The 72,089-nt window shown below is 37.9% G+C and overlaps 1 long non-coding RNA gene and 1 pseudogene across 1 annotated transcript; both read right to left on the bottom strand.

The window, feature by feature from the left end:
* Positions 1 to 24,863: 24,863 nt before the first annotated feature.
* Positions 24,864 to 24,979, bottom strand: LOC140639268 (U4 spliceosomal RNA; annotated as a pseudogene).
* Positions 24,980 to 60,881: 35,902 nt separating this feature from the next.
* LOC140638059 (uncharacterized) lies at positions 60,882 to 67,463 on the bottom strand. Its single transcript, XR_012035186.1, has 3 exons — positions 67,301 to 67,463; positions 66,187 to 66,257; positions 60,882 to 62,708 (listed from the first exon to the last, which is right to left on the bottom strand). It is a non-coding gene; the product is annotated as an uncharacterized lncRNA (long non-coding RNA).
* Between the last annotated feature and the right edge of the window lie 4,626 nt (positions 67,464 to 72,089).

Genomic DNA, 72,089 nt, shown 5'->3' with positions numbered 1-72,089 from the left:
CTGAGGCTCAGAGAGGGTGTATAGAAATTCCAACAATGCATAATTAGTAAGAAATAGCCAGATATGAAACCAAAGTCTAATGTCAATTCACTTTCTCCCACCTAGAAAGGTTTGTTCTTTTCTTTCTTTTCTTTTCTTTTTTCTTTTCTTTTTTCTTTTCTTTTTTCTTTTCTTTTTTTCTTTTCTTTTCTTTCTTTCTTTCTTTCTTTCTTTCTTTCTTTCTTTCTTTCTCCTTCCTTCCTTCCTTCCTTCCTTCCTTCCTTCCTTCCTTCCTTCCTTTCTTCCTTCCTTCCTTCCTTCTAGAGAGAGAGAGAGCATGCTTGCAAGTAGGGTATGGAGAAGCAGAGAGAGAGAATCCCAAGCAGACTCCATGCACAGCACAGAGCCCAATGTGGGGCTCAATCTCACGACCTTGAGATCACGACCTGAGCCCAAAATCAAGAGTCAGATGCTAAAACAACCGAGCCACCTAGGCACCCCAGGTTATTCCTTTAAGAATTATCTCCTGCTATCAGATACCTGATAAAAGGTTTTGCCCCTTCACACCATTGGTCTAAGAGTATCTCCAGGACTCACTTCTGGAGCTGCGTTATTTTCTGTTTGCTGCAAATCTTTTGATTTAGAATGAATTCTTGCTTTTTAGACTTGATATCTTGTCGTAGATAGCATCTTAAGCCAGTCTCTTCCCAGAATGAAGACTAATTTCCCATGGTTTCATGCCTCCAAGCAGAAGAAACCACTTCTCCCAATTCTGCAGCCAACTCAGAGTCCTTGGCTCCCTGTTTGCCTGGCAAGAAAATTTAGGTCTATATGAAAGTAGTAGACTTACTCCAAAAGTTACAGGGAATCAGGGTATAAATAGTCAGGAACAGACTACTTTAAACATTCAAAGCTAGCCACTTAGTGATTTCATCTATAGCCACAGGAAAGTATATCAGATCCACCAAGTTTCCTAAATTCTGAAGTTAATCGAACTTGATTTGTCATATTATTTTTATGCTGTTACCAATGATTTCACATTACAATGGTTTAAAATGGAGAGAATAGGCAAATATCTATAAGAAAAGTTTATGTATTAAGCTAAATCATTTAGCTGGGTGTGAAATTGAGCATTTCTGAATTCTCTCATTTAGTATCTCTTTCAAGCATTTTTTTTTTATTAAAAAGAATACAGGGAGTATACAAGACAAGCCTGGAGTATTTTGTAGTTTTTAGTGCCAGAAAATAAGGTAGTGCTTTAAAAAGATAATGGGGTATGTCAAAGGGACATAAAAGCCAACTGAAAAATTCCCAATGGCCAAAGTTGAAGCAATTTGAGCAAAAAGATAAATTAAGTAGTAATGGATGATAATCCAAAGTATAAAATAAATATCCATGAGTCACACTGACATAAATAAATGATTAATTCAAAAAAATAAATAAATGAGAGAGAACAGAATTCCAAATAATTTATGCAGAAATTCCTTAAGGAGATGGAACATAAATCCTTATTCTTTTGGAATGAACTAAGTATACTGACTTCCTTCCAAAAAGTACAGTATAGGACGATGAGGGAGAGTTATTTTTTAACAGAGAAACCTGACAAACATAGGAATCTCAGTTAGTGATAAAACGGTGCTTTACTTTTATGATCTTCATCCAAAACATTCAAAAGTCCAATCTAATCATGAGAAAAACACCAGACAGATCTGGGACATTCCAGAAGATACCTGACAAGGTATTGAGGGACATTCCAGAAAATACCTGGCAAGTATTCCTCAAAACTTGTCAAGATCATTAAAACAAGAAAAGTCTAAGAAACTGTCACAGTCAAGAGGAGATTCTGGGGGCATGATGACAAAGTGCAATGTGGTACCCTGGATAGAGTGCTGAAACAGAAAAGGTACAATAGGTTAAAAACTGAGGAAATCTGAATAAAGCATGGACTTCAGTTAATAATAATGTATAATATGGGAAACTGGGTGTGGAGAAAATGGAACTATCTGTACTAGTGTTACCCTTTCTCTATAAACATAAAACTGTTCTAAAATAAGAAGTTTATCTAAAATAGGGGCGCCTGGGTAGCTTAGGTGGTTAAGTGTCTGACTCTTGGTTTCAGTTCAGGTCATGATCTCAGGGTTGTGAAATGGAGCTCTGTGTCATCAGGTTTTGTGCTGGGTGTGGAGCCTGCTTGGGATTCTTTCTCTCTCATTTTCCCCTGCCACCTCCCTCATCTCTCTCTCTCTTAAAGACTAAAATAATAATAATAATAACAATAATAATTAATATTATTATTATAATATAATAATATAATATAATAATATAATTATTAAATATTATAATAATATTTAATAAATTAAATAAATTTTAAAAAGAAAACACACAAATGGAACATTTATTTAACTTACATGACTTCAAATGTACATGTTCAGCAAAGATAAAGAGAGAAGAGTGCGGTAAAAAAAGGAAATATAGTAGTTCAGTATTTTGAAGTGTTAACTTGCACATTCCTCCTGGAGCCTCTTCCCTTCTCCCCCATTCTGCTTCCCAGCTTGGACAGCTAGTCTTGAGTGACTCACAGCATAATCAGAAACATCCAACTATTAAACACCATTGCTACTCTGAGACAAAAAGATTCAGATGCCCCCTTCCAGATTAAATCTTTCCTTGTGTGAGGAAAGAAAGATAGTTGGCCGCAGGAGGGAAACACCAGTTACTCTAAGAAAAGGAAAGTGAAAAATCAAGCAATTGCTGGAGCAAGGACCTCTGTTCACACTTAGCAATGGTGGCTGTGTGGAAGCTGAGTCAGTTCTCCTCATTGCCACCACAAAGGACTTCAATCACAAGGAGATCTTTCTTCTATCAGACAACCAATGTGGAAGAATGCCAATTTTCCAATTGGCATACTAGCCAATTCCTCTCCCATGAGGGCAATGCCTCACCTCATAATATTCATAATTTTCTTCTCAAAACAGAAAATAGGGGACTTAGTCACCTTGAAGGCCTAAGATAACATGAAGAGAAGGCCTTAACTTTGATTGAGGTATGACTAAACAAAAACGGTTTGCTACTAGCCTCTGTTTTAGAACAGGAAGGATACATACTATATCTGACACCAAAACAATCATAGTTATAATGTTGATTATTAACCCCTCAAAAAGACTACCAGAAAACAAAGATGATCAAAGCTAAGTTTATTAGGCTTTCTTCTGTAAGGCAAATCATACCTTTATAGACTCTTAGCAATGTATTGTAAAGGGGAAGTCACAGGAAGATATTTATAGGGATTTAGAGCCTGAACTGGTGATTTTAAGGTAAGGGAAGAAACTTGTTGGTAGTAGAGAGACATAATGACATTTATTACATAACAGTTTCAGATGGATGGACACACAGAGGTGCAGGTCTTAACAAAAGTCATGATAAACTGGCAGGGTTTGTTTGTTTGTTTGTTTGTTTGTTTGTTTTTTAAGATTTTATTTATTTGAGAGCAAGAGAGAAATGAGTGAGCACAAGCAGAGAGAGAGAGAGAGAGAGAGAGAGAGAGAGAGAGAAGCAGGCTCCCCACTGAGCAGGGAGCCTGACACGGGGCTCCATCCCAGGTCCCCAGGATCATGACCTGAACCAAAGGCAGACGCTTAACTAACTGAACCACCCAGGCACCCTAAACTGCTAGTTTTAATAAGTAAGCTATTGCAGTTGACTCAGTGTTAATTTTCAGAAGCAAGTATTTCCTGAATCAAATAGTTAAATTACTTTTACTTGTTCTCAGTTTTATGTATGATAGGAACAGAAAAATATTCCCAGTCCTATTATGGTTTAGTCAGGAAGTATCCTCAGTCATAGTCTGAGTTAACACAGAAACAGGACATTAATTGGTTTCAATTCTCATGCCCCAGATCTTATGAAGTGATCTCAATGATCCCTAACTCCTGACATTCGTGCCTTTACGATCCCTTCTCCCTGAGTGTGGGTATGATCTATGCCTTTCCGCTAATCAAATGAATATGCAAAGGCAATGGGACATATGTGATTATGTTACATAAGATTATAACATCCCTATTACTAGATTTTCTTCCTTACTGGCTTTTTAGGAAGCAGGCCACCATGTTAAGAAGCCCACCTGGCAAGAACCTGATACAATGGCCTCCAGATGACAGGCAGCAAAAATTGAGAATCTCAGTCCCACCAGGAATTGAATTCTGTCAACAACCATGTGTGCTTAGATATGGATCCTTCTACAGTCAAGTCTCAAATGAGACTGCAGCCTTGGCCGAAACGTTAAAATGTTGTGAGATCCTGAAGTACTAAGGGCCCAACTAAGGCATTCCTACATTCCTTACCCACAGAAATTGAGGTAATAAATGTGTTGGTTTAAGCCTCTAAGGTAATAATGTTGGTGATAATATTGTCACACAGCAATAGAGAACTTTAGATCATTCTTCCTCCTAAAGTGAAGGGTAGACCATTATCATCTAAACACAGGATTAGTCTAGCTCTGCACTGTTGGATGATGTGTTTGGGTTGTGTAGAACTTCCAATGGTAGTCATTCCAACACTAATAAGTGTCAGATTTTCTTATTACTTTCCTGGAAAATTTATTACTTAGGTCATTTGCTGGGATGTCGACTTCTCCACAGAATTCAAGGCTCTGAAAACCATACATTCATGTATTGAAAACAGACAAATATTAGCTGAAGGACAATAATCAAAAGTTGTAGTTCATTCATAATACAAGAGTCAAGATTGCCCCAAAAACCAAGAGAAAGATCCTATCCCCAAACCAAAGAGTCTGCAAAACTAGGTATGGGGGTAAAAGCCAAATTACTGAATTTCATCATTTCCTTGTTTCCTGGATATTTTCAGTAATATAAAAGATCCTGGAGAGGTCTGTAGAGATGTAAGTACAACATTTTTCTCCTAAGACAGCACACATTCTACCTCCAGAGGCCAGTATCCTAAACATTTTGTACCATCACCTGTCTAATTGGACAGGTTCCATAGACTCAGTAACATTGTCTAGGTCTCCTGCTACACTTTGAGCCATTGCATGTAGAATTATGTACATCTTTGGGGGCTTTGGTAAAATATAAATTGAAGAAGCTTGGAGACAGAAGAAAACCGTCCAAAATTCTCTTTCAATGATTAACAGTTTGAATACAAATTAGGATCCTGTTTTTCTTATCCTTAAGTTTAACTATCTAAATAACTCTCATTTTTCTAGGAAGAGAGACTGATGGACCAGAATAATGGATCCTGGGTAATGTCAGGAAATATTCCAAAGGTTGTCATCAAATGCCCAAGATGAGAGATTTGTACAAAATTTGTAGTTATAATCAATAAACTTTTATAATACAAGTCCAATCCCAGTCATTAGGAATCAACCACTAGTCTATTTTTTTGCTACAATGCCTTCTGATGTTGTCATATAGTATGGCAATGTTTTAGTATCATTCACTCATCAAGAATGATCCTGTGCCAGGTGATGAAACCTGTTGTACAGAGATCATCAGGTAACTCTAAAACAAAAAGGCGTAGAGTTGTCCTAAGTGGCACACCTTTCTTATAAAGTCTGAAAAGGTGAAACAGCCTCTGGAATTATATACCATCTGTTCTCTAGCTCTTTCCAAGCTCTAATTCTATGAAAAGTCTACAGCAAAGTCTGGCTTCTATGAAAGGTACCCAAGTGTAGTTTCTCTGGAGAAAGGAACCTGCCTTTTTAGATATAATGGGATGTAGGGTTTTCGATTTCTTGTTGTCTGGATTGTTGTAAATATTTTTGCCAAATAAAAAGTTGCTTAGTGCATTGACTTCCCTTAACTCAGGAAACTAACTGGAACTGCTATCTAAGGAAGATGGGTAGAATGCAAAGGAAAATGAATACAAATAAAGGCTCCGGGGATTATGTACTCTGGGCATCAGTTTCAAAGTCTGGGGTGAAATCTTGGGGTTTCCATGGTTATTTTCTATCACAGGCTTTTTGTAGGCCAAGATCATAGTTTCTTAAGTTATATAAGTCTCCAAAAATCTTAGGCTGATGATCTATTTGTTTCTGATCAATTCCTAGTGCCCATAACCACCCCCAAAGTCATAAATCCAAGCCTCCTATAATTTGTTGCTTCTCAGGGCTATTTCTCTTACTCTAGCAATTTAATGGACTCTACCTTGAGGCCATCTGAAACAATACCTTTAAAGGGAAGGTAATATACTTAATGTGATCTTTGCTGCCGGGATGAATCATTTGTTTAACTGGGAACTCTTAATGGGTTTTTGCCATTCAGAGCCTTTTTGTAGTCTTCATTTCCTAAAGTTTAGTATCTAGAAACAGTTGATTCTTCTGAGAGGCTGCAAGTTTCTGAACCTTGTCCAATGTCTTTAATTCTGCACACAACTCATTTCTTTCTTTCAAATATCTTGCTAAATGCAAGATAACAATCAACAATTAACAATCAACACACACTCTCAGCTCTTCCCAGCTATTTCCACTAGAGTTATGGACTCAGTAGGAACCAGGTCTGTCTGCCTTCCATTTAACCATGAACGAGAGTTTTACAAAATCTATTTCCTTACCATTCACTATCTAACCCCCAATTCAATATTGCTTATTTTAAGCTTTTGATTAGGGATCCCTGGGTGGCGCAGCAGTTTGGCACCTGCCTTTGGCCCAGGGCACAATCCTGCAGACCCGGGATCGAATCCCACATTGGGTTCCCGGTGCATGGAGCCTGATTCTCCCTCTGCCTGTGTCTCTGCCTCTCTCTCTCTCTGTGACTATCATAAATAAATAAAAAATTTTAAAAAAAATTTAAGCTTTTGATTATGGTGTAGCCCCATTTCAATTCTATATTCATTAACATATTGGTAAAAGCTATAGCAAATAATTACCCCAGTTTTGTTACTCGTACATGATAGATATTTGGGGCTTTTTGTTTTTGTGTGTGTGAGGGGGTGGTTTTGGGGGAGGATGTTGGAGTTTTTTTTGTGTTTTTTGTGGGGTTTTTTTGTACTCATGTAATGGCAGTTGGCGCATAAACAGGTGAAGAGGACATTCCTATACTATGGGAGGCAGAATGATGGCCTCCCAAACATGTCCACATTCTAATCCCCAAAAATCTACGAATATGTTACCCTACATGGCAAAAGAGACTTTGGTAGATAAAGCCAATTTAAAAATCTTGAAATAGAGAGGGTATCCTGGACATCCAGGCAGGCCCAGCATTATCACAAGGATCTTTATAAGAAGGATGCAGGAAGGTCAGATTAAGAAAAAGAGATGTGACAGAGGTCAGAAAGATGCAAGCGAAGGGATCTGAGCCAAGGAATTCAAGTCATCTCTAGAAGCTGAAAAAGCAAAGAAACATTGTCCCCTAGAACCTATTTTAAAAAGATGTATTTATTTTTTTTATTTCAGAGAAAGAAAGAGAGAGTGCATGAGCTCAAGCAGAGGAGGGGGGTTAGGAAGGGGCAGAAGAGAGGGAAAGAGAGAGAACCTCAAGCAGACTCCCCACTGAGTGTGGAGCCTAATGCAGGGGGCTTGATCTCTTGACCCTGAGATCATGACATGAGCCAAATCAAGAGTCAGATGCTCAACCAACTGAGCCACTCAGGTGTCCCTCTCCTAGAGCTTTTAAAAGGAGCTGACCTCTGCTGACTCATTTTAGACTTCAGACCTTTAGAATTATAATAAATCTGTAATGATTGAAGCCACTAAGTTAGAAGTAATTTGTTAAAGCAGCAATGTGAAGCTAATAAATACATCTGCAGAATCAACTAGGCATCCAAATGGAAACACTGCCATCTTCAAAATGTAAATTCGAAAGTTTGCCTGAAGTTTATCTCCATTGTATGCAGCTGAAAAAAAAATGAAGTAAAAAGCATCTCCCATGCAGAGATGTATGGACTGGGTCCCTAGATATACCTAGATATAACAGGTGCTAGAAAACATAGGTCTGACTGGAAGCTGCTTCCAATAATAACTTCACATACCATGAATGCAAAAGCATGAATGTTGGTGGCAAGAAAGTCATTCTGCCATAAACAAAACAGCGCATAAACCATAAAACAGAAACATAAACATAAACCAAAAACAGGGCAGTCAAGTGAAACTGTTTGTACTAGTTGGTGAGTTTGCATACTCTTTTCTCAATTAACTACCAGAACACTGGCAGCAGGCTTATTCATCTCAAATATTCAGGGATTAGAAGAGACTCTAGTAGTATTGTAAATAAAAAAAGAGAGTCAAAGGTGGGCAGGGGTGGGGGTAACTGGGTGATGGGCACTGAGGGGGGCACTTGATGGGATGAGCACTGGGAGTTATTCTATAAGTTGGCAAATTGAATACCAATAAAAAATAAATTTTTAAAAAAAGAGAGAGAGAGTCAAAAATTACCAGATAGTTTAGGAAAGCATCCAATAGGAAAGAAAAGGAAAAAAAAAAAAAAAAACCACCACTTCCCCCTGGAAAAAAAAAAAAAAAGAAAGGGGGAATTTAAAGAAACAATGGCAATGCTTTAAAAAAAATGGGAATGCTTTAGTAGGTGGCAAAAAGAAAAGAAGTTAAAACTAAAATTAGTATCTTCTGAAAAAATAAGAAAATATACTGAATTCACAAGCTCAGAAGGAAAATATGTCTTAAAAAATAAAGACCATGAAAAGAAAGACCTCTTAGGAATTCAAAATGTGACCAAAAATTTTGAAAGAATTAATTTTTAAGACTAAAAGTTTAAATTATGGCTATATCATAAGAAACAAACACCAGAGTGGACATATTAGAGAGAAAAGATGAGAGCCTTATAAGTTTGTGGCAAAGATAGTTACACTCATTAAATATTCCACTACATTTCCCAGAATCCTTGGGACTAGGCAGGGTCTTGCAACTAGTTAAGGTCAATGAAATATGAGCAGAAGTGATTTGTGTTACTTCTAGGCTGAGAGAAAGTTCTCTACCCTCTTTCCTGTCATAATAACCAGCTCTGCAGCAAATGGTGGCACTTCCATCAGCTGAGTACCTATGTGACCATATGGAACAGATGTAATCTCACTCAACTCATTTTGAACATGAATATGAAACAGCAGTTGTTGGGTTAAGCACTGAGACTTCACAACTGAAACTTATCACAGCAAAAATCTGGCCTATACCAAAAAGAGCCAATCTAGGAGATTTAACATTTGACTAAATAGGAATTTCAGAGCAAGAACACACACACACACACACACACACACACACACACAAAATGCTGGTTTTTTTTAAATATAAATTTATGGTTCTATTTTACTTTATAAACAATAAACATTCATTAATTTGATTAAAAGATAGAAAATATTTAATAAGATAACTTTAATTTTAGATTGGAAAAGGTTAAGAATTGATATCAAGCAGTATTTGCAAGACAAAAGAAAATGAACATGCTCATCCAAAAAAAAAAAAAAGAACATGCTCATGCATTACTGATAGGAACATAAATCAGTAGGACCTTTTAGGAAAGGAATATGGCATTGTCAATTAAATTTTAAATTTATACACTAGTTATTCCAATTCTAAGTGTCTTTGGAAATACACAAATGTATCTATCAGAATATTCTTAGAATATTGCCATAAAATTAGAAATTGCTCAAATGTAAGGAAACAGTTATATAAAGTACATCCATACCTACCAATGCATGGAATACTATGGATTTGTTTTTTAAGAAGTGATTTGTTTTTAAGTAGATGTATGTATATGGATATGAAAAATGTCCATCATAAATTGTTGAGCAGAGACACCTGGTGGCTCAGCAGTTGAGCGTCTGCCTTAGGCTCAGGGCATGATCCCGGGTCCAGGGATCGAGTCCCACATCGGGTTCCTGCAGGGAGCCTGCTACTCCCTCTGCCTATGTCTCTGCCCCTCTCTCTCCCTCTCTTATGAATAAATAAATAAAATAAATAAATTGTTGAGCAGAAAAAGCAAGATATAAAACAACATAAATGGTATGACTTTTCCATTTATGTAACTAAAGAAGAGAAAGCAATCTGGATGTGCGAGTATGCACATGCATAAGCACCTTTGTGTGCATGTTGAGTGGGATAAAAAGAAAAGATGCTATAATGTTAACCATCTTCTATCCTCTCCATCTCCAACACAAGGGAGATGAAGATGACTGACTTGTTTCCTCAGTCAGCTTGACCACTCTAATTTGTTTTGTAAAATCTAGATGTTAAAGAAAGGAAAAAATTGACATAATACAGAACTACACCAGAGAGAGGAGAAAAGACAAGAGGGTTGGTCTGGACTGAACTGGGTGAAAAACTTAGAAAGCTTGGAGTAAGAAAGGAGTGAGACTTAAAGCACTGCTGTGGGTGAGAAAAATATTGACAATGAGGACTTAGAGAAAAAAGTTTTCTTTTTTAAAAATGATTTATTTATTTGTTCATGATAAACACAGAAAGAGAGACAAAGACATAGGCAGAAGGAGAAGCAGGCTGCCTGGAGGGAGCCCAATGTGAGACTCGATCCCAGATCCCAAGATCACAGCCTGAGCTGAAGGTAGACACTCAACCACTGAGCCACCCAGGCGTCCCGGGAAAAAAGTTTTTGGTTGTGATGTGTTGGGAATGTTCTCTCCTTTGACTATTTCTGTGCAAGACTACAGTAAGAGTCACATTACTTACTTTTTTTTATTTTCTTGGACTCTGGGCTGTTTTTTTCCCATGTAATTAGATCAGAGGACAGCTGGGTATATGAAGGTTAAAAATGTCTTCTAGAAAGATCAGAAGATAACATACAGGGATATAGAGAGGTAATCCACAAATACGGAAAATGTCTATTTATGTTGTATGTTTTGAAAAATGTATTAAAGAGCAGACATCAAACTGTTAACAGCAGTCACCTCTATAAAGTCAGACTAGATGAGAGAAAGTAAAAGATACCGGCAGCGGACTTGTTTTATATACACATTTATGCATCTTTGTAATATAAATTTTAGTTGAAACTGAAGAAAATAATGAACGTAAGACATTTCCTCTTCAAAAATGTGGCATTTCTTTATAACTAAGTAAAAACAACATCTTAGAATTGATGTTTTTTCTTCATTTCAAATCCCCCTCCTGGTCAAGAGAGACTGTGTTTATATGTGTATATGGGTCACAGGGGCCTTTCAACTAAAACATTGAAATAATTGAGGCAAAGATGTTTTTTAAACTTAAAATAAGCATGAAACTATTTAATTTCCCTATTCAATTTTCAAGTATAAACACATATCGAAAGTTCAATTTTCGCTGAGAATTTCTTTTCTGAAAAAGATCCTTCTGGACATGTTTAGTCTTCTACTCCCTTCCCATGAATATTCAAAGGAAGCATTTTTATATTGTATTGTCAGACCTTCTCAAGTAAAGGCTAGAGGAGAATGATATGTGAAATGATGTTAGACAAAGTAACACTCGGTGGATAATAAATAAGAATTTTAAGGTAGTAAGTTTTTGAATCCTACAATAAAGACTAAAAATAAAGGACTGCTCCACTCTTAGCCAGAGGACACGTGAAGCTGGCTAAGAGGTGTGAACTCTAGCGCCATCTAGCAAACATGCTGAGTAACACCGCTCAGGTCCTAACCTCTAACAAAGCGAGGTTAAGTGTCCTTGAATTCTGTATTGATTGTTAACCTTGAAAATCTCCCTTAAGAATTTCTTTTTTTTTTTTTTATTTATGATAGTCACACAGAGAGAGAGAGAGAGGCAGAGACACAGGCAGAGAGAGAAGCAGGCTCCATGCACTGGGAGCCCGACGTGGGATTCGATCCCGGGTCTCCAGGATCGCGCCCTGAGCCAAAGGCAGGCGCCAAACCGCTGCGCCACCCAGGGATCCCTCCCTTAAGAATTTCTTTAGGCTTTCTAGATTTCTGAGCTTGGTATATAGCCCTTTCAAAGACAGGGGCAAAAAACACGTTTCAATTTTATCAGGCCTAGTAGAGGAAGGTGTCTTGGAAAAGAATCAACACCAGTTAACCACAGGTGCTCCTCCCCACCTCAGGTGAAGCCACTTTCCCTTTATGAGAGATCTACATGAGTACCTGTTTTTTCTAACAGAAAGAAATCTGAGGAGGATTTTTGCTTCTATGAAAAAAGCCGTTGCCATACTAAAGAAGGTCTTTCACAAAAGTAAAGTGGTACAAATGAACTTTCAGAAAGCAGGAGATAATCTGTATAAATTTGATAATATACAGATGCCTTCATCATCATAAGAGAATTGATATCACTTTGTTTCATAATAAAAGCATGATGTTCCTAATTCTGCTCATTTGTGTTCTGGGCTATTTCTAGCCATTAAAGTAGCAAGAAAAGGACACACATTTTCCTTTGTCAACTGCCACCCAACACACTCACACACATACACACACACACACACACACACACACACACTTTAACTTAATGGTATTTTCAATATATATTCATAAGTAGTTTTTGTAAATCTATCCAAACCTCAGCGACACGGTGATTTTCAAGCAGAAGTATGCATTTAAGTATGTATGTATGTATGCTTAAATGCATACTTCTGTGAACAAACGAGTTAAACTCAAAAGTCTCTTGGCCTTCTGAGACCATAAGGTCTAAATAAATGCCATCAAACATATGAAAGTACAATACCTGTTAGGTCGCTGCTAAAATTCCCAAAGTAGGAGGGTATAAACATATGTTTTTTTTTTAAACATATGTTTTAATGATGAAATCCTGAGCATCATAATCCCAGATGGATTTCAGCAATAACAATAAAAAGTGTCACTATATAACTGAGAATACATGAATGAACGACTAGAAGAATTAATAAATAAAATTTCTATCACCCTGCTATCAACCATAGAAAAAATTTCAAAAACAATGTTAATTTGTTACTTTATATTTATAAGGAACTTCTTCAAGAAACTCATTATGTTTGCAGCCTTCAAAAAGCTCATATGATGCTGCTTTTACGGCTCCTATCAGCAAGAACGATATGCGTAATAACATGACCTTATTGGACTACAACCCATAGCTTTTTATATTTTCAACTAAAGAGAGGTGTGAAAGATGTTGCTTAAGTATGGATGTCCAGCAAAATTAGATACTATTTACATCAGTCAGGGGCGGATCAGGAGACAGAAATACAGGAATTTGAATGGGGATGCTTAATATAAATGTTTATTAAATCCAAAAGGACATTGGCTAGTAAGGAGCAAAAAACAGACAAACAAACAAAACAACAACCCACTAAGGAACACAGAAAGAGCAGATAAATGAGCAGTCACTGGGGCACCTGGGTGGCTCAGTCGATTAAGCATCTGCCTTCAGCCCAAGTCATGATCCTAGGGTCCTGGGATCAAGCCCCACTTTGGGTTCCCTGCCTGGTGTGGAGTCTGCTTCTCCCTTTCTCTCTCCTTCTGCTTCTCCCTCTGCTCATGCTTACTTTCATCTCAAATAAATAAATGAAATCTTAAAAAAAAAAAAAAAAAGGAGTAGTCACTACCCTTAGGATCCAGACCTCACTGGAGAGGGTACAGTCATGGCTTATGGGATGGTAGAGAAGTTGCTGAGGTGCTGCATCAATAGAATTTGCTGGAAAGTTGCCCTCTAAGGTTTTGGGAGAAGCCATCCACAGTGCTTCTTCACTGGTGGCTCTGTTGCAAAGCCACCTGAAAGGATGCTTAAAGAACCGTACTATAGGGACTCATGCTACAGAAACCAGGTGCTAGAGAAGTTGTACATTTGACAAAAGCCAGATCTTGGAGACGCCATGTGTGCTGCAGGAGTGCAGACAGAGGCACACCCTGGGGCCAGTAAACGATAGTCCTGCCTCCAGTGTCCCTACAGCACCCTTGACTGACAAATCTTAACAACGTGTCAGCTGACAAGCAGAGCCCAGCCCCACTCTCACAGAGCAGACACTGCAGTGTGGATTTGCAGCTGAGAGGCAATAAATTCATGGTAGGTGCACCAAACTCATTTGTAACCCACTGTCACACATCAAATCATGCTTTAGGAATTGCTTATTCTCAACTCACTGGTTTTCCCAAACTTGACGTCCACAATAGGTTTCTCATTGGCTTAGTTGCCTTTAGTCTCCACTTTTAAATCTATGGTGCGCGATCAGACTGATTTCCCTAGGCCATCATTTCACTTCGTCTTTATGCTGCTCAAAAGCTTTCAGTGGACTTGAATTGCCTACAGTAGTGATCCTAAACTTGTTAAGTATGAGAACCCCTTGACAATATCAACAATTATGTACAGATTACCACGTGATGGTACTTTTATTATTAGACCACTTTAAGTGAAAATACAGATGATAAAATGCTACCAGTTAGATTTATACAGGTAATTTGTATTTTACTAAGTCCTATCCTGCAGTCTGGTAAGGCACTTGCTTAGATACGTGTGACAAACACATCTACCCAGTGTCTGGGATATGCCTACTGTGGATGTGGATCAGAGAGCCTTTTACAGTAATAACCCAGGAGTCCCCAGATATCTCAGGCCCACGAACTGGGTTCCACCTACTTGAAATCAATCCAATACCTCAAAGTCAGCATTGAGTTTTCCCTAATCCGATCCAACCTATCTTTACAACATTGTCCTTCGCTGACACTTCCCATCTCCTTCCAGTCAATTCCCCACAATCACTGTACCCCTGAACACATTCTGGGATACCTATAGCCCTAGTTCCACTTGGAATATATACGTTTGTTCTTCCTTTTCGATCCAAGTACTACCTTTCCTCAAGGCTCACATTATATCCTTCTTTCAGGTTGCTTTTCTTGGCCACTGTAGCAGATGTTTCTGTGGCATCCAGAAGCATCACTACCCTTGTAAGCCCTCTCCTGTACAGAAAAAGATGAAATCCTTTTACATGTCCAGGCTCCTTTCAACAGGGCCTGTTGGATTCTACCTATAAGGGGCAGACTGGAACGCAGAATTGAACAAGTCATCATTCCCTCGAAGCATCTGCAGCTAGATGAGTGGGTACTCTCAGTTAGCAAATGTGGGGCTTGGCCAGCAGCATTCCCAGTTCCCTACCCCTTTTTACACTCTGTACATACTCTATCATTTCACTTACCACATTGCATTCCAATTATTAGTTCACCTGATTACTTCCCCCAGCAGAGACCTCCACAAGAATCAGCCACTACAAGGTTGCAGACAGCAGAGCTCCTCAGTGGCAGCTTCCCTGCAGCCCCTGCAATTCCCAGGTTGCCTACAAGCCCACACTCTACAGCCCTTCCACTGTTAATACGAGTCTCCAACTCCCTGCATTAAACTCCTTTCTTCTCAAAACCTACAGTAGCTTTCACTCCTTCAAATTGTGATAAGGCCTTAACATACATTTACTATTTATACTGTCAGTTACCTTTCCATTTCCATTTAGATTATTTCCACAACCAAGCTTCTTAAAGAAAGGACTGTGTTTTATATTTCTTTATATACAATATAGTATCTTTATTTGCAAGCAATTATTCAATAAATAATTATTGACTTGATTTGATTAAATATAGGCATAAATTACGACTGTGCAGATGGCATAGTAGACTGACATGTTGGAAAAAAATTGAACAGACATGCAAACCGCCAAATCCTTACTGAGAGTTTCAATGGTTTAGAACTTTTCAGTGGCCCTCTTCCTTTCATCTCTCAGTAAACTAACTTACCTGGTTTTTATTAATTTGGGTTTGTTGGGGTTTTTTTGTTTTGTTTTTTGTTTTGTTTTTTGTTTTGTTTTGTTTTGTTTTTTTAGGGAGAGAAGGGGGAGAAGGCAGAGGGAGAGAGAATTTTAAGCAGATTCCATACCCAGGATGAAGCCTGATGCAGGGCTTGGCCTCACTATCCTGAGATTATGACCTGAGCTGAAATCAAGAGTTGGGTGCTCAACCTACGGAGCCATCCAGGCACCTCCTGTGTTGAATCAAGTTGCTGACTTCCATTCTAAATATCTGTAGACATTTTTTGTTGCACAACTTTGGGTAGGTCAGTTAGGCCATCACAACACTCCCTATTTTACATTTCGGTCCTACGCATGGTAATCTCTTCCACATGATAAATTTCTATCCAATCTTGCCTAACTATCCTTAAAATCTGCCCTTTCCCTACTCTTTTCTTTCCATCGCCAAGTATAAAGCAATATGAAGAAATACACATATTCTTTAAATGTGAAGAAGGATAAAGTGTTTATCCTTGAGCTACAAACATATCTTTTACTTTTCTATACATCTAGCTATAGTGAGTTAAATAGTATTCCGCAAAATTCATATCTACTCAGAACCTAAAATGTGACTTTATTTCAAAGTAGAGTCTTCACAGATGTAAAACTAATTAATACCTCAAGACAAAATCATTCTGGACTTAGAGTGGGCCCTATATCCAATGACTGGTGTGTTTATAACAAGAGGAGAAAATACAGAGACACAGGATAGAGAGAAGGCCATGGAAATCTGGAGGCGAAGATCAGAGTGATTCTCTGCAAATCAGGAAACACTGGGGGCCAGCAGAAGCTGGAAGAGGCAAAGAAAGATTCTCCCCTAGAAACTTCAGAAGAAAAAAAATAAATAAATAAATAAATAAATAAAAAAAAAAAAGAAACTTCAGAAGAAGCATGGCTCTGCTAACACCTTGTTCTAAGTCACTCAGTTTATGGTACTTTGTACAGTAGCCCTAGGGAACTAACACCAGTACCATACTGATAGTAATAGTACTATACTAATCTTAGGATAACACATTTTTCATGAAAGCCAATACAAAATTTATAGGCATAGTGAATGAATTAAATTGCGAGGAAGTGGGCATCGCTGTACATGCTGCTAAACACAAGGTATTCCTAATACATACCCTCTACTCTCTTTTAGGACGACTTTCAGAGATGTAAATAAAGTATCTCCTGGTAAAAGGTCTTCTTGGCTAAAGTTTATTGGAAAAGTTCAAATTGACATTTGGCATTTAGAAGTTGGTTTCAAAGACAGAATTACCATGGTAAAATTAAACTATTTTCCACCTTCTAGAGATAATACTTGAGTGGTTACAAAAAACTTGAACATCCAGTGAAGATATAGTTCTTCTTTCCCACTGGAGATAGGGGGCCTGAAAAAACACATTGTACAGCCTACAAGCATACCTGCTTCTCCTCCTGAACATGTCATACATTCTGAGGTTCATAGTCTAAGGGATGCTGTAGAACACGAATCCCCCAGCAGAATGAGACACACCCTCTCAATGCCCTCTTTGCCCTCCATATGCAGCTCTATTTTATCACATTATGTTGTTATTATTGGTTTACCTGACTGTTCCTCCCAACAGACTGAGAACTCTACAAGGGCAGGACTGTATATAACTCATCCTCATACTCCCCGGCCCCGGCATCATGCTTGGCAGCGCTGGTGCTTGATAAATGCTGAACTAATTAAACCACTGACCTTGCTCTATTCATAATAGAATAGACAAATTTAGAACACATTGCCAAATTGCAGTCCTGAAATTGAGCATTTATTCTCAAAGCAGATGCAGCAGACATATTTTTATTTACAAAATGTGTTTTATATACTGCCCCTTTCTCAAAAGAAGGCAGCAAGACTCAGCAATTAATTACCCAAGCCTAATGAGAGAAATGTTCACAAGTTACTGCAGCCTAGTATTTATCAGAAAGATGTAATAGCCTGGGTGGTAGCAGGTTCAAGACATTTTTCCTTTTCATGTGAACTGCTGCCATAAAGAAAGTTCCAAGAACAACAGTAATGTGTGGCTGAAGGACAATGAGTTTTGCCTAGAAGTCAAAGAGAGCCAGGCTTAAATCTTCTGAACCCTCTGTCCTGGAGTCTTAACCACATTCCATATCCCCAGAATTTAAAATTGATAAAGAATGTGTAAACATTCTAAGGTGGTTTTAAAGTTTTTCTAAATCCTCAAAATTGCTAGGTCAATCGAATGTAGGTCATAGCTAGTATACTCATCTCTGAGATTATAACTCCAGTCTAATTTTAGGCACTGCCAATGGTTTTAAGGAGCGGATACTCAAAAACAGTTCTAAGAAAAACATCTCTGATGAAAAGTGAAGAAATTTGGAGATTCAGGATAGGGATCCCAATGAAGAAAGACTATTGAGAATCTTGTTTTCAGGCATTTGAGTAAGAGAGGGGGCTTGCAGAAGAATTCACACTTGCCAGGTTTCCAGTTTGTAGAAGATAGGCTCTAAGATGGCCCCAATGATCCCTGCCTCCTAGTATTCATGTTCTTGTGTGTCTCTCCTCTTGAGTGTGGGCCGAACCTAGTGACTGGTTTCTAACAGCTAGGATATAGCACAAGTAATGGGATGTCACTTCTGGAATTAGGTTACAAAGAGATCGTGCCTTCCATCTTCGGTGGCCCTCCCTCACTTTTTTCCTCACTCTGAAGAAAGCCATGTTGTGAGTTGCCCTGTGGAGAATCTCATATACCCAGGAACTTAAGCCTGCTGTCCAACAACCTAGTAGGAACTGAGCTTGGCCAAAGCCACTTGCATGAGCTTGGAAGGCCCACCCCTGATGGAGCCTTGAGATAACTGCAACCCTGGCCACCTTCCCTTCAGCCTTGTCACAGACCTTGAGCCAGAGACATTTTAGCCAGGCCACATCCATATTCATGACTCACAGAAGCTTTAAGGGAATAAATGTTTGTTGTGAGCCACAAAGTTTGGGGGTAATTTGTTACACAGCAATAGGTAATTATTATATGCAACTTCTATTTATAGTATTAAATGTAGGGATGCCTGAGTGGCTCAGCAGTTGGGCGTCTGCCTTCGGCTCAGGATGTGATCCTGGGGTCCTGGGATCGAGTCCCACATCGGGCTCCCTGCATGGAGCCTGCTTCTCCCTCTGCCTGTATCTCTGCCTCTCCCTCTCTCTCTCTCTGTGTCTCTCATGAATAAATAAAATATTTTTTTAAATATATAGTATTAAATGTATCCTTACTTTTCAAAACACACATTCCGATTTTTGTTTGTGTGAGAAGGTCACCTGATCCCTGAGATGGAAATAGAGACCATTCTCTTAGAAGCTTGGACTTGTATATACAAGAAAGTCCAACTGAGCAGAATGTGGCAAAGCTGACCTTAAGGTAGTCTTCCTAAGGCCAGAAACCATAAAGCCAAAGGACAACACATTCATTCACTCATCACCTTATGACCAGTAGTGGAAATAAAATCATTTTATTCTTTAAATGCCTATCTATATGTTTATTCATCTTTTCAATGCAGTGTTTTATAGGAAACTGGAGAGCCACAAAAACTGCTTCTCTGTCTCCTCTGAATCACTAGAGATGCCTTCTACATGAACAAAATGGATACTAAGCACTTATGCTGTGAAGGAACATAATTGCCTGGCTGCCACAAGACAACATTTCATTTCAAATTCTATTCATTGCTTACTCATTTCCCCAAACAATTTCCCTTTTGCTCAAACTTTCCTATATAATAGAGTACTTTATTAGATAATGTTTACTAATAAACTGAAGGCAAGGGTAACTATTAAAAAAGATAAAGTATTCAATTAGAACAGCTTAATTACAATGTGACTTTGTATAGAATTCTAGCTTGTAATTTTATCTGATAGCAATGTCAAGTGTTCGTTCAAAATAAGACATCTCACATTCAGTTCTTTCCAGATTTGACTAGATGAGCTGGACAATACAGAGCTTAAACTTAGATTCGTGGTATCTAGGACTTCACAAACAATGCCGGTATTTCCTAGTGGGAAATACCATATTAAGACATTCCTTTAAAACATACTTGCTCTTAGGTACCTCAACCTAAGCTACCACCATGAAATTTTGTTCAGTTAACAGTTCTCAAGTAGGAGGAAAGATCAGCACTTATCCTTACAGGTCTGTTTCATATTCTCTTTTTTTGCTTTTCCTCTTTCAATATACAATTTATCTAAAGCTGAAAATACACATAAATTCTTCTCCTTGAATCTTTAAGTCCTCTCTTTTAATGGATAGAATGTTCTGAAAACTCACTTAACTTCTCACTCTTCTTTGTTAATCCTAACTGACCCAGTGACATTATCAAATGATGGTATTGTTCTGCTGGAAAACTGAATTGGATGCCTGCCATAATCTACAAAATCACCATTGACACATCTCTTGGACAAACTGAACAAATCACTAACTATCAAATATTAGCAACTTTTGAAACAATGTTCAGGCTGCCATTAACACCTCAACTTGCTTATTAATAATAATGTAAGTCGGGGCTTTCTTGACATTGTACTTTTCTTATTATATCTCACACCATTGGTAAAGTATTATAGATTTTTTTCCTTGAAATTTTGTACCCTATTCAGAGAAGGAATAAATCTTGCCTCATTTACATAAATTCTGAAAGATCTTTTATAGGTCTATGAAACTAGGCCAATTGAGCTGGCAGTAATCTGGAAATTTTTTGAAGAAAAATCTGAATTACATAGTTATTTGGGATAAAATTAACTCTTTGTTTATAAGTTATTTAACTTCTTCAGCTTAGTGCTTTAACTTTGCCTCTGGGCAGACGGCCTTATCCTCAAACACCAGGTTTTCATTCTATTAGATGTTTTCCAAATTTCCAAATTCTAAAACACAAGCATTTTCTCACTTCTCTACTTAAAAGTTCAATTTTTATTGCATTGTCCAATATATTTGGGATGAGGTTAATATATTCATTAAAATAATACATAAGGCCCTTAATTACCTGGATTTCCTGGACTCCACCAGCCCTTCTAGTTTCACTGTTCACTTTGTCCTTCATACCATGTCAGCCACACTAAACCACCTGCAGTCCCGACTTCACTGCATTCTCCACACACTGGGTCTTCCAACCTCTGTTCCTTCCATCTACATCACTAACCATTCTATCAACTTTTCTTTAGTGACTCAGACCTAAACCATCTTCAGTTCTCATCTCAGATCACATCCACGTAGAAACTCCTTCATTTTTGCTTCCTAACTAAGGTACATGTTTTTCTTATTTCCGTACCTAGCGTTCTATTCTAACCATCACATTTACTGCACTGTCTCACTGTTGACAATTTATACCTGTCAATCTCCAACTAATTGTGAAGTCCTGGAGTCAATGTTGCCTCTTACTTTGCTGTTTATCTTTTTTTTGCAAAACTAGCATAGTGTCTGGAAGAGAATAGGCAATCAGTAAATACCTGTTGAATTAGCTAGAATGTTTATAATCTTTTAGAAGGAGTTATTGAAAAAAAGATCTTTCTTTTAAGAGAATGCTGAGAAAAATAACTATAGCAGGACAAATAATTCTGAAATTGCCATTTAGAGTTCATTTATATAGTTCAATAAGATATGAATATTTGTAAACTGTGAGAAATAAATATCCCATGATACCTGAAGGAATCCGTTGTTTTGTCAATCAAATGCTGGGAAGGTCAGCAGGATAAGAAGTTCAGAGGCCATGCTTTTGTTCAGATAAAAGCCAAAGTTATCAAAACTAAAAACAAAGAATTAGTACACATCATTGAACTATGAGGTAAAGAAACATGCATTATATACATATGCAGATCTTCCTCAACTTATGATGGAATTATGTCTTGATAAACCCATCATAAGCTGAAAATATTGAAAGTTGAAAATTATATACCTAACCTACTGAACATCACAGCTTAGCCCAGTCTACCTTAAATGTGCTCAGAACACTTACATTAGCTTACAGTTGGGCAAAATCATCTGACACTAACTCTATTTTAAATTTAAGTGTTGAAGCTTTCATGTAACTTATTGAACACTGGACTGAAAGTGAGAAATGGAATGGCTGCATACGTACAGAATGATTCTAAGTGTATTGGTTGTTTACCCTTGTGATTGCATGGCTGACTCGGAGCTATGGCTCACTGTTGCTGCCAAGCATCACAAGAGAGTATCGTACCACATATCACTGGCCTGGAAAAACATCAAAATTCAAAGTATGGCTTCTACCGAATGCATATTGCCTTCATACCATCATAAAGTCAAAAAATCGTAAGTCAAACCATCACAAGTTAGGGACTGTCTGTATTTTAACCTAAGCATGCAAAAATAATTTCTGTTTAAGAATACTATCTCAGGGGACGCCTGGGTGGCTCAGCAGTTGAGCGTCTGCCTTTGGCTCAGGGTATGATCCCAGTCCTGAGATCGAGTCCCACATCAGGATTCCTACAAAGAGCCTTCTTCTCCCTCTGTCTGTCCCTGCCTCTGTGTCTCTCATGAATAAATAAATAAATAATCTTTAAAATAGAGAGAGAAAAAAATAGAGAGAGAGAGAGAGAGAGAATAGTATCTCAGGATCTTGCTCAGGTCTATCCAGTAAAATCCAACATATAACAAATTTTACACTATTGGAGGGTAAAACATTCCAAAAATTCAAACACTTTCTAACTTCTAGAATAACTTCTAACACTTTCAGGCCAATAGTTAAAAGCAGTAATTTCAGAATTAGCCTCAGGATTAGTTTCATTCTACTTTTCATTATTTTTTGAAACTGTTCTCTATAAAGAAAGCCATTACAAACAACAACAACAACAACAACAACAAAAAATATCCCTCTACTATCCCAGTGACCTCTGCTGAAGGTAAAGTTAAAATCCAAAGGAATCTGAGGTGGTGGAGACATTTAGGTACTTACATAGGTGAATACTATCTTATTTTCCCAAACTCCCAAACTAAAAGAATTGGCCAATCTCAGCTGAGCTCTGTGGGTGCAAATCTCAGGCAAGGTAAAGCCTCAGATAGCATGTGCTGGGCCAAGGAGAACCTATCTGATCTAATAGACCTTACATCAAAGAACTCATTTGATTTGAGTAATTTTGGAGGAGATCAAGAAGCATATATATAGCTACAGTGACTCTAGGATCACAAATCACTCAATCTACTATGGAAAATAGGCAGAGGCCTACAATAACCCCATGCTAATCATGGTCAGTGAAACCACGTCAGTCTCATACATTTTTATGTCCCCAGAACCTTGACGAGTGCATACACAAGGTGGATGCTCAGAAGATACTTGTTGAATAAATGCATTAATAATTAAACGAATGGGGGCTCCCGGGTGGCTCAGTCAGTTAAGCATCCAGCTCTCAATCTCAGCTCAGGTCTTGATTTCAGGGTCAGCCCCCTGTACTGGGCTCCATGCTTGGGCATGGTGCCTACTTAAAAATAATAATAATAATTCATTTAATTAATGAATCAGGGATGTCATACAACTAAAACACATTGCCCAGGAAGACAGCGCTTAACTGTATCTATTGCCTATTGACCTTAAATAGGTTGAATTTTTTAATCAGTGTATTCATCATCAGCATCTTACCACCCCAACCTCCACTCCAAATACAGCCAAGTTGAACCAGTCCTTCCAATCTGGACATTTTCACAAACAAGTAACCGTTTATGACTGGGACTAAACATTGAGGTAACTCTCTTTTTTCTAAAGTCACTTCCAAATCTCAACTCAGGGGTAACCTCCTAAGAAAACTTTCCTACTCCCTTCCTCCCATAGAATTGATCCGTCCCTTCTTTGGATTCCCTCTATACCCTGTATATGCTTAAACATCTTTTAATTGTGATATACGACATGCATAAAAATGTATAAAATATTGTTATGCAGTTTAACTGTAATAATAAATACTATATAATAATAAAGTTATAAACTGCACACTTGAACAAATTTTAACTGTGCCATTTAACAATTATAACAAAATAAATCCTTGCGGGGGCATGTGGGTGGCTTAGTCAGTTAAGTGTCTGCCTTCAGCTCGGGCTGTGATCCCAGGGTCCTGGGATCAAGCCCTGTGTGGGGCTCCCTCTCAGCTGAGTCTGCTTCTCCCTCTCCCTCTGCCCACCATCCCCTGCTTGTGCTCTCTCTCGCTCGCTCACTCGCTCTCAAATAAATAAATAAATAAAATCTTTTTTAAAAAAATAAAAGATTCTTGTGTAACATCCACCAAAGTCAAAATACTGAATAACATCAGTGTTAGAGAATGCTTCCACCATCTCCTTTCCTGATCTCAAGCTCTTTCCTCTCCTTGGGTAACCACTATCCTGACTATTATGACCATTTGTCCTCACTTTGCTCTGTAGTTATGCCACAAAGCAGAAATCTTTAACAATTTGGTTTACAAAAAAAAATGTTTTTTAGTTCACTTTTGTCTGTTTTTGTCTGGTTCCTTTTGTTGACATTATATTATCAGAATTTATATATGTTGCATGTAGCTGTAGTTTTTAAATTTTCAGGGCTAGGGGCAGCCCTGGGGGCTCAGCAGTTTAGCCCCGCCTTCAGCCCAGGGCCTGATCCTGGAGACCCCAGATCGAGTCCCACGTAGGGCTCCCTGCATGGAAGCAGGGAAACTTCTCTCATGAAGTTTCATAGTTCTATCTGTATAAATAGAATAATTAATTAATTAATTAATTAATTAATTAATTTTCAAGGCTAAATGTCACTCTATTACATGGATAAACAATTTGTTCATTTTACTGTCCATTAGGACACTAGGACATTAGGACATTGAGACAGGATCCTATTTGGGGCTATTTTAAGCAGCATTGCACATTCTTGTCAAGTGTACCACAGTGCACATAAGTATGCATTCCAACTGATAGCAAATATCTCTCTAAGAAATGATTTTCTGGGAACGTCTGGGCGGCTCAGTCGGTTAAGTGTCTGCCTTTGGCTGGATCATGATCTCAGAGTCCTGGGAGGGAGCCCTAAGTCAGGCTCCTTGCTCAGGGGGGAGTCTGCTTCTCCCTCCCCCTCTGCCCCTCCACCTGCTCCGGCTCCTGCTCTCCCTCTCTCCCTCTCTCTCAAATGAATGAATGAATGAATGAATGAATGAATGAATGCTTTTTTTGAAAAGAGAAAGAGAGAATTTTCTGGTCATGCGTGTCTGCACATTACTACATCATGCCAAAGCATTTTCCAAAGCGTGCGGGCCAATGTTCACCGCCACCGGTGTTTGATTAGCAATAATCACACCTCGGATAAACCTCATTAGTACGATACTGCCACTGCGCAAAGCTTGCCACCAGTTTTTGAAAGCCTTTATTTTTCCACGTTCTTGCCTTGGAATTGTCCCACTTTTAAATTTTCTCCGACCTAGTGGATTTACAATTGTTTATCATTGAAGTTTTGATAGGCTTTATTTGATTCCCAGTGGAGTTGAATACCATTCTAAATGTTCATTGGTTATTTAGATTTCCTCATCTTCGAAGTCTCTTGCCCATTTTTCTGTTTTTCTCTTTAGTCTTTTCTTTTAAAACTGATTTATAATAATTCTCTACGTATTATGAATATTTTGGTTAAAATTGTTGCAAATGTGTTCTCCCTTTCTGTGGTTGCCTTTGCATTAGCTTAGTGGTGTATGTCAATGAACAGAACTTCTTAATTTTAATGGAAATTGATCGATCTTCTTTTAGTTAATGCCCTTTGTGTCATGCTTAAGAAATAATTTCCTATGTAAGGTCATGAAGATATTCCCTTTATTATCTAGTACAAGCTTCATTGTTTTGTTTTTTTTTATATGTAAGTCTATAATCCACCTGGAATTGATTTTTGTGTTAGGTATGACAGGAAGTCCAATTTCATTTTCTATAAGAAAGATGTCCAACTGTCCCAGCACCATTTATTAAGAATACCAGACTTTCCCCCACTGCTCTGCAGTGTCACTTTGTCATAAATCAACTGTCTATATATGCCTGGTCTTTGTTTTTCTGGATACTCTATTCTGTTCATTCCCCTGTCTATTCTTGTGCTAACACTACATGGTATAACTTAATGTAGATTTATATTAACTTGGCTCTTCTTTAATCTTTGTAGTTTCATATAAACTTTAGAAGTAACTTTTTACATTCCACAAGAACGAAAACAAAACTAGTGAAATTTGTATTGGATTTGATTAAATCCATAGATTGATTTAGAGAAGAGAGACATTTTGGCAAATTTGAATTTTCTAATCCATGATCAATGTCTATTTCTCCATTTATTTCAGCATTTTTAGTTTATCTTAATAAAGTTTCATAGTTCTATCTGTATATTTACTTCTAGGTACTTTGATACTTTAATTAAGCACCTTATTTAAACTTCAGTTTCTACTTGCTGCTAGTATATATAATTACTTTTGCATATTGGTCTTTTAGAGTTACTCTGCTAAATGATCATTAGTTCTAATCACTTACCTGATTAGAGTTAAATTTTCTGCATATAATGTTACTATTTCATCCAAGAATAATACAAATTTTGTTTTTTCTTTCAAATGAATAAAAGTTTTATTCAGTTTTGCTATTGTTTTGGTGATTTAGTGTTTTTGTTTTTGATGTATCACACCAGATAATACCTCCAGGATAAAAAAAAAAATCATATACAGCTAGTGATAGTGAGCAACCTTGTCTTGCTTTTAAACTAACAGGAAAATTCTATGAAGCTTTAGTATCAAACCATTAAACATTAAACGTGATATTGTTGTAGGTGTTTATTAAATACTTTTTATCAAATAAAAGAAGTTCCGTTCCATTCCTACTTTGCTACTTTTTCTGAACTTGATGAAAATATTGAATTTTGACAAGTATCTCTGTTCATTTATTAAAATTACCATATTTTCCAACTTTTACTCTGCAAATGTAATAAATTTCATTCATTTTGTATATCAACCACATACTCCTGAAATAAACTCAACTTGGTCACAATACACCATCCCTTTTATTTATCACAGTATTAGATTTACTAATATTTTGTTTAGAATATTTTCATCTGGGATGCTTGGGTGGCTCAGTGGTTGAGCGTCTGCCTTCAGCACAGGGTGTGATCCTGGAGTCCTGGGATCGAGTCCAATGTTGGGCTCCCTGCATGGAACCTGCTTCTCCCTCTACCTGTGTCTCTGCCTCTCTCTCTCTCTCTCTGTCTCTCATGAATAAATAAATAAAATTTTTTTAAAAAGACTTAGAATATTTTCATCTATGTTTATAGGTGATTTTTGCCTATTTATTTTCTTGTCAAGTTCTTCAGATTCATTATTAAAGTCATGATAACTTCATGATACTATGAATTGTAAGACAAGTCTTTAATCTCTGGGAAGTTTGTAAAAGATAGCAGTTACTTGTGTCAAAGCTTGACAGAAGTCAATAATTAAGTCACCTAGGCATGATATTTTCTCTATGGAAAGTTTTTAAATTATCTTTTCAATGTTTTATACAGTTATGCAATCATTCATATTTTCTATTTCTTTTTATGTCCATTTTGGTAAATGGTAATTTTCTAAGACTGTCTCTATTCTATTTGAATTTTCAGTGTTTTGTCATAAAATTGCTCATAATATCCTATCATCATTTTTTCTGATACTGCAGGATATGCAATAATATCCCATTTTTGATTCTTGGTCATTATTTTTCATGCTTTCATTGTTTTCCCTAACCAGTCTTGGAGGAGAAAAGAAAGCTGCACAAAGAATAGAATGGAGTTCCCTTGATATAATAAAAAGTATCTAATAAACAAACCCCTATACCACATGTTTTTTAATGGGTTTGGTTGATCCCCATTGTGTACTCCCTGATGCTGCCATAGTTTCATCTTGGGTATGTGAGGCATGTGCCAGAAGCTTCTACAAATGGTTACAACTGAGAGGTTGCCAGTTACCTTTCTCTTATTTTCAATTCTTCCTCATACACAACAGAACAAACTTTTCCTTTCAAGGAAAGCCAGGGACTTACTGATAAGGTAATTGCATTCACTCAACAAGAAGGCCACTGCCCTTGACAACTCTCTGGTCCCCCAGCTCACTGGGCCATGTCCTGGGCCTGTGAGATGCGTGAAGCCACAGGTTGCCAACCAGCAGAGTCAGCAGAAGATGGGAAATGACATGTGAGATCTCCATGAAGTACGTGTGGAAGATGGATGATCAGCTAATCTGCTGCAGAGCAAGAGTAGTGTGAACACTCTTGCAAAAAGTGGTTTTGTCATTATTTTTCAGTGCACATCTTAAATACATAACTATTTTATTGTTTTTCATTATTTTCCAATTTATAGCAAACCCTGTCGGCAATGAGTTCAGAAGAATGGAACTGTATGTTTAGTGAAAAAGTAAGTACTACGTAACTATCCCTGAGAAAGTGAATGAAAAATTGCCAAGATTTACCATCCTCTATGAAGGTAGTAGTGACATCACTGAACACGTAGACATAGATCTCCTGAAGAACGCTCAGAATCTATTTCAAAAGTGGGTAAGAAGACTGAGTTATGAAATAATAATCCAATACGTGAAGCTGCAGAAAGTGCATTTAAACAAGACTGTGAAGCTTATCTTTTCATTTAGAGCAAAGGCCTGTTCTTCTAAATTAATTTCAACTCATTTTGATTTCAGGCTTTTCTTGGGTATCTTCAAAATGCAGGGCAATATCTGTAAATGTGTGAGCTCCATTAGCAACAACAGACCCTTCCAATCCATCAAGTGATGCCAGTTTCATGGTATTTTACAGTATTTTCAGTTACTTTAAAGAGAAATAAGTTAGCGGTACCTGGGTGGTTCAGTGGTTGAGCATTGGTCTTTGGCTCAGGTTGTGATCCCAGGGTCCTGGGATTGAGTTCCGTAGCAGGCTCCCTGTAAGAGCCTCTGCTTATGTTTCTGCCTCTTTCTCTCTGTCTCTCATAAATAAATAAATAAAATCTTTTAGAAAGAGAGAGAGAAAAAATAAGTTAATTCCACTAATGTTTTTATTTTCTCATCCAGTTCAAGAAATTAAGAGTAAAGCTTTTGGAAGATCATTATGTCACTGGAGAATGACCTGGCATTGTTGAGCCTGGTATTGAAAATTGTTTAAAATTAATGATCATTAAAATATTAGTTTTATGGTGGTAATACACAAAATTTGGTGTTGTAAGGCATCATGGTAAAAAATGGTCTTACAAATATAATAAACACACTGAGATTTTAGTATGTGTGTACCTATATTAGTAAACTTCACCTATTTTGTGTGTGTATATATATGTATATATATATTTACAAACTTATTAAATAAAATTAGCAAACTTGACTATATATTTGAGTCAAAATTTAAATAAATTTAGGAAATTTGAACTGTTACCTATAATAAATATTACATATCATGTGTTATATAATATAAGGCATATTATGTGTAATTTTATAGTATATAATAATATATAATAAATATGATATATGTAATAATATAGTTATATAATATATTATGTATTATGTTATACATTCTATTATATTCATTGTTATATTATGCATTATGTATTGTATTATTTCTTATATATATAAAATAGGTCAAGTTTGCTAAATTGTTATTCATATCTTATATAATCTTGCAAGATGTTTTCAAGAGTCTTCATGTTCTATCAATTACTGAGAAAGACATATTAAAATGTCTTGTTATGACTGTAAATTTGTCCATTTCTCCTTACAGTTATGTTAGTTTTTATTTTGCAAGTTTCAGTACTGTTACTATGTGAATAAATGTAGATTTGTTTATCTTCAAGAAAAAAAAGAACTGTTTACCTTCTTACAAAATTATCTTCTTACAAAAATTGAACATTTATCAGAATGAACATTTATCAGAAGCAGATTCTCCACTTCTAGTAATGGTTTTCAACATTTCTGTAGTTTTGATGTTTAGGTATGTTTTAAATGACATTATGTTATTTTATTTTTTATCCAGTGTGTCAAACTTCAATTTTTAAACTAAAGGACTCGGCTCATTTAGGTTAGATTAAATTTAACACATATTTGAATGTAAATGACCATCTTATTATGTACTATTTGTCCTATCTATTTAATGTTCCTGTTTAACTCCTCTCCTACTTTCCTTCGGATTGAGAATTTTTTTATTATTCTATTTTCTCCTCTACTGCTTTGGAGATTTTATGCCCTTTTTCTATTATTTTTGGGAAATTACATCATACATTGTTGACTCCCCAATATAAGGAATACTAAGAAATATCTTAGTACATTTATCCCTCCCCCATTCATATTATATTATCATTGTATACTTTAATTACATAGATAATTATAGCTAAATACAATATGTTAATAGACATATATATCAATTATATTTACATATATTATGTGGCTATATTATATGTTATATGCACATTATATGTATGTTATATATTATTATACTCCATGTATGTCATTTTAAACCTCACAAGATATTTTATTATCATTTTATTTGGCCGATATTCATTCAGACTTACTAAATGTTTGCCCTTTTGTTGTTTTTATTCTTCCCTTCAGCTCTAGCTTTCTGTTTCTTTTCTTCTGCCTAATTAACACTCTTTAGTATTTCCTTTACTGTAGGTATGCTTGTAGCAAACCACCTCAGTTTTTATCAGCTGTTAATATCTGCATTTCAAATCATTATTAAATGATATTTTTAGTGGATACAAAAGTGGTTAGTAGTTTAAGTTGGCTGGCATTTCAGCACATTAAATTTATCATTTTATAGTCTTCCATTTTCCATTAATTCTGGTCAGAAGTCAGCTCGAAGTCTTACTTGTGTACCTATTTTAAAGGTAATTTGTCTTTTTTTGTTCTCTGACTATTTTTAGGATTTAAAAATATTTTTTTCTTTGTCTTCAATTTTCTGAAGTTCCACTCTAATGTATCTAATTGTGAATTTATTTTTATTTATCATCCTTAAGATTTGTTAGGGTTTCTGAACCTGTGTATTTCATCAGTTGGAGAAAAATAGAATGGCACAAGATAAAGATAAAAAAAATCAACAAGTATCAAGTGTGAAAAAGCTACGAAGTTATGATAAATCACAACTTCATGACTTTTATTTGAAATGCAATGAGATGCCTTCAAAATATCTTAAGCAAAGATGTCATACGGCAAATTGCATTTTAAAAGCTATTCTGGGGGCACCTGGGTGGCTCAGTTGGTTAAGCATCTGTCTTAAGCTCAGGTCATGATCCAGGGTCCTGAGATTGAGCCCCACGTGGAGTTCTCTGCTCAGAAGGAAAATCTCCTACTCCCTCTCTCTGCCCCTCTCCCCTGCTTGTGCTTTTTGTCTCTCTTTCTCTTTCTCAAATAAATAGTTCCTCTCTTTTAGGTAAGAAATATTAGAGAAACAAAGAATAGAAACAAGGAGACCCAGTGGAAGTTATTGCAGTTGTCCAGACAAGCTATAAAGTGGCCTGTTCTAGGGCATTGTCAATGAAGATGAAGAATAGTGGACATACTCAAAATATATTTTACAAGTTAAAAAAAAGAAGCTGATAGGCTGCTTACAAGATTTAGGGAAAGAGAATATCATGAATGACTATTGTTACTCTGACTTGAGTGATTTGATGGAGCCAGTTACTAAGATGGGAAGGAACAGAAGTAGAACAGATGACGAATATAAACAATTCAAACTTTTGATTTGGAAGTATCGTTGAGACATCCAAGTGAGATGTCAGGTTGATATAATAGATAGATGAACTAGAGATAGATATAGACAAATGGGTGAATAGATAGATAAATAGATATTGACTGAAATTCAAAGAATAGTTGAGTTTGAGATAGAAATGTAGCATTCCGCAGTATAATAGATGGAATTTAAAGTCATGGATATATATTATAATACCTAGAAGAAAATATAACTAGAGGAGAAAAGAAGTTCCAAGACTGAGTCCTGAAAAGCTTTAAGATTTAGATGTCAGGTATAGGAGAAGTACACTAAGAAGTAGACAAGGAGGAAAATCATGAGATTGTGATGTCTTAGCCACCAAGAGAGGAGAATTTCCACATAAAGAAAATGTCCACTGTGTGGAAGGATTCTAGAGATCAAGTAAGTTGAAGGCAGATAAACAACCTTTTAAGTGAGTCACATAAAGGCCCTTGGTGTCCCATACAAGAATATTTTCAATGCAATCAAGGTGCAGAAGTTAAGCTAAAGTTTTTAGTTTAAAAAATAATTGAAAACTGAATTAATTATACTTTTCTATAATGTCACTATTATTTTGAGATTATTTCTATCATAACACTTCTTATTTTATAATACAGATAACCATTCTCCTTTCAGAATCTAAAGTCAGGGGCAGCCTAGTGGCTCAACGGTTTAGTGCCACCTTCAGCCCAGGGTGTGATCCTGGAGACCTGGGATCAAGTCCCACATCAGGCTCCCTGCGTGGAGCCTGCTTCTCCCTCTGCCTGTGTCTCTGCCTCTCTTTTTCTCTGTGTCTCTCATGAATAAATAAATAAAATCTTAAAAAAAAAAAAAAAAAAAAAGACGGATGCCTGTGTGGCTCAGTGGTTGAGCGTCTGCCTTTGGCTCAGGGTGTGATCCCAGATCCTGGGATCGAGTCCCACATCAGGCTCCCTGCATGGAGCCTGCTTCTCTCTCTGCCTGTGTCTCTGTCTCTCTCTCTGTGTCTCTCATGAATAAATAAATAAAATCTTTAAAAAAAAAAAAAGAATCTAATGTCATATGAGCTAGATCTATATCTCACAGATCCCTATGTCCTATAAAGCTGACACATGATAGGTTTTCAATTTAAGTTTGTTGAATAAACAAATTGGGGAGTGAATTAGTCTAATTAATTAATTAGTTAATGAATTAGTTCCCTAAAGCAAGCTACCTAGGGAAAAATGGGAATCAAAGGGGCAATTAAAGGAGCTGGCCTATGTCATGTTACAATTTTGCTTCTTTAGGCCAATATATTAGTTAATCTAAAAGAAATGGATAAATTTCTAGAAACATATAACCTATCAAGACTGACTGATGGGGCAGCCCGGGTGGCTCAGCGGTTTAGCGCCGCCTTCAGCCCAGGGCCTGATCCTGGAGACCCGGGATCGAGTCCCACATCGGGCTTCCTGCGAGGAGCCTGCTTCTCCCTCTGCCTGTGTCTCTCTGCCTCTCCTTCTCTCTGTGTCTCTCATGAATAAATAAATAAATAAAATAAAATAAAATAAAATAAAAATCTATTTAAAAAAAAAAAAAAGACTGACTGATGAAGAAATAGAAAATCTGAACAGAACACTTATGAATAAAGATTGAATCAGTAATCAAAACCTCCCACCAATAGAAGCCCAGGACCTGATGATTTCATTGGTGAATTCCACCAAACATTTAAGAAGAACTAAAGCCAATTCTTTTCAAACCCTCCCAAAAAATTGAAGAGGAGAAATGACTTTCAAACTCATTTTACAATTCCCACATCCCCCTAATACAAAAGCCAGATGAAAATACTACAAGAGTCAATATTCACGATTAACCTAGATGCAAAAATCCTCAACAAAATATCAGCAAACCAAATTCAACAACACATTAAAAAGATCATACCTAGATCAAGAGGTACTTATCCCTAGGATGTAAGGATAGTTTTAAAATGTGATATACTACATAAACAGAATAAAGAATAAAAATCATATGATAATCTGAATAGATACAGAAAAAGCACTTGACAAAATTCTACAGCAGCATTACCTGATTTCAAAATAAACTATAAAACTATAGTAATCCAAACAGCATGACACTGGCATAAAAACAGACATCTAAACCCATAAAGCCAAATAGAGAGTTCAGAAATAGATCCATGTATTTATGGTCAATAGATCTTCAAAAAAGATGCCAAGGACACACAATGAGGAAGGGACAATGTCTTCATTGAGCATGGAGCTCATGACCCTGAGATCACGACTTGAGAGGAAACTAAGAGTCAGATGCTCAACTGACTGTGACACCCAGATGCCCCTATTTTAGAATGTATTTTTAAAAATATTCAGCCCCCAAAGTCTGGAGGGAATGTTGGACTCTTCCCAGGGGAACCATCGGCAATGCCCTGTGCTTCTCTGATGATTTGTCTCCTCTCCCTCATACCACAGAATTTTTATCTACCTGGATATCAGAAAAGCTCACTCTGACCCACAATATATTCCTCCAAATCTGCACTTTGGGCATAAATTCTGCCTACTGATCTCAGGGCTAAGGCCTCTGATGCTCAAATTCCAGATTCTTGCAACTCATGAACCAGAAGCTTCTCTCTTACTTTAGAAATAGGCTCTAAAACCCTTCCCAAGAGGCACCTGGGTGGCTCAGTCAATTAAGCATCTGCCTTTGGCTCCGGTCCTGATCCCAGAGTCCTGGGATTGCGCGTCACAGCAGTCTCCTTGCTTAGCTGGGAGCCTGCTTCTCCTTCTTCCTCTGACCCTCCCCCTGCTTGTGCTCTCTCGTTCTCTCTCTCTCTCTCTCTTTCAAAAAAAAATAAAATAAAATATTTAAAAAATAATAATAAATAGATAAAAATCAAAACCCACCCTGAGCTAATTAATGACCTTGACTACATGGAAGAAGGTCAAGAGTTCAAGATACAAAGAGGTAGGGAGACGCACATGTCAAAACAGCTAAAATATTCATTGGAATATGATAATCTTATAGCTATCAGACTGTGTTCTACTAGAACCTTAAGACATAATTACATTTTCTAAACATGATTCTTAAATTGCCACATTATTTGCTAATATAAATGTAACACACATAATTTATTAATAGAAACAAACTACACTGAAGTCTGCCTTTATGCTTGTTGGGATGAACAATCTCTAGCCAGTAAATCACTGAAACCTCCAGAAGCAAATTGTTGGAGACCTGTCAAGTCCTCTGAGACTCTCCAGAGTTTCCTTAAGAAAGAGTTTTCTCCCTGGGGCTCCATTCAGCTGGGAGCATGGAGAGGGTCACAGAAAGGGCACAAGAATTGCCACCAGACATACTTGGTTTTCAATCCTAACCCTACCATGTTCTTGTTGTGAGAAACTAAGAAAGTTACACAGTTTCTCAGAACTTACTTCTCATATGTTAAAAATAAATAAATAAATAAATAAGAAGAAGAAGAAGAAGAAAAGGGAATAACACCCCCTGCCTCTCATGGTTATTTGAGAATCAATGACATACTGTCTCAGTAGAACACAACAGAGGGCCAGACATGGGCTAAGTACTAAGTGAACGACAGTCACCCTTCCTTGTCTTTCTTTCAACCAGTCTCCAAACCTCATAGAAAGGACTGTTCCAGGGGCACCAGGGTGGCTCAGTGGTTGAGCGTCTACCTTTAGCTCAAGTGGTGATCCCAGGGTCCTGGGATGGAGATTCACATTGGGTTCCCTGCAGGGAGCCTGCTTCTCCCTCTGCCTATGTCTCTGCCTCTCTCTGTGTGTCTTTCATGAATAAATAAGTGAAATATTTAAAAGAAGAAAAAAAGAAAGAGAAGAAAGAAAGGAAAGAAAGAAAGAAAGAAAAAAGAAAGAAAGAAAGAAAGAAAGAAAGAAAGAAAGAAAGAAAGAAAGAAAGAAACTGTTCCAGCTCATAGTGAATCCCAGCTTCCACAGAAGGTACCCTATCTACAACCACATATGCTCAAATATAGAAAAGGCATGTTTTGTGCATATGTTTGGTGCCCTTAATTGTATCTTCTTCTAAATAGCTTCTCCACCTCTACCCTGCCCTCTCATTTGGAAGTCCTTCACAGGGTTCCGATTGGCTCTGACCCTAAAACAACTTACTTTTGCTTCTGATAGTCCATTACAAAAAAATAAATAAATAAATACACATTTTTATAGAATATAATAGAGAGGCTGCCAGCAAAAGGGAGAATCTGACATAAGACTCAGCCTGCCGCAGTTCCCCGTCAGCCACACTACAGAGCACGTCATGCATAATAAACAGCTGCTTTTTAGCCTGATGGAGCATGCAGAAAATATGAAATGATGGGATGCGGCTACAGACCAGTCGCAGGGGAATGTGCCGGGGTGGGGGGGACCGAAACGTGGGTGCCACTGACGGAAATGCCAGAAATCAATTCTGACCAGCACACATTTCTTTATCAGGCAACCTGTGGGAGATGACAAAGCACAGGTCCACTCGGCCCTTCAGGGAAGAGGACCACTGTCCAGAGCGTGCTCCTCCATCAATTGGTAACAAATCTACTTTCCTCCACCTGGGGATGCTACTAAATACACATATAACATGGATAAAAGTAAATTATCTGGAAAGCTTATTTTTCATGTTAAATTAACAAGGATATATGAGGATTCATTTCATGGCTTTAATCCATGCATCCCCCTCCCTTCTCTTTTTCTGAAACAGACCAAATTTCTCTTTGTGACATTATCTGTCTTGGGAGCATTTGTTACAGCACGAAAACGGGAACTGGTCGGCCAGCAAGCCAGAAGGGGCAGATGATGTAAACCCCATAAGGCAAAAGTGAGTGTGGGAGAGAATCCGAGTTCACACTCCTCTCCTCTGACCGCTACTGCATTTCCTGAAAGACCATCAAAATTGCCTCATCTATGGCAGTTCGAGGGTAGTGATCCCCACATTCCAGCAGAGAGAACAGAAGTTGCCAAGTACATGTCAATTGCTAATGCCTTTCCTAATAGTATTTTAACCCTTTCTTTTCAGAATACAATACTTCTGTGATTTCATTTTGTCCTGTTCCATGATGACTTTCTGATCCAACTGTGACAGAATGTCACGGAATAACATCCTGCTGGAATCGTCAAATTACAGAGTATGTGCCTCAGATTATGTCTAGCCAAATTAAAGTTGAGCATTTCATAGGAATAAAACCCTCTCCGATGACCTAGGTATTTCCCATCTTCCAATTCTTTATGTTTGGTATTTCAGGTCAATTCTTATTTCCTCGCACAATCCAAGTAATTGCCACAATTCCCGGTTTTACTTTGCTGGTATTCACACAAAGTAAGCAGACAATTTACAATAACCCACCACAACCAGTTAAAGCTGGTTCTACATCCAGTGACCTTACTGTCCGAACCAAAACTGGGACACATGGGATGCCAGTGAAATAGATTGCTTTCCATCCAGTCTATACCCCTGAATCAGGCTCAGCTTCCATCAAATGAGTCCTCAAAACTGCCACTGGGATTATCTTCCTAAAATTGAAATCTTATCAAGTCACAGCCCTGCTTTAAACCTTTTGACATCTTCCTCTTTCTCTGTAGGATGAAATCTAAACTTGTTGGTCGAGCAAGCAAAGCTCCAAATAGCCTGGGGCAAGCCATCTCTTTCATCGTTCCATCTCATAAACCCTCCCAACCAGCCATTCTGCACTTCTCAGCAGGTCTTTCTTTTCTTTTTTTATTTTTAAAGATCTATTTATTTATTCATGAAAGACACAGAAAGAGAGAGACAGAGGCAGAGACATAGGCAGAGGGAGAAGCAGGCTCCTCGCAGGAGCCCGATGTGGGACTCGATCCTGTACCCCAGGATCACGACCTGAGCTGAAGGCAGCCACCCACTGGCTGAGCCACCCAGGTGTCCCTCTCAGCAGGTCTTAGCATGGCCCTTCCTAGATTGCATATTTTTGCACCTGTTATCCTGTCTGTGGAAATACTGTTCCCCGTACCCCCACCCATACCCCTACTTATCCTTTAAGACAAACTCAAGTGTCCCCTCTGAATATCTTTCCTAGACCCTCCCATGCAATCAGGTGTTTCTGAACAACTTATTTGTCTCTCTATCAAAACATGTACACATTTTATCTATTTATGTGTTTAGGTGTCTCCTCAGCTGAAACTTACCATAATTTTAAATAAAGTGCACCAAGAGATAACTCCAAGTTATAACTGTCTGCTGTTTGCTGGAGTCTCTGTTTTGATCTAGCACTAGCTGTGTTCTATTGTGGTTAAGACTACCACTTGGGGGAGATGTTGTAAAGATGGTACCAGCACTGAATGGGCAAGGGAACAGTAACCTTTAATAACTCTATTTTAATAATCTTCCAAGCCTAAGATGATAAGTGTACAGGAATAGAAATAATCAGTGTGGAGACAGTTCAGTCGTTTCATCAATAACCAGCACCTGCAAAACCAGGGTTTCCATCGAGTCTCACTGTGTAGAAAGGCAGTGTATATATGGCTCATTCATTAGGTTGAAACTCCACACTCAACATAGCTTGGTAAGGTTTAATAGGTATGACTGATTTATCTCTTGAAATATAATTACAAAGACTATCATTCCCTTTTTCGTTGGTAATTTAAACAGTTTAAGGAGGTGAATGTATTGGGGAAGTGTGAGAAGTTAGGGTTCATTTGGATAGTGCTAATTCCAAAGAGAGCACAATAATAACAAAAAGGCTTTCTTTTCCTTCCACAAAAGTTCTCTTTGAACACAAATATTAACTCTAGGCGAAATGCTTTGGCTCAAACATTTAAACTCCTGCTGACAACCGGAGTCAATGGCGGACTGATGTCATGCCAAAGGACATGCAGTGTAAGCCCTTAACTCAGAGCTTCTAAGGCTAATTAGACAGAACAATTATACCAAGCCACATCCAGTTCTGGGATCTGTACGCCAACTCCAGAATCTGATAACAACTATGTACGGTGTCACATCTTCGGACCTGACCTGAGACAAAGAATAAAATACTTTGAAAAGAATTCCTAAAGAACAGAAGAGGATTCAGCTGACTTGACTCTTCACAGACATCTAAAACAAAGAGAGAAAGAGAGAGATAAAAGGGTTACTGTGCCTTCAACAAGCAAATCTTTCTCATTTCTCAATTTTTATCCACTTGATTTGCAAGTTATTTTTTCCCCTCTCCTCCTGGCAGTAGAACAATAAAAACATAAGCCTCTTGTATTCAGTTTCTAGTATAATGCAATACAGTGCCAACATTTGTTCCCAGAGCCCAAGACCCCATACCAGCCCTGGGATCCCCACATGTGCTCTCTCCAATAACCATGGGCCCTGGAATTTAGGAAAGGTGCTGTCAGCTGACCTAGGCTGTTCTCAGCCTTGCCCAGGGTCTGAGGCCAGTCCTGTCCTCAGTGCCCTCCTCACACATGGGGGATACTGATCTATTTGATTCTAAATCCCAGTTTCCCATAAGCTTTGGTGACTTGGACTAGAATCCTGCTCCACCTCTTCCTCCTGGGGAGCCTGCATACCACCAGTTTGTCCTGCAGGGAGGTTAACAGAGTTTTTCCAGAAGCAATCATCTAAACCAAACCTCCATCATCCAAAAAAGCATAGCCAAGAGGTAATCAGAAAATAAGTTTCTAGGAGAAGAGAGGTATCGGAGATCACTGATCACAGCATCTGCTGAAAATTTCTTATCATCTCCAGACAGCCAAAATTATCAAAATAATGGGCCCATTATAAAGTTGCTCTTTTTCTTATCAGTACATTTGAAGAAAACGACAGGCCTTGGTCCTACGGTGCTCATTCAGCTATGGAATTCAGTTCACCAGAAGCTCTACAATTTGAGTGTTCTAACTGCCTCTTTCCAGAATCATTGAAAAGTCATTTATTTAGTGCTGATATGGGAACCAGATAGAAGTGGTTCTGAGATAAATATTACTGGGGCCAATTTATTTTAATGTGAAGTATGTTAATACTAATAGCTTTTCAAAAGTATAAACACGGAGAGCTTAGGGAGCAAGCTGAAGCAATCTTGTATCAAATAAATAACCATGTCTTTTGACCTACTTTTCCATAGAAACAGTAGGAACTCAAGTCGCGCATCCCGAGGAAGCAGCAGAGGCCACAGTGGCATCTGGTATCCCAAACCTAGCCTGTTTCACTCCCTTCTTACAATTACGGTTCTGTTTGCCCTTATCCTAGTGATAAGAGCCAGAATAAAATCTCAAAATCAAATGTTAAAACCCGACATTATTTATAGCTGCCCAATTTCTTAATACGGCTCCATTAGATTTCATTCAATTGTATGTGACTGGGAAAATTAAGCACAAAGCATGATTTTCAATCTACTCCTCTAGTATCTGGGGTGCTTTCCTGCAATTCAACATGTGTGCACTTTCTTTTTGGTGGAAAAAAAAAAATACAAAGATGGATGGCATCACCTGAAAAGTAAAAGAAGTGAGGGCCTCTACGCCCGTGGAGGCAGTTTAATCACCTGCAAGCAGTTTATCATTCAACATAATAACACAGGGCCTTAAAAAGCCTGCTCTGACACTCTCATTTGTCCTGTGATAGAGTGCTCACTGCATGGGAATTTAATATCCCCAATGCAATCAAACTTTGCAAGGCACAAAATGTGCCCATCATCCGTAAGCTGGAAGTCACAGTACAACCCACTTCAGCGACCAGGGGAAGGCCAGCGTCGGTTTCCCACAGGGAGGTCTTAACCCCACTTTACACATAAGACTCATTTCTGGATGCCAAGGCCCCACCTCAAAGTGCATGATGCCAGGACTTGGACATTTTTTTCCAGAGCTAAGGCAGATGGTTCTGACATAGAGCTGCATCGAGAATCACAGGGATGCGGTGCTGACCTTTTAGCACCACTGCTGGTGCATTGTTTTGAAATTCTGTCCAAGGGTTGGTGAACCCTGCCTTCAAGAAAACGAAGCTGGCCCCATTTGAGGAGGTGTGCGATGCAGGTGGGCAGCACCCCCTCCCCGGAAGTTCTCTGATGGGGTATAAATCTGCCTTTCAAAGAAACAAGCAAATCTGCTGCCTGTTCCTGATTCGCCTGGGACAAAATATCTTGTTCCAGGGAAAGTAGGTGCTATTATCCTCATTTTATAAATAAAGAAATGGAAAATCTAAGTTCCATACTACTGGCTTAAAAAGTAGCTGGCTCAAGGCAAGATTAGGATGTCCTATTTCTAAGCATATTTTTTTTTAATTTTAATGCATTTCCTATTGTGTTATCTTCACATATGAATAAAATTTCAGGGTTAGGAAAACAGGATGTCCTCTTTAAAAAAAATAAAAAGTAGTTTATTTTAGAGCAGTGGTTCTCAAAGTGTAGTCCCTGAATGAGCAGCGTGAGAGAATCACTTGGGAATTTGTTAGAAATGCAAATTCTCAGTCCTCGCCCTGATCTTGAGAATCAGAACCTCTGGGAGTAGGGTCAGCCCTTCAGGCAATTCTGAAAGTTTAAGAACCACTCTTTTAGACAAAAGCCAAACCATAAATCCCTTCCCCAAATTCTTGTTGAAATAGGACCCCATACAAATATAAAAAAAAAAAAAAAAAAAAAAAAAACAGAGGTAAAACTAGAGAGATGAAGTCGTTTTCACAGAAAACTAGCAGAGGTGGGGTCTTTTTGGCTAGAAAATAATCATTGGACACTTATGGGAAATCACCCCCAAATCACATTTCTTTTTTCTCTTGAAGAGAGAAAGTATTTAAGTAAAAGAGCAAGCAAGCAGAAACAGTTTTTAAAAAAATATGTTGGATTTATGGGACACCTGGGTGGCTCAGTGGTTGAGCATCTGCCTTCTGCTCAGGGTGTGATCCCTGGGTTGGAGATGGAGTCCACATGAGGCTCCCCATAGGGAGCCTGCTTCTCCCTCTGCCTATATCTCTGCTTCTCTCTGTGTCTCTCATGAATGAATGAATGAATGAATAAATAAATAAATCTTTAAAAAAAAAAGAAAATATATTGAATTTAAAAATATATATATAATTCTCTGGCAAGGAAGATACTAGGGCTTCATTAGGTCCTCAAAGTAGCAGAAGATATGGAAAAAGACCCCAGGGAGAGCGATGGGCAAGTTTACCAAACTTATTTCCCTTTCTACTTGGGTACACAGTCAGCCTACATTCCCAAGCCTCCCTGCAATGGCCCTAGGACTGAGCTCTGACCACAGAATGTGAGTGGAAAGGGTGGGCACTACTTCTACAGTGCGTGTAGTCCAATCAATGCAAAAAGCCTCCTTCATAAGGCCTTCTTTTCTCTCATCTCCCACTGACTGGCTGCAAGAAAAAGATTAGCATAGGCCCCACAGCTCTAGCTGGAGACTACTAGATAGAGGGGTTCTGAGCTCATGGATCACATTCGAGAAAGCTGCTGGCCACCCACTTGCACAGAAATACTATGTGAATGAGACTTCAATTCCATTGGGCTAAGCCAGTAAAGTTTGGGGATCATTATAGGCAGCACCTACCATGTGCCATTTAAGGCTTTACCACAGTAATTAAAACAAACAAATATTTAGCCAAAGCAGCAACTTTCATTCCCTGTTCTGAAGCCTACGCATCACAGTGGTTATAGAGCAAAAGCTGTGAATTCCTAAAGATCAAAGTCCAACGGGCTCCACAAGTATCAGCCACACACATCTGCAACTGGTTTCCTCTGTGAGGCCTCCCCAGTAACACAAGTTCCCACTGTTCCTGTTTCCCAGATTGTCCCTTCTGGAATTTGCCATCATATCCACACGATGCTTAGAAGACAGAACGGTGACCCACGTAGGGCTAAAATTTTAAGTCTAACACTAATAATTGATCACAAACCTCATGATGAATATGTTTTCAGAAATCTTCCATTCTCTCCTCAATCCTGCCTTTTGCTGTGACTGCCCCCATTTTCCCTTAATGCCCTATTTCACAACCCTTGCTCAATATTCATTCACTGATTAAAAAATTATTTATTAAAAGCCTACCATGAGCCAAAGCTATTAGTTCTTCTGGGAACAATAGTGAACATATGAAGTTTACACACTAGTAGGGGAAATAGACAATCCTTTTTTCATTCTCTTCTTTGCTTCTGACATGCATGAATGTTCTCTGGCTTACTCCTATTCTCTGGCATTTCCTTCTCTCTGCTTCACATGGTCATCCTTCTCCATCCAATAATTAACTGATGTTAAATGATGGAACTTCTTCAAGTCTCTGTCTTAGCCTTTCTCTCTTTCCAGTTTCTATATTCAGGCTATTGTACCTACTTACATCAATGTCTTTAATTTTCACCTACTCACACATAATTCACAAATTTGTGAGTATTCCTCAGGCACACACCTTTCTTTGATGCCCCAGATTTATATAACCAATTATTTATAAATGTTCCTACTTGGATATCTCAAAGGCCTTTCAAGTACAACATACCACAAAATTGAGTTCATTGTCTCAAGCCCACCTCCGTAGTTGTCTTGCAGTGTGACCATTATCAGTGAATGACACAAGCTTCCACTCTGATAAGTGAATCAGAAACCTCAGGATCATCCTTGATACTTCCCTCTCCCTCACTCCAATGTCTATTCCAAGGCCACGTCTTATTGATTTGACTACTGAAACATCACCTGAATCTGCCTACTGCACTATATGTCTTCTACAGTGTCCTAATCCAAACTACCTACATCTCTTGCTTGAATGTGGCAGGACTCTTCCCACTTAAACCATTCTCTACAATGGACGATTGTATGGTTGATTCTCTGGCCCATTCTCTACAATGCAGACTGATCTCTTTCAAATTGCAAGTCTGATCACATCATTCCACTACTGCTTACAACTCCTCAGGGGCCCGCATCAATGCTAGCCAGTGACCCAAATGTTTAACATTGTCCACAAGATCCTGCCTTGGCCTGGATCCCACCTGCTGCCCAGCCTCATCTCAAAGCCTTTCCTTCACTTTCTCTCTGCAAGTCCACCACAGCAGCTTTTTTCTTGAATGGGCATGTTTCTCGAACCTTGGAATTTGGAACATACACCTTCTTCGGTCTTAATCCCCCTACCCATCTCATCTCTCTTTCACATCTTTTACATTTTATCTCACCCTGTTGCCCTTTCTGAGGGAGCCTAGTGTGACCTCCACTTTGTGGTTAATTGCCTCATTCCTAAGGGCCCCTAGAGCCTCACCATCTCCACATTTATCATAGTTGAAAATTCCCATGAAATTGTAGGATTCTTTCATTACTGCCTATCGCCCTCACTAAACTACAAGCAGCCCCATAAAATCAAGAACCACATCAAATTCTGTCCCACCATAGTATCATAAGTCTCTATCTCATTGAACAAATAGTCAGGTGTCAGGAAATATTCTAGCTGCTGAGGACATAGTTACAACAAGACAGAAAAGTTTCCATCTCTTGTGGTACTTACAGTATAATGAGAAGAGACAGGCAATGACAAACACTTTTTTTTAAATAAGAAAAATAACCGACAATAATTGCTATGCAGAGAATTAAAATAGGATGACATGATAGAATGTGGCTAGATGGTTACCTCAGATTGAAAAAAAAGACCTTTTTGGAGTGGTGAAATCGAAATTTCAATTAAGATTTGAATTACAGGGTGAGACCAATCATGTAAAGATCAAAGAGAACATTCTAGGCAGAGAGAACAACTATAGAGGCCCTAAGATGGGAGCCTGGCACAATGCCAGACCCATCATAAATGTTCGATAAATATTAATTGGCTGTTGTAACAGTCAATGAGCAGGTAAGCAGAACCCTCTGAGAGGCCACTCCCCCAGACTTCTCTTCTTCAGGCTGTGAGACGGGGAGGGGGACAAAGCAGAAAGGGGCAGGGGATGTGAATGGTTTCTGTTGTAGCTTCTATTGACTGGTAGATCCTCACACAGCTTTGCAGGGAAGCGAGGTGTGACACATAGATTTCTATCGTGAGATAGGGATGACGAGTCTCATTGACAAGAGTGATTCAGTAACTTGTACGCAGTAAGACCCTGGGCAGGCTGAGGGAAAAGCTGCGTCTGCTGTAACTATTACTATTTTGCTCAAATTATGGCTGACTCCAAAACATTGCTTTGAACTAGGCACGGTTTAGTTGAAATGATTTTCTTGATTTAAGGTTCTCCTTTCAAAGTTAAGCTAAGTGTGTCAACAAATTCAAAATATCTAGGGGGTACTTTGAACATAAAATATAATTTCCAAGTCTAGCATCATCTCATATCTGCTTCCCAGCCCTTGGGTACTCTCCCAAATTGCAGTTGTCCTCAGTGATTTTTCTCCTCCTCTAACTGTGGAGTAACAATAAAACTTTACACATTGACTGATGACATGCTCTTCCCCAGGCAGAAAATAGGATCAGAGCACAGTATGTTACTCAAGTCATCAGCCCTTTTAGAAAGCAAATGTTTCTTCACAGGATGAACTAAAATATTTAAGGTTTAAAAAATACAGTCTGGAAAGTCCTTTAAAGTTGTTCAATTGCATAAATAAATTGTTCTGTTGAGTAAGAGTTTTAAGACAATCAGTTTTCATATTTTAAAAAATGTCTGTGTGTGTGTGCATGTGTGTGCATATCACAAAAAGGAGGAAAGACTTAGAAAACTTTCTAAATAAAATTATTTAGATAAAAGACCTGGTATGCCTTTCCTTTTGAAAAGTAATTCTTGATGACAGAATTTGAACATGCTTCAGTTATTCCAGATCATTATCATTAATGAACTAATAATCAACCTTATGTTAACCAAATCAGCTTATTAAATGGCACTTCCTTTGGGAAAGTTACGTATTCTCCCTGAGTCTCAGCATCCTAATCTGCAAATTGTAATAATATTACTTTCCTCACATTTAGATAATACCAACAGCATCTAATACATCACTTACATGTGCAAGGTATAAAGGTAAAGATAATTTTTATTAGCATGATGTCTTCTTTGGACAAAGGAGAATCAGACTTAGCAACTCGAAGAAAAGAAGTAGGGAATACATTTAGATGAAATACTTAACCAGCAGTCTACTGACATGACCAATCAGTTGTTTTCTGGGAATGCCACCTAACAAGTTGTTCTCCATTCTCGCTGATCATCCGAATCACCTGGGGAGTATTTTTTCAAGGACAAATTCCCAAAGGAATCTGATAGATTTGGGAACTGAGTTGCAATATTGTAGCAACTAATACTGTAGAACATTTCTTAGGGATCCCTGGGTGGCGCAGCGGTTTGGCGCCTGCCTTTGGCCCAGGGCGCGATCCTGGAGACCTGGGATCGAATCCCACATTGGGCTCCCGGTGCATGGAGCCTGCTTCTCCCTCTGCCTATGTCTCTGCCTCTCTCTCTCTCTCTGTGACTATCATAAATAAAAAAATTTTTAAAAAAAAGAACATTTCTTACATATTACCTCTTGTAAAGCTCATGACTACTCTTAATTGCATTGAAAGAAGAAGGGAATTTGGAGTTAAAAGAACTGGACTTGGAGTTCTCACCATGTTACTTTTTAGCTGCATGAGTTACTTCACCTCTGTGATTCTCACTTTCTTATGAATAAAATGGAAATAAAGTGTAGTTATATCTGCCCTACATGACTGCTAGGCCTTTTGTAAGTGCCTAAGCAACTGCAAGTATAAGGCATAATTATTAAAAATGATAAATATTGTCCTTATTGGGAGGAGTTATGTGTCCTGAGTGTCTTTATTAAACAGTAAAGCTAAGTAAGAACATGGGCATCTGAAGGAAGAAGATGTATGAATGCGTTCATGTGTGTGTGTGTGTGTTTATGACACTAGTAGAGCTAAATTGAGCCCAAGATTTTTAGATAGCATCATATTTAATAGCACTCATTTTTTTCTCTCAAGATGTCTAATTGTTTGGAAGACCAGTTTGAGTGTTAAAATATCTCAGTGTTTTGTTTTGTTCTGTTTTTTAAGATTCTGTTTTTAAGTAATCTCTATACCCAACGTGAGGCTAAAACTCACAACCCCAAGATCAAGAGTCACAGGCTCTACTAACTGAGCCAGCCAGGCACCCCAAATTATCTGTTTTAAATCTGAGCTTTGGAAGAAAATTATCCTCTAGAATGAGAGACAATATCCCTATATTAAATTATTTGGGGAAAAACAAATTATTTGGGAAAACTATTGTCATTCTTTAACTTTTTATGTTGTATTGTGAACTATTCTAAGAGCTTATAATAAGAAATCATTATGGGATTCTCAACCTCTTCTATAAAATAACTTTAATTTTTGGTTGGTTTTATTTTAATAGTTTCCATTCTTCTAAATCACCGCCTAAATTAGATTTTGTAGTAAATGGGAACACTTACAAAAGAAAAGAATAAAATTAAAAAGTCATATGGTTTTTAATGCATATGCTACAGAAACTAATTTTTTCCTATGGATAGAGAATCAACTTTCACTTATGAGCCTAGATTATGGGTTATAAGGCAATTGCAATGGCTATGTGAAATGAGCAGATAACCGTAATGCCAGCCTTAAGAAGGATGTATATTACTCTTCACATAGAGAATAGACAGTGAATACTTAAGGCCTCAAAGTAAAGTGTCCTCCTATTATTTTTTTTTAACGCTGGATATAAAAATCAGAAAACAGGTGGAAAGAGCGAAGGCATAAAAAAGACATACTCTCTGGGACTAAAAGTAATCCACACAGAATGAATACGATCCATTGGCACCTAGAAAACATCCCAGAAGCAATTAGGAGATGGTCCATCGAAAACGTACTCATCGTAAAATTGGATGTTGACATTGTAAAGATGTTTGGAAGGTACCACAGTGAGGTATAGAGCTGAGACAGGAGTTGGGTTTGGGGCCTATGCAGGGGCTATAGAAAAGAAAGTTGGAAGAGAATATTTGAGACATGTGTTTCAGCCATGTCCAATGGAAGAGATAATCTGAGTTTTTTTTTTTTTAAAGTCCAAATTATGGATCAAAAAAAATTCTAGAAAAAATAAAGAGATTTCACCAAATCAAAGTGATTTTTAAAAACTATCCATTCCCTTTGCTCTAAGTCTGAATCTTCAAGCTCTATTTTCTTACACCATTTGGTTCCTAAGTGAATCAAGCCACACAGAAACCTCAACGATAATAGGCCAAAATATTTCCTGTAAATCAATATTAACTTTCTGAATTACAAAAAGGCCTCTTGAGAGTTTGGTTAATATCAAGAAATCTCACAGAGATTGATGAAGTAGAGGAGTAAGAGTACCACAGAAGTAACTATGACAAAATGCAGTTATCAGGAAGCACCATCTCTCTCCCTCAAATGCACATACATACAAGCACATATATAAATACAAGAAAAGAAAGCCCTCAAATCTGGGAGGCTTTCAATCTCAGAAAATAGACCCTCAAAATTAGGATCCACAGATTTAGCAAATAAAAATACAGGATGCCCAGTTAAATTTGAAACTAATTAAGTTTGGAGTGGGATCCACAAATCAGAATTTTTAATAAGCACCTAGGAAATTATAATGCAGGAAGTTTGGGGACCACCTTTTGAGAATATTGGCATATTGAAAAAGACTTTTCACAACACGTGGTGTAGGATTTTGGTTAGATTAGGTAACCTACAAATCCCATTGTCAATAAAATTCCATGTTCTTCACATCTATGTCTGCAGAATCTACAGCTCTCTATTCAGTTGGGTATTCCATGTGCAATAAAATTCAGTGAAAAGACCAATAAACTTCATGGGGTCAAAAGACCCCATGACTTCATCTTCTGTGCTAATCCAATCCTATACTAGCCCAGCCTAAAGGGTACCAGTCTGAACTGAAAGTGTCCAGTAGTTCTACCCCAAGAGAGAGGGACTCAAATTAGTCTTAAGGTCTACACAAAGATCCTGAGTGGGAGGAGTCATTGACTAAAACAACAAATCAGGTAAGGCATGATATTTTTAAAAATATTTTTTAAAATATTTTTTTTAAATATTTTTTAAAATATCAAATTGCTGAATTCAGGCATATTTCTATATGGTCACTCTAGTATTTAGCAATATTTCATTTGCCTCATATTTGTAATATTAATGCATTGAATTTCAAGCACAAAATGTAAATTCTCCAGTGTTAAAAATTTTACAGCAAATGAAATTTTATGACAGAATTAGCAAGCATAACCAACTACTGAATTTTAGAAGGTAAATATTAAATGTAATACACTGGATTGAACGTCGCCCTTTCACTAGAAGCAATGTTTAAAAATGAGAATTAAGGGTAAATGCATGTACCAGCTAGTGCATGATGATCACATAGATGATGATCCTGAAATCCTAAACTATTGCAATCACTCTAAAAGTACAGCAGAGTTGTAACCCACTATACATTCCAGACCCTCATCACAAGAGTAATCTGTCTGAAGTCTTGTATTACCTACTACTATAATTATACTTTCCTTCAGCTGAATCAGTCAATCTGAGAAGATCAGGACAAAAAAATAAGATTAAGCAAGCATGTTCTTAATTCAGGGACAAATTTTCTGTCACCTTTAAAAAGAAAGCATTCATCCTCATGTCCTAGAGACATTTTTCAACATTTTTTCTATGGTAAGTTGATTAAAATAAGCAATATTCTTGATTTCATGACATTGTAATCAATAGTTCCCATTAAATGTATTTTATTCAATTTCCCCACTCAATGAAAACTTTTTATATTACCAATACTGAAGACAGAATTAATACTCATCTTTAAGCCACAGATATTACATCAAGCCTTCAGCTAATGCAGTGAAAATTCAAGGGACATTATTTGACAACACATTATTGATGGTATGACAGGTAGAAGGATAGATAGATAGATAGGCAGGAAGGCAGGCAATAGCAGTAGTAATGTGATTCTCTCATTTATTCTTTTTTTTAAATTTTTTATTTATTTATGATAGTCACAGAGAGAGAGAGAGAGAGGCAGAGACACAGGCAGAGGGAGAAGCAGGCTCCATGCACCGGGAGCCCGATGTGGGATTCGATCCCGGGTCTCCAGGATCGTGCCCTGGGCCAAAGGCAGGCGCCAAACCGCTGCGCCACCCAGGGATCCCTTCTTTTTTTTTTTTTTTTAATTTTTTATTTATTTATGATAGTCACAGAGAGAGAGAGAGAGGCAGAGACACAGGCAGAGGGAGAATCATTTATTCTTTAATAGTTTCCTACTTCACATTTTATTTATTTTTTTTTAAGAAAGATTTTATTTATTCATGAGAGACAGAGAGAGAGAAAGGCAGAGACACAGGCAGAGGGAGAAGCAGGCTCCATGCAGGGAGCCCAACGTGGGACTAGATCCCTGGACCCCAGGGTCACACCCTGGGCTGAAGGTGGCACTAAACAGCTGAGCCACCCAGGGATCCCCCTACTTCACATTTTAAAAAGTTACCAGTCATACTACAAATATTTATATAATGCTAACTTATACATGTATAGTATAGAATATTTTTATATATTAATCATATTTGTATATAATTTATAAAATAATTACAAAACTCTACACCAATTTAGAAGATTTGGTAATATATAAAACATATGTGCCTGGCTCTGTGCAAATAAAAATACAAACCAGGGTATAAACCAAATAAACATTTTGTTGAGGGACCACTCCCCATATACCTTCCATGTTTCTGTGAGTTTTTGCAAAGGCACTAATGCTCCATACTATCTTTTAAGGATCTTTGTATAGCAAATAGCTTTGGAAAAATGGAAACAGTATCTCTGGAGCAAAGAACAGACATCCTTACTGCCCATTATAAAAGAGTCAGGATCCCTAAAGCTCAGGGCTCTTCTTTTAAAATACAATTTAGCAACCATTGTGGAAAACAGTACGAACTTTCCCCAAAAAGTTAAAAATAGAACTAACTACTCTACAATTCAGTAATTGCAGTACTGGGTATCTACCCAAAAATACAAAAATACTAATTCAAAGCGATACAGGCCCCTCTATATTTATGGCAGCATTATCTACAACAGCCAAATTATGAAAGCAGCCCAGGTGTCCAACCACAGATAAAGAAGATGTGATATGGGGCAGCCTGGGTGGCTCAGCGGTTTAGTGCCTGCTTTCAGCCCAGAGCATGATCCTGGAGGCCCGGGATCGAGCCCCACCTCGGGTTCCCTGCATGGAGCCTGCTTCTCCCTCTGCCTGTGTCTCTGCCTCTCTCTCCCCTCTCTGTATATTCTCATGAATAAATAAATAAAATTTAAAAAAAAGAAGATGTGATATGTGTGTGTTTGTGTGTCTATGTAAAATGGAATATTATTCAGCCATAAAAACAAATGAAATATTGCCATTGGCAACATCAATGGAGCTAGAGAGTAGAATGATAACTGAAATAAGTCAGCCAGAGAAAGACAAATACCATATGATTTCATTCATATGTGGAATTTAAGAAACAAAAACAAATGAACAAAGGGGAAAAAAAGAGAGATAGGTACCTAGAATAGACAGTGAATACTTACAAAACAGACTATTTTTAAGATTTTATTTATTTATTCATGAGAGACCCAGAGAGAGAGAGAGGCAGAGACACAGGCAGAGGGAGAAGCAGGCTCCATGCAGGGAGCCCGATGTGGGACTTGATTACGGGACTCCAGGATCACGCCCTGGGCGGAAGGCAGGTGCTAAACCGCTGGGCCACCCAAGGATCCCCAAGAAACAGACTCTTAATCATAAAGAACAAACTGATGTTTACCAGAGGGGCGGGGATAGGGAATGGATAAAATAAGCGATGGGATTAAGGAGGGCACTTATGATGAGCACTGGGTGTTGTAAGAAAGTGCTGAATCGCTATATTGTACACCTGAAACTAATATTACTCTGTATGTCAACTATACTAGAACTAAAAATTTTTAAATAAATAAAATGCAACCTAGCGCACATATAAGCATCCATCCAGTCCCATCCACATCACTTCTGCAAGACTCAGGGACAAGTGGAACTGATGCACGTAGCCCAGTGCTCATGCTGCCTGCTGCTTCCTAGGTAATGAGGTCCTTCATCCCTGAGCCAGGATTTGTCCCTGAGCCAGGATACTCTTATCTTCAGCCAGCATCCATGAAACGTGTTCATTTGCAAGCAGGTTAAAATCTCAGACCCTTCGCAGTTCCTGATACATATGACTGCTATCATCAGCAATATCCTCCCATGAAAGCTCATTATCTTCTTATCTAAGGTGCCATTGTTTATGAGATGCCTCACTGATTTAAAAATAGCATTCAACGGAGGAGTGGAAACTGAGGTACTTAAGGTACACATTTAATATACAACATATTCCAATTTCAAAATAGTTGCCAAAAATATCAAAATTAAGCAAAAAAATTACTAAATTTTTAAGATTTGGCTTGAAAATCAGCCTAGAAATCTCCAAAAAAAAAAAAAATTGAAATTCTCATGCACTTAGTTGACAAATACTGATTATCTCTTATGTCCCAGGCATGGCTCTAGGTGTTGAGAATATAGCATTGAATAAATTAGATAAGAATTCCAACTCCCATGACACTTTCATTCTAGTAGGGAAATCAGATGGTAAAGAGGAAAGTAAAATATATCATATATAATATATTATGATTAGTGCCAAGGAAAAAAAATGAAAAGGGAATAGGAAATGTTGGGAAGGAACACTGAATTTTTTAAAGGAGGGACTAAGATTAGAAAGCCTTCACAGAAGATTATTATGGAGTAAAAATGTGGGAAAAAAGTAGGGGACCCAGCCCTGTGGATATCTGCAGAACTAGCATTCTAGTCAGAAGAAATTGCAAACACAAAGACATTGAGATAGACACAGCTAGGAGGCCAGTGTAGCTGAATCAATGTGATTTAGGGAGTGATAGGAGCACATGAAGACAGAGAGCTATTGGTAGAGAGTTTCAAGGTAGAGGAGATAAGGGATAATTGTGTAGGGCCTTGAGTTCATCCTAAGGATTTGGCTTTTATAGGACTGAGACGAGAAGCCAATGCAAGGCTTGCAAAAGAGAAGAAATATAATGTATCTGTATGCAGCTTTTCCAGAGAAACAATATACATATTTGTATTTGTTTTTATTTTATTTGTATTTTTATATATATTATATATATATATATATATATTTGTATTCTTTATATCATATCATAATAGAAAAGAATTATTTTAAGGAACTGGCTCAAGTGATTGTGGAGGTTTGGCAAGTCCAAAGTCTGACAGGCAAGTCCAGCAGGCTAGAGACCCAGGAAAGAGTTCAAGTTCAAGTCCAAAGGCAGGGTGCAGTAGGACCAGGAAGCAGAGGCAGCATGAGCATTGACCCATCTGCATCAGGGAAGCCATGTTGTAGATGAAATCAAGAGACAGCTGGAGAATTTTCTTTCTCAAGGGAGATTCAGCCTTTTGTTCTGTTCGGGCCTTCAACTAATTGAACATAACCTGCCACATGTTGGAGAGTCATTTGCTTTTCTCAAGGACACCTACACCCCGATGTTTCTAGCAGCAATGTCCACAACAGCCAAACTGTGGAAGGAGCCTCAGTGTCCATCAAAAGATGAATGGGTAAAGAAGATGTGGTCTATGTATACAATGGAATATTCCTCAGCCATTAGAAACGACAAATACCCACCATTTGCTTCGACATGGATAGAACTGGAGGGTATTATGCTGAATGAAATAAGTCAATCGGAGAAGGACAAACATTATATGGTCTTATTCATTTGGGGAATATAAAAAATAGTGAAAGGGAATAAAGGGGAAAGGAGAAAAAATGAGTGGGAAATTTCAGAAAGGGAGACAGAACATGAGAGACTCCTAACTCTGGGAAACGAACAAGGGGTGGTGGAAAGGGAGGTGGGCGGGGGGTGGGGATGACTGGGTGACAGGCACTGAGGGGGCCATTTGTTGGGATGAGCACTGGGTGTTATGCTATATGTTGGCATATTGAACTCCAATTAAAAAAAAAGAAAGAGAAAGATAAATAAATAAATAAATAAATAAATAAATAAATAAATAAATAAATAAATATCCACCAATTTAAATATAAATCTTATCCAAAAACAATCCCACAGAAACATCCAGAATATACTTAAACACGTTTCTGGGCATTGTGGCCCAGAAAAGTTGACATGTAAAATTAACCATCACCTCATCTGAAAAGATGGATGGAGTGGAAGAAAAAATAGAGTTGTTCTGGCAGGTGAAGACAGTAGAGCTTGTTCCTGTGGGTGGTGGTTACAATTAGGTAAATCTGTTTCATATCAAGAACTACTACTTCATAAACAATTCAAGTAAAACTTGTGTGATATTTGAAAAAAAAATTATTACTGCCTTGGTAGGCGGAGCCACATGAATAAGTTTCTGTCTCACCCATGAATCTCATCACTCTGTGATTTGTTCAGGTGATGTACCAACAGAATTGACACAATGCTTCAAAATTTCTGACTCTCAAATGGAAACATCAGTTCATGCCAAATGAACCACATCTTTCAGAGGAAATCCTGATATTTAGTTCTTAACTATAGTGATAATGTATCAACTGTCTTAGCTCTGGCTGCCATAACCAAATACCATAGGCTGGGTGGCTTAGACAAAAGAAATTTATTCTCTCACAGTTCCAGAGGCTAGAAGTCCCATATCCAGGTGCTGGCTGGTTCAGTTCTTAGTGAGAGCTCTCTTCCTGGCTGATAGACAGCTACCTTCCCCCCATGTTTTTACAGAGAGAGAGGCAACCAGGCAAGCTCTCTTGTGTTTCTTTTCTTTTTTCTTTTAAAGGTTTTATTTATTTGAGAAACAGAAAGAGAACACAAGCAGTGGGGAGGGGCAGGGGGAAAGGTCGGAGCAGGTTGCCCCTGAGTAAGAAACCAATTGTGGGGCTAATCCCAGAACCCTGAGGTCATGACCTGAGCTGAAGGCAGATGCATAACCATTTGAAGCACCCAGGCACCCCTCTTGTGCCTCTTCTTATGAGGACACCTATTCCACAAGCAAGGGCCCTCACCCTTATGACCTCATTTAACCTTAATTACATCCATAAGGACCCCATCTCCAAAAACAGTCCAAATATTGGGGTTGAGACTTCAACATATAAATTGGGAGGTAGGGGTGTTGGGCAGCAGAATACATTTAGTCCATGGTACCAATTATTTCTTTCTGCAAATTGCCAACTCAGTAGGATTTATATAAACATAAGAGAATTTATGGTGCTCATCAAAGTGAAACAGATTCTAATACCTCTCTATTCCTGCTGGTGGCAGTATGGGGACCCTGAGAGGTAAAGTGACATCTAGCTTGTCATCTCCAGCCAGTTGTGGCTACCTGGGGCACTGTACTGAAAGGCTCAGCTACAGGGTCATAATCTGTTAATAATGCCTGCCAAGGCTATGGCCACATATTTAGCACATACCTAGCATGGACCTAAAGGACTCTAAACAAAAACATAATTATACCATTACCTTAGACTGTTCACCCAATGTAATGCAATGTTTTATTATAATAGCGAAAACAATAGTAGGGGTTAATTTAGGTTAAGTTATCTCTCCTCAATGCAAGAATATCAACCATAAAATATGATTTAGATATTTGTTAGATGATGGGAAAGATGTTTATGATGGATTTATTATGTGAAAAAGTGGATTTCAAACCATATGAAATATGATCACATTTTTAAATAGATTGTTGAGATAGGAAATATTTTAGGAAAGTATTTATGTATATATGAGTATAAGGCAAGTCAGAATTTTCTTCCTCCCTCACCTTTCTTTTTATTTTTATGTAATCTCTCCACCCAACATGGGGCTCAGATTTATAACCTCAAGATCCAGAGTTACATGTTCTACCAAAGGAGCCATCCAGGCACCCTACTCCCTCGCCTTCATGTTTTCTTTTCCCTTCTACTTCTTCCTGGGAGGAGTTTTGCATTTTGTTATGTCGTTACTATTGTTGTAGTGATTCTTTTGTTCTATTTTATTTTGTTTATGCCTTTTTAAGGCAGGAAATAAAGAGATAGGAAATCTATTTAGCCTAGTAAAGTACTGAATTTATTCTATTAAAGTCATCAATATAACAAAAGCTCTTGTTTGCCCTGTAAATGTTTCACTCTGAATAAGTAAAGGTCCCCTTCCAATGCAGCACAGGATAAATGGTGCTGACACCACCTCTCTGGAAGGTGAAGCCAGTCAAACCAATAAAGCAGGAGGGAGGGGGACAAAGGTAAAAATTCTAAGACAGGAGGGAGGCCAGAAGAAGTCGGAATGAGGCAAACCTGGATGAACAGACACAAAACTCAAAAGAGAAAGCAGAGGAATGTTCTACGGCCTCCTTAGAATTCTGAGTGTATTCCAAACATCAAGTCATGCCACTTTCTTAAAGCACTGAACCATAATACCCTTTGAGATGTCACTGACATAACGAAAGGGTGTATGTGTGTGTGTGTTTTCAGAAAAAAATTGTCAGAGACTGTATACATCAAGATGTTAATAGTAGTTATCCGAAGAGTGGTGAAATTATACAGACATAATGTTCATTATTTTTTAACCTATTTATTTTAATTTTTCTCTATGATAAATATGCAGAGTTTTGACTAAATTTTTTTTTAATTATAACTCAGATTTTAAGAGAGAGAGACTGCAAGAGAGATTCAGACAAGGCAACTCTGACACTGCACTTTTTTTCCTGCACAGCAAGCAATAAAACATGTTGTGTACTTCTGGACATTGTAAAGCTGGAAGGGATCTTAGAGGTTGATAGGTTTCCTTGCTCTCATTGTAGAGATAAAGGAAATCAGGCCTGGAGATGCTTGGTATTGTACCCAGTAAAGATCCACAACAGCAAGGTAAGGAAATAATTCAGATTTGTTGATTCTTAAGCCAATACTTTTATGAGGTAGGAGGAGAAGCAACTTGGTAACAATCTAAAGTTCTATAGTATCTCCAATTCATTCTGTCCAGAAATTTAAAAAAAAAAAAAAAAGTTAAAAATGTGAGTTCTTTTGGCCAACAACAAAGGAATGGAATCAGTAAAGCTTGCAAGTGTAGGTCCAATCAATTTGGAGACATCTCAAGTCAATGGCCAATCTCCCAGGATGCATTGAAAGGATATGCATGCCCCTCCTCAAACGAAACACAAGTCTCTGTCCTGTATTCTCTTCCTTTAGAACACTCTTCCTGAGTGAAGCCTGCCTTGTGGATCGGATCACTGATGACCTCTTCATACCATCCCAAGAGAGTGAAAGAAAGTTATTATTATTAAAACCCCAGCTTTTTTTCTGTGTCATATTTTAAATTATGGCTAACTGATATATAGGCAGTATTTTCCTTTTATCTTTCTCTTACACTTGAAAGTAGAGCTTTAAAGAAAATTTTACAAAAATACATGCCTCCAACTTGTCTCCAGTAAAAGGAATGTGACAAAACCAACAAAATACCTTGAGCTCCCAAGACACAGACGTCAGGCATGAACAGTACAGGAGCCTTGTGCTCATGAAAGGTTATCTGCTGAACCTGGCAAGCCACGAACCATAAAATAACTTTCCAGCAGCCCATCTGTATTTCCCAACTAAATACAGAAACTGAAACTAGGAACCAGTAGTTTGGGGCAGAATCAAATGCCAAAATTGTTCTGCAGCCTGGGCAAGAAAAAAGGTGAGAGGCACAAAGGGGAAGCTCTGTGAGGGCACATAGCCTAATGAAGTTGACTTTCAAAATTAACTTCTTCCTTTCCCACGTACTCTAAATCTAACATCTTTCCCAGAGACCTGCAGATGGTGCCTCGAGGGTGGCTCTCACTGATCGCTCAAGGGTAAAACTGGAACTGAAACCCACAAGCCTTGCACCTGCAGGGTCAGTTTCATTAACAGTGAGACCCTGCTGGTCTCCAAAACCGACCCCAATGTCACTCCCAGCAAAGGGCATCTAGAACCCTTCCTTCTCTTTAGTGGGCCAGTTTCAAATCTTGCTCTGCATTGATCCAAGATGGGTGTCTTAAGTCAACCTTGATCTCTCTTCAGTACAACTTGAGATGGATACTTTCTGATTGACACATGTCACCCAGCAGAGGAAAGTTTAACTGCCAATTTACATCTTGGGCCTCAGTTAACAGTTTTTGTATGTTTTTGAAAAGTAATTGATTACCAGAAAATCATGCCTCTACCCTTCCTCAGTCTCTATCACCCTGATTTTCCCATTTTTACTCTGCTTGTAATAAGAACATGCAGAGAACACATAGGTAAGCTCAGCTAGCTGTCTTATCGCACATAAATTGCCATTTTCTGCACTAGGAGCTGTTCCCACATATAGGGGAAATCTGGAGAATCCTGTGAATAGCAGATTAGACCGTATCTACTTTGGATATAGGGAAGCTATGGAGTAGAGGTAGAACTGCCAGGAATTTCTGAAAAGAAAAAGGATCATGGGGCAACCTGGGTGGCTCAGCGGTTTAGCGCCACCTTCGGCCCAGGGCCTGATCCTGGAGACCTGGGATCAAGTCCCACGTGGGGCTCCTTGCATGGGGCCTGCTTCTCCCTCTGCCTGGGTCTCTGCTTCTGTGTGTGTGTGTGTGTGTGTGTGTGTGTGTGTGTGTCATGAATAGATAAATAAAATATTTTTAAAAAAGAAAAAAAAAGGATCATGAGCTTGTCCACAATACTCGCTCACCACTTTACAGAACAAAAAACCTAGGTATAGTGAGGTTAATTTGCCCAGATTAAACAACTAAATTATAAATTTTTCTATAAATACTTTTTCAGTATGTAAAGCATGTTATACATTTATTGAAACATTTAGCATTACTGAGTAATTGTCTTTCTAACAATTTAGGACCTTATGTTTTAAGAAATAAAGAATGAAATTGTTAATTTTGAGGAAGGCTTTGGGCTGGCAGTGAATCCAGATGACGGTTTTATACAATTTGAGAACAGCAGCTCTTTGCATGGTAGTCCTTAATCACAAGACAAACTTGGCCCTAGGGCACAAATGACTGTTTTACTTAAATTCCAAATATCTATTGAATACTTACCATGAACTAATCCCCAGTACTATACTGGTATGCCACAGAGATATGGCCATCCTTTCTTTTTACAAAATTCTCAAAATCAAATAAGGGTTGAGAAATAACCAACTATAACATAATGCAGAATAAAGAAGTCTCTAAATAAAATTGAAAGTGAAGAACATTTGGGACACAGAGGAAGTAGTACAATGACCAAGGAAAATTTTAAGAACTCCTTGTCCAACATTAGCTTTCCAGCCATAATACCGACCTGAGCACTGCCCTCCCACCCCACCCAACCCAAAAGAATAAGCTGTTAAATACAGGATTGAGCTGGAGATAATTTGGCCCCTACATGGTGCTGGCAAGGTGCAATGATTAGAGGAATTCCACAAAGGTTTCCTGGAGGAGGGTAGACACTCAGAGAACAAATTAAGATGTGGTAGGGTTTGCTGTTCAACAGAAGAGAGAATGGTTTATACACAGTGGACAGTCAGCAGGAAGTCAAAAGAAAGGAAAGAGAAATAAAAAGCAACATGGCTAAAACCTAGTTTAAGCCATTTAATCGGTGGCTTCTATTTAATGCAGAGATAAATGGAGGGAGAATAAAACCATCAGGATGAGCAGAACAGAAAACTCCTAAGCACCATGGTACCCTCATTGGTGGCAGTTTTCGGAGAGCTTCGCTATGTGCGGAACATCATGTGTCGTCGCACTCAGTCCGCAAGGCAGAGAGAAGACAGCCTTTGCTTTGGAAGAACACACAGTGTAGTTAGGGCCCCAGGAAATGCCAAATGAGAGTTATATAAATAATAATAATAATAATAATAATAATAACAACAACAACAATAATAATAATAATAATAGTGTGTTGGTTAGCAGAGGATGAAGTAATCAGGAATCTAGAAGCCAAAAAGAGAAGCAAGTAAGGGGCTATGGTGAACCAAGGTTGGGATAGTGGGCCCCAAGAGTGAAGGGGGTTAGGAAACACTTTGCAATGAAAGTAGAGAAAGAGGAATTTGACACAATGTTAAAAAGCTATAAAGATACTCAAGTATAATATTCTGTGGTTCATAACACCTTCACTTACACACACTGAAACTATTTAGGCCCCAGGGACTTTTCCGGGCTATGAAATTGCAAATAGGTCCTCAAAGAGTTAGAAAACGGTTCATTGAAAATATGTGTATGCTTTTTAAAAATCCTATTTTCACATAGACACACCATACTTGCCCTATGATGGCCAAAGGCAGGTCCCATTTTAGAGAACAGAGAATGATGAATGTCTCTCATACAAGTGACACAATTAGTCAGCAACATATTCTGTGAGATATTTATCTATGAATCCTGTGTTTCTGCATTCAACTATTCAGATGTATTGCTTTTACACATGGTAACTTGCAGAGAATACCTTACAGCTAGCATGGGGTGGGAGCAATCTTGCATTTAGAAAATGTGAAGTCAGTCTCTGTTGTTTAGAAGATGCAGTGTAAAATGAATATGCTCATTTGGAAAGTGTTTTATTTCTGCCAATACACATTGTACTTATGTAGTAAATAATTAATTTACTTCCTACTACAATCAAGATTCAATCATCTCCCAGATATCTTACGGTCCTCTTTGAAGTACCAAACACATCTCATACTTTCCATTCAAATTGTATATAAAACACCTATAAGAACTTTCAAACCACTTTTTTGTTGTTTTTGTTTTTTGTTTTTATTCTCTTAGTACCACTTTGCTTGGCAATCAGTAAGATGATTGTGGATATCTGAGCAGAGGTGAAAGTAAGTATCTGCCATCTGGGGTATCTAAAATTATAGGGTTCCCAAAGATCTCCACATCCTAGTCTCTCAAACCTATGAATATGTTGCCTTGTAAGATGCAAAGGTGGCTTTTCAGATGTACTAAGTTAAAGATCTTGAGGTGAGGAGATTATCCAGGTGATTCAATGTAAGGGTTCTTAGAAGAGAGAGATAGGAGGGTCAGAGTCAGAGAAGGAGATGTGACCATGGAAGCTAAGGTCCAAATGATGAGAAGAGGGGCCAGGGCCATGAGCCAGTGAATGGAGGCAGCCTCTAGGAGTTGGAGAGGGCAAAGAAATAGAGTATCCCCTGAAGTCTCCTGAAGGAACACAGCCCTGCCACCCCATTTTAGACTTCTGACCTCCAGAACACAATAATCTTCTGTTGTCTTAAAGCATTAAGTTCACGGTAGTTTGTTATAGCAGCAATAAGAAATTAATACATGATCCATTTTGAAAGTCAAAATCCTGTGTTTACTTGGCTCATCTTACTCACTCCAGGTCAAGTCTACACAACATGTGTGGGGTACTGTTCCCACTAATGGAAAGGCATTGAGGAATAGTATCTGACCAGCCATGACTGTTTATGAGGAAGCTTTCTGGGGCTGGATGTATGAAATTTAAATTAAAATTTAGGACTTTGACCTCACCATGTTCTAATCAAATAGCAAACTTTTTTTGTTAAAAGTCAGATAGTGAATCCTTTCGGTTTTGTGGGTGATACAGTCTTTGTCACAATTAAATTCTGTTACAGTGCAAAAGCAGCCACAGACAATGGAAAAATGAATGGGCTAGCTGGCTGAGTTCCAATAAAACTTTATTTATGAAAAAGGTGGTGGGTCAGATTTGGCCAAAGGCTAACCCCAGAACCACATATTGACATCAATCAGTAATATACAGAAGATTAAATAGCTGTCCTTTGCAAGGGCTTAATATCTGGGGGAGAATCGGAGCTCATGGATGGAAACTTTTGCCTAAGCAAAGGAAGAACCTTGGAGACTTCACACCAACATACCAGAAGAGTCTAAGACACCAGTATGAAAAAGGCTTAGTACATGGGATTACAGGGGCATTTATCACCAAGTCTAGGCAGGGGATGAAAGGAGCCTAATTTGCATTTCAGGATCCTGTCTGTTTTGGATACATTTCTTTCAACCCCTTGACTCACTCCTGACCAGTACAGATCATCCCAGATTTTCTCTTACGAAAGTGCTTTTAGCCCAAAGAATTCTTCACTCCTAGTGTCGCTATGGCAAAGCTTAATTTCAGTTTATAGGCAAGGCTCATAGCCATCTTGGGAGGGTTAACGGTGGACACCCTGCATCTCTTCCTTTGTTCTCTGTGTACCATTTAGTCTCTGAATTTTTTACTTTGGAGCATATGAAATGTTTCAACTCCAATTATCTCCACAGGAATAAGGACTTTGTCCTCCTCTTACATTACAGTTCAGAGAGAACTGCATATCCATTGTGGTGGCAAAAGATTCTTTCAAAGAGGGGAAAGAAAACTCCCTACAAGAAGAGCGTTCTCAATAAATAATTTCTCCCAGTATTTTCAGTTATTGCATTTAGTATCCTTTGCTCAAAAGAAATCGCAGGAAGAGTTCAGTAGAAAAATGCAAAGCTTCTCATTTTAATTTCAAGCACTCTTAAAAAGCCCTAGAGTCATTGTCCTAAAAACAGGGTCCAAATGCTACTCATCTTGTTCCCCACCACTCCCTCTGCTTCCAAGTGTTTCTCTGTCATTTTCCATCCATTCTCTTGAGCAAATCAATCCTTCAGCAGGCAAGTAGCATCATTTATAATGAATTCTTCTGGGAAGGGTGTTTATCTCACACCTAGACAATGGCAACCTTTCCAGTGGCTCCTCCATTTCTGTCCTGATGTGCCTTCTTAGAGTTTCAGTTCCTGAATATGGTATCGAACAGGGAGCAGGATAAAAGGACACAGAAGAGCTCTGCATAATAGATGCACTTAAGAGTCTGAGATACTTGCCGATGCATAAGACAAATCTCCAATGTTCCCGTGCTCGCACATTAGAATAATGTCAGGGAAAGTGCAAACTCACAAGACTGAGTTGGGAAAGATTTGAGATTGTACCTATATTACAAAGAAATGTTGAAAGGTTAACAGATGCCCAAGTGGTCAATTTAGATTAAAATACAACTCTGATGACAGACATTCGATATAGAAGTCAATAGACTTGGGCTGATTGAAGTAACTAGCACTTCAGGACTTGAATCTTAACAGAATGCTTCTCTCCCCACACAAAATTTTGCATACATATATATTTATAAATACATATATTTTATAAATTACGTGCAAAGGTATATATGTAAATATAACAAGTAGGCTATGTTTTTTTTTTAATCCCACACATTGTTTTAAAATGGACCAAAGGAATCATCCCAAACCAGTAACAGTACCAAGGAGTGATTTTTGTCACTATAGGCTTCTATATTTCCAAATGTTCTTTAGTAAGTAAATATAACTTTTATAATAAAAAAAATAATCAGCAGTAGTGGGTGGCTCAGTCAGTTAAGTGTCCAACTCTTGATCTCAGTTCAAGTCTTGATCTCAGGATCGTGAGTTCAAGCCCTGTGTTGGGCTTCATGCTGGGTGCGGTGCTTGCTTAAAAGAAAAAAAAAAAATAGCGTTAGTAAAAACCCTCTTCTTCATTGCTTTTCTTAATCCTTATGGATTTCATTTCATCCTCAGGGCTAGTGGTACTTTTATTAATCGCATGTTACTTAGCAAAAAAACAAAAACAAACAAACAAACAAAAAAAGCTCAGGAAAGGAAATGATCCTGGGTTCACACAGAGAGAATGCAAACCCAGGTCTGTCTGGCTCCCAGCTGTGTCACACAAACCCCTCTCTGAAGAGTTAGGTCCGGCTCACACACAGAAGACCAGAGGGACAAGTTGTGTTACTATACAAATTGCTTACAAGCTCTATTATTTATATTTCTCCAACCTAACTTTGTATTTTAATTAAATAGCAGATTTGATGGATATGTTCTGTATATGTCTTATTGCTAAGGAACTCTGAGGAAAGAAAAGAGGTCAGCGTATTTTAGCAGTTCTGTTTTGAGCAATGCTGGTGACAAAGGGGGGAAATCAATAAAGAAAACTGTGCATTAGGAAAGAAACACTGGACTAGTGGTAAATCAGAATGTCTTAAGCAGAAACCAGACAAAACTGGATCTACTTAATGCCTTCCCACAGTTTTTCAAAGCCCATGTAACAGAATTAAAGGGGAAATAATTTATATTGGTTTGGGTGAGAGAGAGAGAACTGATTTCAACCATTTCTTGTAAATTTGTGCTTGTACCCAAGAACTTCTGTCCTCCCCTTCCGGCCAGCAGCCTCTGTGCTCACTGGGAAAGTGCAAATGTGCCCAGTCAGGAGGAAAGAGCTCTTAGCTTGCAGAATATCCAGGAGCAAGGTACCAGAGAGCCAATCTAATAAGCCTGACACCCAAGAAAGGCAGAGTCATCTGAGAGCTTTGGAAGTGTCCCAGGAATGTGATGGGCCTTTGAACTAGTTGACAGAAACTGATTTTATTTTGTTTGCTTTACAATGACACACTAACATATGATGTGGTGTGTGTGATATGCTTACATATGTGGTTTTGTATGTGATGTGTAGTGTGTCCATGTGCAAGACAGATATTGTGTACATATATATGATGTAGTATATGTGCGATTATGATTTGTGATTGTGTGTGTGTAAATATGATGAGAATCTATATCAGAGACAGAAAGCAACTGCCCCTCTACTCAGTGAGGGGAATACACTGCAGCAAGAGACCAACGATGACCAGCAATGCACCAAAGAGCAGGACAGGGCAGAGACAGGGAGCAAGGGAGGATTCCCATTGGGAATCAACAGAGCCTTTGACTGCAGGAAACACAACCAGATCTGGATTCAGAAAAAAACAGTTCTTATGTAAATTACAGTGAAACTAAACATTGGTCTTCGCCTATCAGTTTGATCAATATTAAAAACAGTGATAATATTGAGGGCACCTGGGTGGCTCAGTGGTTGAGCATCTGCCTTTGGCTCAGGTCATGATCCCGGGGTCCTGGGATTGAGTCTGGCATCAGGGTCTCACCACAGGGAGCCGGCTTCTCCCTCTGCCTATGTTTCTGCCTCTCTCTGTGTGTCTCTAGTGAATAAATACATAAATCTTTAAAAAAAGATTAATAATATCTAATTTTGGCAAAGGTATATAAGCCATTTGTACACATCTGGTGGGAGTGTATCTACGACATTTCTGAAGGGCCATATATAATGTATATAATGGGCCATTATATCCTATAATGTAAATCATGTACATGTTTAACTCAGCAATACCTCTTTGGGGAAATGAAATATCATAGAAAGGAATATCACAGGAATCAAATATCATAGGAAATGAAGGGATGACTGTGGAAAGATGTAAGTGAAAAAATATTCTTTCCAACACCCTATGTAATGGGAGGCAATGCCCATCACTGAAGGATCTATTAAATAAATAACAATATTGCTGTTGGAAGGATGAGTTGTAGGTCTGGAGATAATTACCCAGAAAAGTGACCAATATATGGTGTTAGGTAAAAGATCACATTGCAAAATGGAAAGTGTTGCATCTTTTGTTTCAGAAAAAAAAAAATTTACATTTACATTTATAGAAAATATTTGGAATGATCTATAACAATATGTCAACAATGGGTTTTGTCTGGTAGGTGATAACATTGCCAGAGAGGGGAGAGAATTGCATTTTCTACTTTATATGTAGTCATTTAATTTCTACATTTGGGGGGAAATAACAGTAAGGATTTTGCCATTGAGGAAAAGAAGGAAGTTTTCTCATACACTATCGTAGAGCAGACTCAGTCTTTCCATTTTTGATCTGAGACCACAGCCAGATTACTAGGCTACACAAAAAACTGAAACATTGCATTCTCCAGATTTCCAAATCTGTTTTCCGACTGATTCGTAGCCTGGTACTTCCTGAGCAGGCTGTGCTCCTGCAACCATCTCTCTGCAAAACGGAGCTGCTATGCTAGACAAGCAGGAGACAAGTCTTTTTCTGAGAGCCCAGCTAGCTAATACGCACTGACAAATAGAAAGAAAAGAAGAGCTTTGGCTCTTTAGGACCTTATGGATGGTTTAATTTGCTCCAATAGTAAAAATGAAAGCAAAGGGTAAATATGCTCTTAAAACAAAACCACCAAACAGCATTAAGAATGCATGCTACTCAGCGTACAGATGTACAGATCACCTTTTTATATATAGCAATAATGTTTAGATTTCAAAGTGTATAGTAGAATAATGAAGCAGCATCCTACATCCAACAATGCTGTAGCTCTATCCAATTGCTTGGGGCTTTGTTTTCTGCCTGTGACTTGCTGAAATAGAGCCTTCATCATTTATCGCATGTCTTGCTTTCACAAAGCACACTACCATAGCTCTCCCGTCTGCGAAAAAATGGCTTTTATTACAGGGGAAAAGACACTGCAAGCCATAAAAGGTTTCATTTTCTATCACAATTTTTCCGAAGTTATTATGAATTTAATATTTTTCTGATGGCCTAACAATTTTCCAAGTGGGTTTTTAAAATTCTTTTATTGATCTTTAATCACTGTGATTTCCTAAAACATTTTCTCTTTCTCTCTCTGCCCTCTCTTCTTCACCATCATCACTTCTCATTTCTTTGTAATCTATAAATAAAATCCTAAGTATATTAGACGCATTCTATTTAAAAGAATTCTGGGAGAAAAGCCTTTTGGAAAACAAAGAATTATGTAGGCCAACTCTATAACTTAACCTGTTTTGCAAATTCCCCCCATTTGAATCTGGATTGCTTATTAAATGATTATGCATCCACATTTTCCTTTTTCTTGTGTATAAAAAAATAAGTAGGAGGAGAGAAGGAAGACCTTGAGACAATTTGCAAATTAATGGCAATTGAATCAGGAACCCTAATTCTCAGTTACAAACAAGGACTAATCCACAGAAATTAAAAAAAAAAAAAAATCCTGAAAACAGATAACTTCCTTGAGGGAAAACATGCAACTATTAGCTCGTGCTAATTTCTCTGACAAGACTATTGGTCAGGTTTACCTGGGATGCAGCTTCTTTTTCTTGGGTAAAGACTTCTTTAATCTTCCTGACATCAACATTTTGTCAGTGACCTGAAGGAGGACATGAGGAAGCAGTAAAGCAAAAGTAAATAACTATAGCCTCATATACAGAGTCTGGAATTAAAGGAATGGAGCCAGAAAGACAGTCCATATGGTCATCTCTCTTTGTATATGTTCACATCACAACAGGAAAATATGCGAGGTGCCTATAGGTGCATATTTTGACACCAGACAAAATACATGGCAAAGGATTCTGAATTAGGTCTAGCTCTTTGACTTTGAATCTTACGTGACCTTGTAGCTGGTGTACAGCAACTCTCAGCCTCAAGTCTCTCTCAGTTGCTTGGAATCTTATTGTGGAAGATTCAAACACTACAGAGACTTAAGTAGACTGGAGTCTCTTTCACATTTCTAGTCCCACACCAGGGGACTACTGATACTTTGGCGTTCAGGACTTTTCCATCTCACCACATAGATATAAATACAGAAAAACATTTCCTTTTTATTGTATTCGTAGACTTCTACAGCTTTGGTGATCGCTTCTACAGCTTTTACAGCAAATTATTGCCCACTGTCGGTTCCCCTCGCTGAATGGGTAGCATACATGGCTGCCCACTGCTATGTGATTTGTGGTCTCTCCCAAAAGGTACATTTGAGACCGTGGAAATTTGCATATGCAATTGGAACACCCCAGATGGATCTCAGGCAAGTTGGAAATAATGTGATGTGAAAATTTGGGCATTGTCGTATGAATGATGGTGCTGTTCTCTGAATAAGGGAGCCACAGAGAGGGGCCAGTACTCCATTTACTGTGGCTACATAATAAATTACCCCAAAACTTAGTGCCTTACAATGATAATGAAATTTAACGTTTCCTCACATGGTTCTGGGATTTAATTGGGCCCAGCTGGGCAGTTCCCCTTCAGGCTTGCTCAAACGTTTGCCGGCAGAGGGTGGCTCACTCACTCATATGTCTGATACTTGGGCTGGAAAGACTAGAACATCTGGGGATCTTCTGACATTTTTCTTTGTCCATTTGATATATCCACATGATCTCTCCAGCATGGTGGCTGTAGAGTAGCTGGACATCTTACCTGATGGCTCGGGACTTCCAAGGTACATATTCCAAGGGAGAGCAAGTCATGTACAAGCTGCATCCTCACTATGGGCTAGCCTTGGAAGTCACACAACATCACCTCTGCTGCACACTGTCAGTCCAAACAGCAGTCACTGAAAAACAACATTCAAGGGGAGAGAGCATAGACCCCCACCTCTTGGTGAGAGAACTGTCTCAGTTTAAGAAGCACATGGGAAGTGGGATATATATCTAGCCATTTTTGGAAAACACAGTCTGCCACAGCCAGGTTTAAGAACGGCAAAATGAGCTCGTAGAGATCATGTCAAAATTCTTGTGAGCTGAAAATTATTATTGCCACTATTAAAATGACTACTTATTTAAAAATTCTCACCCAAACTACTGGTGAATATGAGATGATTAGTATTGAAATTGAGTTATAATTATGCTTTTATTTGTCATTAAGGGGAGGTATTTTGCCCATCTTCATGTCACTTTAATCAGTATATTAATAACCATTTATATGAATAAAATTCATTGATCCCTGCTTCTCAGAGCTTTTTTTTGCATAACCTTTTGCGAAGACAATTACTGAAAACATGTAAAGTACAGTATAAATAAGATTAATGGGAAGACTTTATTATAAATGCATCAATAAATTGTTCATAGTAAGCCTAATTTCCTTACCTTCAGGGAATAAAGATCTAAGAGGAGAAAATAAGACTATAAAACAAGTTATTTATTCAGAAAGCTGCAAGTTTCTGGGAACCCTGTACTGTAAAAAAGCAAAAAACTCAATGAAGAATGGAGTTGAAATAAGAAATTGACCAGGCAGAGATTTTTATCTGCATTTCTGAATTATTTATATCAAACTGGTCTCTGTTATTCGGTTAATACAATTCAAAAATGCAAAAAGTTATTAAAATGCTCACATTTTCAATAATTATGAATACTTGAATGAAAATATGAGATTTGCAATTATATGAAAGCTAATGTGTTAATTAATTCATGGCACAATTTCTAGTTATCAAGTGTTTCATCAGCTACTGGTTGTTATACCAAAAAAAGGCTATATCTACTATATTAGGTTAAAGTTAACTGACCTATATAATGAGGCATTAATAGCCACGGCATGCCCTTTGCCGTCAAATCTGTACAGTTTCCAATGAAACAAAATAGTTTTCCTGTTGAATATCAAATCCTAATCTTCATATCTGGCACAAAACAGGAATCAGACTTTCAAAGGAACTAAATATCACAATACTTTAAGTATTCATACCAGAACATTCTAGACTAAACATTTCACCTACCAGATAACAACAGCACAAATAGCCAGTTTATTTTGGAATTAATTATTTTAAGTCCTATGATCTTGGGGGGAAAGAAGGTTCTAAAATCGTGATGCCAAAATTTCTGGTCAGCTTGAAAATTTTGCACGTGCCAGAAACCTAACTCCGTGTCCCTTGAAAATGGAATGGATTGGTTCACATAATTGAAAGATCCAGGATAACCCTTCCTGTGAAGTTGGTGTCAGCAACTCGGGTGACACAGTCTCCTGCTCACTGTATATATTGAATACTGTCTGCCTCTCAAGGGAGATCATCCAACACCATGACTTAAAATACCGACCTTTAAAGCACTGCAGCAAGGAAGGAGAAGAGAGAGGGAGAGAGGCAGGAGAGGGAGAAGAGGAGGACAGAGGGAGGAGAAAAAGGAAAAGGGGATAAATGCAATCAATGTGCTAAACCTGTGATAACTTTTGAATCTGGATGGTAAGAATCTAGGAATTCATGACATGTTTGCCCCTGATTTTGTAAGTTTTTCCAATTTTTTTTTAAACTTAAGCTTTAATTTGTGAAAGATTGCTTCAGAAGGAGGAGGGAATAAAATAAGAAAGGAAGAAGCACTGGATCAAGGAGACAAGACCCACACAGAAGAAGGGTGAGATCCAAAGATGACTATGCACAACCGACGTGGGGGGACAAAGATCGGAGCAGAAGGATCTGTATCCCAAAGAGCAGAATAAAGGGGCACAGGGGAAGGAGTGACAACTAACAGATGCTCAGACTTGTGAAACTATTTAGGGAAAGATTCTTCAATGTGTACAGCAAATCTAGTGAAGCATTTGGAAAAAAGTAAGAGTGGGTATATAGGGGATCCAGGGACTAAAAAAAAAAAAAAAAGGCAGTTTTTAATTTCAAGAAAGAATTTTTAAAAATATAAGAAAAGAAATGTAATCATGGTATAACAGTAGCCTATTCAGTAAATAAATATATATTTACATAATAATAATAATAATAATAATAATGTAAAGACTGATTTTGACTTTACTAAAATTATGGCTATTACTCATAGTAGGAAAAAGAAAGGAGCAAATTTGGAGACTGGTAGAAAGCTAACTCAACTATCATAAATGCAACTCAGTAGAAAATATCTAAACTTCGGAATCAAGTGAAAAACAGTATACTGAAGTTAATGTCAGAAGAGAGAGCAAAAATTGTTAAAAGCAGTCTACTTAGAGGTAAAGAGGAACAGGACAGGGTGCTGCCATTTTTTTATTATTTTATGACTATATGCATATATTCTATTGCACTGACATTTTTTTAAATGGGAGCAAACATTTTTTAAGTTGATGAAACAAAAAAATAAAATTTTACATGATCTTTAAAAATTTATTCTTGAAAACGTCTAGCTCATTTTTATGCATTACTTCAGGAGTTTAAAAAATACAAAACACACTAGGCAAAAAATGAGTCTTAATGTCTGCCTTTGAGCAAAGCAGAAGGCATGGTCTCTAACACATCACCATTAAGGCATCCCTAGGCTTGGAAAAGAAGCCATTCACTGAGGGCTTTTAATTTCCCATAGGGGAACTCAAGTGGTCATCAATAAAAACCGTATTCTGTTACTCATCATCAGGGAACTACAGATCAAAACCACAATTAGATACTACCCCACACCTGTCAGAATGGCTAAAATTAACAACACAGGAAACAACAGGTGTTGGTGAGGCTGTGGAGAAAGGGGAACCCTCGTACACTGTTGGTGGGAATGCAAACTGGTGTAGCCACTCTGGAAAACAGTATGGAGGTTCCTCAAATAAATAGAAATAGAGCTACCCTATGACTCAGCAAAAATACCACTAGGTATTTACCCAAAGGATACAAAAATACTAATTCGAAGGGGCACATGCACCCTGATGTTTATAATAACACTATCAACAATAGTCAAATTATGGAAAGAATCCAAATGCCATCAATGGATGAATGGATAAAGCAAATGTTGTATATAGATACAATGGAATATTACTCAGCCATCAAAAAGAATGAAATCTTGCCATTTGCAGCAATGTAGATGGAGCTGAGTGTATTATGCTAAGCAAAACAAGTCAGTCGGAAAAAGACAAATACCATATGATTTCACTCACATGTGGAATTTAAGAAACGAAACAGATGACGGTAGGGGAAGGGAAAAGAGAGAGAGAGGCAAACTGTGAAACTCTTAACTATAAAGAACAAACTGAGGGTTGCTGGAGGGAAGGGGGATGGAGGATGAGCTAAATGGGTGATGGGGCACTTGTACTGAAGGGCACTTATGATGAGCACTGGGTGTTACATGTAAGTGATGAATCACTAAATTCTATTCCTGAAACCAATATTACACCATACATTAATTAACTAGAATTTAAATAAAAAATCTGCAATAAAGCGAAAGTTTAACTTTTAACCAAAAACCAAAAAAAAAAAAAAACTTATTCTAGTAAACTAGTTAGCCAACTTGTAAAGTGATTTATATAAATCTGTGAAAGCAGAATAGATTTGAATTAGGTCTTAGAGAGAGTGTGATCATTGCAAGTGTGTCTTTCTGAATCCTTTTAGGATTTTTAGTAGTTATAGAATTGTGGGATCCAATAAAGAGTGGTAGCATGGAGCTTGATGAAAGAGAAACCACAAGATCTGTGTTTTGACACCAACTACACAAGCAACAGTAGTGTGCATCTTACAAGTTATGAGCCTCAGTTTCCTGGTCTGTAATTCCCTTCAAGTTTGAAAACACTATGATTTTGGATTGATTCTCTTTTTTTAAGATTTTATTTATTAATTCATGAGAGAGAGAGACAGAGACACAGGCAGAGGGAGAAGCAGGCTCCATGCAGGGAGCCTGATGCGGGACTCGATCCCGGGTCTCCAGGATCACACCCTGGGCCAAAGGCAGACGCTCAACCGCTGAGCCACCCAGGTGCCCCTGGATTTGATTCTGACGAGAAATGCCAGTGTGACAGTGTGATGTGAGTAAGAAGTAAAAGGCTGGTTATTGTTTTACTTTGTTTTCATTTTAAATTTAGGATCATGCTGATTTGGTATTACGAACGTTCAGAACTCATAAAGGGAATATGTTATATATATATAATGAACAACCTTCACCCAGGCAAGAAAAGAACTAGAAGGGCTTTTCTGAAGCCAAAAAGTAGCAAAACAGCTTGTCCTTTAAATTCCAAGTACCTTTTGACATGAAGATACAACAAAAAGAAAAAAGAAAAGAAAAAAAGAAAAAACTCTAAAGGACAAGAGAAAATAATGACCCTGTGAGAAAGGCTATTTGATCAGTCGAATAGATGAGGTCAAAACATTCACTTACCAGAGTCTATCTACTTGGCCTTGTGTTGCAAGGACTCAGAAAAAAATATTACCCCATCTCATGTGTATGAGATGCAGGGAAATAAAATAAGTCAACGGAACAGCAGCAGAGTTTGGGGCCACGCTGAGAATATCTCTAGGCTTTATTTGACTTCATGGTCTCTTTTGAGC

Source organism: Canis lupus, chromosome 8 (genome assembly GCF_048164855.1).
Source record: "Canis lupus baileyi chromosome 8, mCanLup2.hap1, whole genome shotgun sequence".
Taxonomy (NCBI): domain Eukaryota; kingdom Metazoa; phylum Chordata; class Mammalia; order Carnivora; family Canidae; genus Canis; species Canis lupus.
This window is presented reverse-complemented; position numbering and strand designations above follow the sequence as displayed.